This window comes from Cinclus cinclus, chromosome 5 (assembly GCF_963662255.1).
Source record: "Cinclus cinclus chromosome 5, bCinCin1.1, whole genome shotgun sequence".
Classification (NCBI taxonomy): domain Eukaryota; kingdom Metazoa; phylum Chordata; class Aves; order Passeriformes; family Cinclidae; genus Cinclus; species Cinclus cinclus.
This window is the reverse complement of record NC_085050.1, coordinates 38,875,888-38,936,835: the sequence shown is the minus strand read 5'-3', so window position 1 is coordinate 38,936,835 and position 60,948 is coordinate 38,875,888. Positions and strand designations below refer to the sequence as shown.

Here is a 60,948-nt window from a genome sequence, read left to right as displayed (position 1 = left end):
TAATCACCTTCTCAAGGTGTTGGAAAAACCTCAACTTCCTATATTTCAACCCTGTTTTGCAAGTTTATCCAAGAAATAGAGCCACTGAGTTGTGCAAGATATTTTCAAGGTTGGTAATAGATCAAGCTTATGTCTTGAAGACACAGCTTCAAGTGACCACAGCTGTCAGGTGTAGTTTATGGGAATATAATCAGCACTCTGATAAGTTTTGTACAATCTTCTTACAGTTACAGTTATCTCTATCTCCTTGCCTGGTTTGTCAGCACTGAGGTCAACAGTTCTCTCTTTTAAGTTGATTGCAGTTATTTTATTTGAGTATTATAACTTCTTCCCAAATATAAACCAGAGAAGTTTAGAGTTTCCATGGTGTACATATTAGCAGTAGTTTGTTATTAATAACATAAATATCTGTCTCTCCATCACAGTGGGGTTTTAGGACTTCTGATGTTCCATATATACTTCAGTTGTTTGTAATGGCCAAAGATTTAGGGTTATCTTTTTGAATAATAAAAGGAAACAGTTGCCTTAGCCTTTTTGTCTTACCCCACAAATTAAAAAAAAAAAATGTGCAAAGACTTGTAAGTCTTGCAGGCAAAATTCTGTGCGTGTGAGGTTTTTTTGGAAAATACATGCTTCCTGATGAATAATGATTTGCTGAAAAAGACAGATTCAGGCAAGTCAAAAGTATTGGAAAATTTGAATCAGCAAATTCTCTTTGGCCAAAGGAATGAAGTAATCTGTAAATATATATGAGTGTTATATGTATGTTTTGTGTACATGTAGATTTGTCTAGAAATAAGTACTTTTGGAAATGTTAATGGATTTCTTTTGTAAATACCAAGTTGTTTAGGCTGTGTCTGTTGGCAATATATGACTTACTATTTCTGCACCATATTCAGATATAAGAGACAGGTAAAGCAGATTTAAAATCTGCTGATCAGGTTTCCTGGAGCACTTCTGCTCTAGTCACTGCTCTCCTTAGTATTAATCAGCTTACAAGGCCATGCCCAGGTGCCTGGTTTTGTTTATAAGCTGGGAATGCCCTTGGGGTTGGAGCATTCCTCTGAGACTAAGGCAAGTGCCAAAATGTTTTCCATATTGCAAGGAAATTTGGCCTTTGAAGATAATCATCATTTATGGAAATCATTTATGGAAAATAGGAGGAAGGATTAGTTACAAAGGAAGACATCAATTTATTCCTCCTACTCAGTTCTGCCTATGCTCCTATGCTGTCTGAGAATTTAAACATTGTTTTTTAATCCCTTATTAAAAATAAATCAGTGTATGTGAGCTCAAATATTTGATAGTATATAAGCCACCCTGCTTTACACAAGATATGCATGTGTTTTTATAAGTACACATGGTCTTAAGTTTTTTAAGAGTGAGGGTGGATAAGTATGAAAACAGAAGTAAATCCATTCAGATCTAGGTGTGAGATTACTTTTGTGTAGTGGAATAATAATTCACTGCTTGAGGATATGAAAATAGATGATTTCCCAGCCTACTTGTATCTTTTAGTGATGTATTTTGGTCAATTAAATTAGAAGAGAAGCCAATGACAGATGCTACAAAGAACAAAAGGAAGGCTTTTTGGAATCAGAAAGTTCTCCTGGAAAATGACAATGTAATCAGCATCATCAGATTTGTTTATTTTGTATATTGAGTGCAAGGAAAAGTGATGAAGAGAACAAGGAAAATTTATCCTGTGATGAGTGCAGCCAATACTGCTAAAAAATGTGAATCTTTTGAATGTCAGGTCAGCTGCCGTTACTTGCAGTTCCATTTGGAGCACTAAGAGAGCTGCACATGTTGCACATAGTTCCAAAGCAGTGTGATGTCTTAAACAAATTTCTTTAACGTAGTCTAATTTATGCTGTTAGGAAGGGGAGAAGTCAGAGAGAGAGAGAGCCTTTTTGTGACCCTAAATTCAAACAGTGATCTTGGTCAGAGAAAACACCATATCAAGGAGTCTCTCTAAGTCCAAGTCTTTGCGAAACAGTGCCAATGAGTGTTGTGATAACCTCAGAGCTAATGGGACATGCTATGCCAGGCATCTCCAAAAGTTTTCTAGCAGTAAGAATGAAGAGTTGAAGGCTCCAAAGGTGCCTTTGCATGTGGTTGCCTACTTGTAAGCCTGGAATTAAACTGGGCAGGGCAGCTTCTGAACCCAGTTGGCTTTGAAAGATGGTGAGATCTGGAAGGACTGAACTTTGGTTCTTGCTATGAAGAAACACATCAAATAATTCAGGACTGACATTCAGGGTCCTGGAAGGTAACAAGTATAAGTAACAAATATAGGTAAATAGAGACAGATATTCAAGTATTTATGTACAGTAGTTGTACATTCAGGTCTGTGTTTCAGATACTGGATCACTTCCTGAGCTGGAACATGACCAAAGGTAAGCGAAAACATTCTCCTAGAAGAGGTTGTGTCAATTAGCACCTTATTTGAAGTGGACACCCACAATTTTGGAAAATACCCATAATATCACCAAAGATTATGAAAATATCTTCCTGAAAATTGATTCAGTATTAATTGGTGATCGAGGGAGGTGTTATACAGGCTTACCCTTTCAATTCAGAAGGTCAGAATAAACATGCCTTAAATTATTGAGGACAAAATTCTGCTTGTAGAAGGATTAATTGAATGTGTACTATCCAAAATTTTGAATCTCTAAAATTTTCCAGCATTCGTGTCCTAAAAAAAAAAAAAAAGAAAAAAAAAAAGAAATATAATCGAGCAAGCAAAAAACCGCTAAAGGCCAAAACAACAACCTGAAATGGAAGTTGCTCTTTAGCATTTAGCCTTTTGCTTCTAGAGCTCGTCCTTTACAGGCTGTTTCAACATAATCTGAACAGTTATGCCTATGAAGACAAGTTGAAAAGAAGTCCTGTACTATCTGCAGTCTAGAAAAAACAGATGAATGTGATATAGTAAATAGTTCTTCACAAGAGCATTTTTTTTTACTGGACTGGGCCGTGCTCTCTTTAGTTCTGTCAGTATCAGAAACTAAGTCTTGCTTTATCCTTTCCTTTTCGTGATGCAGCAAAGATGCCTTATAAATGAGGAGCAAAGCGACCTTGCAGATGACGGTTTGTAATTCTCCATGTCAATCAAATGCATTTGTGTTGCCCTGCAATAGCACTGAATCATTCATGGACCATTCTGTTACTTCAGGTTTGTGGCAGTGGGTTAACCCTCTGGGACCGCATAAAATGATGAGGCGGTGCGGAAAACACGCACCAGGATTCTCTCAGCGGTTTTTTTGTTTTGTTTTTTGGTTTTTTTTTTTAATTTTCTTTCCGCATCTGGTTGATGACAACAGCTTGAGCGGCTTTCGCCCGCATCGTGCGGTCGCTCCGCCCGCCCTCCGCGGGAGCGCTGGGGACGCGGATCGGGGCGGAGCGCCGGGTCCCGCCCCGCCGCCCCCCGGCTCCCCCCGCTCCTCGCTTCCCTCCCTCGCTCCCTCCCTCGCTCGCTCCCTCGCTGGGTGCCGCCGGCGCTGGCGGAGCAGCAGGCGGGCGGGATGGCGGCGCGGGTGCTGCTGCTGGCGGTGTGCGCGGTGCTCGCTGCCTGCCGGGCCGCGGCAGAGCCGCAGGCGGGGGCCGCCAGCCGGCGGCGGCGGCTGAGCGCCGAGGAGGGCATCTCCTTCGAGTACCACCGCTACGCCGAGCTGCGGGAGGCGCTGGTGGCCGTGTGGCTGCAGTGCCCCGCCATCAGCAGGATCTACACGGTGGGGCGCAGCGCCGAGGGCCGGGAGCTCCTGGTCATCGAGATCTCGGACCGGCCCGGCGAGCACGAGCCCGGTAAGGGAGGGGAGGCGCCGCCCGCACCTGTGCGCAGGTAACGGCGGCGGCGCGGCCGCCGCGGGCGCTGTCCCCGGAACGCTCGCTGCGGCACCGCCACCGGCTGTCGGCGATCGTCCGCAGCCGGCGCCGAGCGGCTTTGTGCCGCTGCCGCTGGATTTAGCGCCCGTTGCAGCAAGAAGTGCCCGGATTCCCCGTAGAAATGTCCGGGGCGGGCGCCCGGCGCGGGTTCGCTGGCAGGGCGGGCGCTTGGCCGCCGTTCCCCGCACGAACCGCGGCGCCCGGGAGCGGCGTGAGGCAGCAGCGTGCCCGCGGGAGCGGCGTGCCCCGGGCCGGGCTGGCCCCGGGCATGTGTCACCCACGGGTGCCGCGGCTCGCTGCGGGCGCCGGCACGGGTGACTCGGGATACGTGGTTGCGCGTACTTGGAGTTTGGGACGTCTTTATCGAAGGGAACGGGATTGATGCCGTGCGCTTGTATTACGCCTACCATTGTGCCCGTGTCATTGGTTCCGCTTTTGGAATCGATAGTGTCGCTGATGTCTGGATGTGAAAGGGCTTGTCCGTGAAAGCTGCTCGGTACCTTCGGCCCGGCCATCAACCTCCTGCAGTCATGTCCCCACATTTCCCTCACGGGGTTACAGCACAATCACAGGTCTGGAAGTCCGTGGCTTTTAGGTGGAGGTGTGGCTTCTGTGGCTCTCCGGGGATTTGGCCAATACAATTAGTGCTTAATATGCTGCTTTATGACCTGAATATAACCTGGCTTTGTATCCTCAAGAGACTTAAATGTTGGGGCTACAGATAGAACTTGGAGGTTGTAGGATCTTGGACGTAAGGCGGATGTAAGAGGAAGGCAGGGTAGGAAAGCATTGTCCTGGAATGAAAAAAATGTAGGGAATGCACTGAAATTTGAAAAATTTCTTTGTGGTGTGTTGCCATCTTGATTAGAGGGGGTGAGGATCCTGAGGCTAAGAATGAATCTATTGCTGCTGTGTACTTTGCACACTAGAATGATAAGAGTTATTACTGGGATTTTGCTCAGGGAATAGTCGCTATAGCTCATTTGTGTGGCTGTTGTGTCAAGCCAGCTGGAAGGGACAAAAAGAAAAGCATGCTGTGCAGTCTGAGATGGGGCTGTGCCCCTTCCTGGAGACACGCTTCTCTTGGTGTCCATGATGTGGGAAAGGGTTTGTCATTGGGCCCAAGCTAAAGGGAATCCAGCAGTATATGAATAACAAACTGTAAAAAAGGAAAATTCCCGTGGACTGCATCCACATACAAGCTGTAGACAGTGTCAAACCTGGAACGTGCTGGGCCCCTTACTAAGGGAGCCCTATAGACAAAAATGCCACATGTTGCAATGTCCAAATCACGTGCCAGGGAATGTGATGAGTCCTGGCAATCTTTAGTGGTGGATGCTGAAAATGCTGGTTTTTGAAGGGGATTAACCAGGGTTTGAACCAGAGCAAATTCATTGTTTTATTTCAATCCTCACTTTCATTCTGTGAGGTTCTGAACAATTCTCAGAAAGCAGAGAACTACTCCTCTCTGCAGTGGCACATGGGAGAAACTCGGCATCATTTTTGGGAAGGGCAGCAAGGCAAGACCTCATGCAGTTACACTTGTGCTCCTTAGAAAGAATTGTAAAAACATTGATACCACCCCCGCTTCTCTATTAAGAGCCTAAGCGCCTATATATTGTGCCAGTGGTTGCATTAGAGGTGTTTTCTTCTCAAAAATGTGCCCTTTCTTCTACTGTGTATAAAAGGTAGCACTGTTTATTTTTCTATGGGAGCATTTTTAAGCTGTGCAGTAAAAGAAGTGGAGCCTTGTACCAGCCTTGGCAGGAAATGTGAGGCTGAGTCTGCATATACCTGAAGGGAGAACCCTGCTCGTTCTGAGCATCCATGCTTGATTCCCAGGGCAACATCCATAATAAGGATATTTTGTGTGGTAAAACTTGCAGGATCAGAATCTGATTCGTCATCATCTATTATTATTAAAAAATGATGGAATCAAAGACACACATATATACATACATATAGTCACTTTTCATTTTTCCCAGACAGCCAAAAAACGGTGAGATCTGAACATAATCTATTCCTGCAATATATCCTGAGTATCACAGGGTTTATTTTGTAAATATAGGGAAGCATGAACAGAATATATGCTGTGGTTCATCGATTTATAGTGTGTAGACAGCTCATGCTTCTAGAAGGCTGATGAGTACACAGGGATGGTACTGGAATCATCTAGTGAACAGCTGTGAGACAAAAAAATGTTTTTGTTCACTTAGTGAGCAAGTTGATGACAAAACAGAGCAGGAAAGTGTCAGCAGAGCATCAGTAGAGACTCTTTGTACTGAGTAAAGAGGCTTTGTACTGAGTAAATCAAATACTGCCTATACATGCAACCATTGCATAATCACGTGTATTGCATGGCTGTGTAGCATTGTGTGAATGCATCTGATTGTATGCAAGCATACCAATCCACTTCAATTTTAGAGTATCAGCTATTTCTGAAAATTAATTTGAAATTTATGTGCAATTTTTGAAAAAAATGCTTGAGAGAAAGAGAAAAACTTCAGAAATGTGCTTTAACCTCCAAGGCAACTGGAAAAAATCCTCAGTCAATGAAGAAACTGGAACTAATTATAAAGGCCTCATTTTTTCCTGGGGAAATATTCATTAGGAGGATTTTCTCAAAGTCCTCATACTGCACTGGGAGTCAGAATGACTTCGTATGAGCCAGTCTGGTTTCTTGCATAATCATACCAAGTGTCTTTGCAAATCTTGGAAACCCAAATGAGTCACTTGGGCGCTGTGAGCTGAGCCTTCAGTGAGCTCTTCCTGGGGACATGATAAATGCCAGAAGTGTCAGACTGCCTAAAGTTTCTAATGCTACATTAAACACTTAGAGAATGTGCTGCCTTTCTGCAAACTTGACCACAACACTACCTGTGCTTCAACTGTGCCTCATGCCAAATAGCATTTGGGCTAATATTTGTAATTTTGTGGTGGGGTTTATTTGTTAGGGTTTTTTCTTGTGTTTTTTTTTAAATGTTTGTTTGAACTTTTATCATGGCAACAATTCCTTTAGGCTGATACTGCACTTGTATGGGAGATCAGAGCCTGCAATCACTGATGAAACTGAAATCCGTGAATAAGGAAAAAACACAACCCGAGGATGAAGATATTTAAACTTTATCAAGTTTTATACCAAGGCAGAAAACCTCAATTTGAATCCCTGAGGACGGAGCAGTGAAGGCAGAGGAAGACTTGAATGAGACTGTGTCAGTGGTTCCGTGTAGAAGGTGTTGCATGAATGTAGACTGGAAGCTATCAAAATGTTTTGGAGTAGCTTTGATAACATGAGAAAATACAGCTTTGTCCCTGTGTTCACCAAATATTGGCGAAGTTGACAGAAGGCAAGGTCCGATAAAAGGAGGAGAAAGTCTGTGGGAAGTTAGTGGACCAAGGGAAAACAGGACATTTCATGGTAAAGCACAGATTCTTTTTTATTTTTCTGGGACAAACTAAGCAATGCTTTGCCTTAGTTCACCTGCAGGAGAATACCAACTACTCCTGAGAGAGGAAATTAGCTCTTGCTGTGGTTGTCTGATGTTCTGTTGAACAGAATGCTCATGTTTTTGTTCATCCTTTTCTCCACGAGCGTCTTTAAAAATTCTTCAAATAGAAGGAAATTGTTAATTTGCAGTTGAGCAAGACAACTGATTTTCTAGAAAATGACACAGTTTGAAGTTTCAAACAACAAAGCATCATGAAGTGGTGAGGCAGGAGCACACCGTGTGTGAACTGAGCAGTCAGCTGTGACTTGGAACATTTGCAGGGTCCTGTGGGTGTGACTTCAGTCAGTTTTCTGAGGTGCAGCTCAGCTACAGTAATCCTTGGACCCATCACTTTATCAAAGACTCCACTTGGCAGGGCCAGGAAATGAGTTGGGTTGGTCACTGCTGGCACTGAGCCTAAATAAGCTTCTAGGCTTCCCAAATTGCTGCTCCTGTACTAGCCCCTCCAGTGCCCCCAGATGTGAGGCTCTTAGTTTCTCACACCCCAGTCATGCACTGCCAGAACCATTTCCTCCTACAAAAAAATAATTAGAGGGTGACAAAGAGAGAAGTGAAAATCATGGCTCTCTGTTGATGAATGGAGAAATCCAAAATCCGTCTGCTAATACAAACGGGTTTTTATTCTCTCAGTGAAGTGCTCCCATATTCAGCTGTGCCACCAGCCGTGTGAGCTGGTACTTTCAGTGGTAAGTTGCAATAAGTAAAGCTGATGAATTTACAGGGAGAAAAATTGTTTCTCATAATGTCTTTGTCAATGTTGCACAAAACTAATTTCAAAATATTTATTGTTGTATTGTAATCTAAATGACTCTGCATCCATTTAAGAGAACCATGAGCAAGTGCTGCTCTTTTTCGAAAGAGAGAGCAAGAATAAGAACAAGCAAATGTGTAGGAGGCTGCTGAGGTTTCAACCCAGCATGGGCAGTAATCAGCTGTGCTGCTGCCTGAGTGGGGAGACCACTAGATACCACCTGTGGGTCTTATGGGCTGCCCTGCTTCAGATGAGTGGGTGCTGGAATTGGTGGCAGGGTGATGTCAGAAAGCGCACAGCTCGTCCCTTGGTTATGGTGATGTTTTCAGAAACAGCTGTTCTAACCTCATTATCAACAGTTCATCGCACTTGATTTTCTGAATCTTTCTTTTCCTTGCACTTCAAATCTGCACATAAAAATCTTATGGGCTCTTTGATTGGACCTGTTGATCTTTCTCGTATTTGGAAAGCATTAATACAAATTGCATATGGCAAGAGCTTGTTATTGAATCTAGATATTAGAGAGGCAAACCTAATTTGTGTGCTTGAGGTTTAAGCGAGCACCAGTTTTTATCAAGGGCCACTCATGTAGTGTTCCCTTTTTGAAGGGAGGTGTTGAAGGGTACAGGGCTGTTACAGGAGTGCACTTTGTTCATTCTTTGTTCATATCCAGCCGTACTGCATAAAGGTAGGGGCTTGTAAATGGGTCAGTGTCAGCAGAGCACTTTGTATCAGGAATACAGGAGATGCTGTGCTGACCGTGTTGTGCTTTCACCTGTTCTGTCAGCTGTGGTTTAGCTGCTGTCTTGGCTTAGGTTTGCAGTCCTCTTTAAAGGTGAGCTGCCGTCCGGGCACCTGCAGCACCACACGAGCAGGAGCAGGGCAGCTGCTGGTGTCTCTATAGGGATGGATAGAAAATGCAGAGTAAAACATGATTGAACTTACTCCTCATGTAGCCTTCTGCATTTGAAATTTTTCTTTCCTTTGTGCCTCAGGGAACAGATTTTCTTTCTGTTCTTTCAGAGCTTGTGAGGATGTTCTGGCTTTCTCATCAAATGCTGTCAGGGATGTGCTACTGACTCCCCTGCTAGGAGTGCAGATCTGGGGCGGGCTGTACCTCCTGCGTTCTACAGAAGGCTGAGAAGCTGTAATTACCGTTCCAGCAAAATCCCTTATGGGTTTTTGTGCCGGTTAGGGTATCCTCCTGAAGTCACCCAGCCAGCATTTGGCCTGGGGTAGTTTCTGGCAGGACGATTTTAGTGCTGCCTGCATTCAGAGTGGGATGTTCTGTGTCCTTCACAGACTGTGTAGGTTGTGCAGGTCTCAGGAGGGCTGTAGAGCAGCATGAAGATGGCTGCATGTACGTGCTGAGTGAATTTTTTAGACTTAGATTTTTCTTCTTTAATTTTATCTTTCTTAAATACTATTTCCTTAATAGTTCTGATTTCATCCTATCTCAGTTCTGGTGTTCAGCTAAAGATAGAGGTGTGGAATACAAAGTGAATGTCTCACAGAACTGGTGCAAATCAGAGAGAGGCAGACACGTTCACAGGTCACATTCACAGCTAGTTGTTAATGCTGTTCACGTTCCCACTGAAGTCAATGGAAATTCCCAGTAAGTGTGGCTAGGCAGCTGTGCTAGGCAGTCTGCAGTATTCTCCACAGATACAATGTCGAGATATTCCAAATCGCTTCGCTGACTGAGGTATTTGAAGACTTCCCTTTTTGTTAGAACATTTTAGAAAGAGTTAATGGAGTCTGTGTGCTACCTGCAGAAACACAGTGGATCCCAGCTACTGCATCTCAGCAGTTTATCTTTTTCTTACTGGAATAACACGCATGTTAAAATGAGTCTTGAGTACTGCAGAATATTCAGGATTTGCTGATCTGACCCCGACTGCTTTTGACAATCTCACTCCTTTTGAAAGAGTCGATTACTTTAATTTCTTTCAAAGGCAAGAGTTGTCATCACCTCCCACGCTTTCAGAATGCCTTAACAGTTCCCAGAGAAAACAGAAGGGGAGCTTGTTTTGTCGTTGTCTTGCCTTAAAGTGATGTTTTATTAGGGTGACAATAATGAGAACTCCAGAGAATTTGTAAGAAGTCTATAAAGCATGGGTATTTCCCAAGATTTTGTGACATGTATTGTTAAAGCCAGTAAGTTGTAGTTGTGTGATTTGTCAAAAGTAAGCTCGTTATTAAAATATTTTAATTTTTTTCAGGAGAAACTGTTTACTATTCTGTAATTTAGTAATCAATATCTTAAGCCTTTAAGTTACATGGAGGGTGAAAAACACAAGAGAGATCTTCTGATTTCAGAATAAACACAAATTTTTGGTTGTAACAGTGGAGTTACTGTTAGGCTCATCTGATAATTTAGTATTAAAACTTGTTAGGCATGAGTTCCGTGTTCATGAAATCTAATTTCTGTTTTCAAAGACGGCATGTGATTTTGAAGCCTACATACTGGGCATGCATATTCATGCTGTCATCTCCCTTTTCCTGGTCAGCAGGAACACCTCTTGGATAGGCTGCAGGCATCTGTTTTCTCTACTGACTGTAAGAGGAGCTAGCATTGGGTAGGATTCTGACTTAGGAACGTATGCAAGAACTTACGGTTAAGATCTGGTGAATCCCAGCCTGAATCATCTTCTAATGTACCTTGTTGTGCTTGATGTTCTATCTTTGCAAAACATACACTTTATGAACCCTGTCTTTGGGTTTTGTTTTTTTTTTTTTCAGCAGATTAATTTATTTAGTTGAGTCCTGATACCTATTTTAATTCATGGTCCTCCTAAAAAAAAAAACAAAAACAAAAAACAACAACAACAACAACAAATCCAAAATATCATGTCACATCATTTTTTGGTCTGCATTTTCTTTTTAAACAAAAGTCTCATGCATATATTAGCATAGAGACTTGCTGTTTTGTTTTCTTGCTTTCTTTTTTTCCCCTCCTGTTGAATTGGGAATTAAACTGTGAAGAAGTGTAGTAACTGAATTCTCTTAAAATTTAGTGGAATCAAAAGAAAGTCAAAACCAACCACAGTATGTACCTTAAGGCTTCTGGGTAAGGTAATTGAAATGATTGCTAGGGTTACAAGGAGCAGAATAAAGGGTGTAAGCTTCATTTTGGAGTAAGGTGCACATCAAAAGCCAGCGCTCAATGAATGCAGCGGGAGTGGGATGTTATACATGAAAGTTATTTTCTGGGATGCTGGGGCTAAATGAAGACTTCAAGGGTCTGCATAGTAAAGAGGTTGGGAAAAAAAAACCTCTTATCAGTAAAACGATGGCAGAATAGGCATGTTTGATCTGCTGTGGGACAGGAAATGGAGCTCTTTTGTTTGCCATACATCAGCTTGTATCATCTCAGGATAAGGGTGAAAGGTGGTGGTGTGCTGGGAATGGGCTAGGAGTTCTGCAGAGCAGCCGTGCTGAAACTGAGCTAGTCCCAGCTTCACATGCTGGGGTTTTGGATTTTGGAACAGAAGTTCTTCCATAGTGTGAAGAAATGACTGTACATGCTGAGGTGCAATAGCTGCCCCTGAATCAATGAAGATGTTGCTTCTCTTGCTGATTTCAGGGGCACTGCTGGGGAAAAGGACACTACACTAAAAGTGAGGTCTTGGTCCATGGTACCTTTCCCTTTAAACGGAGATTTCCTGCAGGGTGCCAGTGCAGTACTAGCTGAATTGGCATTGGTCACACCTTCCTGTCACAGCAGCAGGTATTGTCAAAAGGGCTGTGAGGTTTGGGCCAATATGAAGCCGTATGTTAGAGATGTGTCTGTGTAGCTACAATGAGAGAATCTTGAATCATAAACCCCTGGGCTGGCAGTTCAAAGGCAGTAAACATTTGTTTTTAATTAATTTCCAAAGCGAGACATTTATAAATGCATAAGCTAGTAGCTGCTTCCTGGTACTTGTTCAAACTGAATTATGAGCAGAACCTCACATCCTTGTTTGCTTGCAAATAAAGTCCCATGGAGACAGCTATTTTTTGCATGGAGCTGCACATGGCAGTGGAGTGTGAGCTGCCTGATTTATGATCAAGGATAATGGCTGCAGAGCCTGCCCAAAGCAAGAACAACCTGAAATCCATTTTGAGTACTTATGCTTAGGTATGGATTTGCCTTAAAGCCAAATTAAAAGAGTTGTTTAATCAGGGAAGACATCAGACTTGCCAAAGTTTATTGGACTGTTCTCTTGGCAAAGACATCTTTGCTAGTCTAATGATCTGGTAGATGTCTAGAAAGTATGGCCCAGACGTTTGCCATATTAATTCTCTAAACAAAAGAGAAATCATACAATACTTTGCTATGAGGAATACAGCTAAGAGTTCAAAGACACAAAGAAAGTGAAAGGACAGTGAGACATTTCAAAGGTTGAAACTTTCGGCGTAGTTGTATTTCCCATGCCATCACATTAGAGATACCTGGATAATACACGTGTGAATTACCACATGGTTGTCTCCTGACATTCCTGGCTGTGAAACATTCACTTGAATTTTATTTTTGTGTCACTCAAACTCAGCATCACTGTCCTTTTGTTACACATTGTTGTCCTTCAGTGTTATGAGTGGTGCATTCCTTGCACATTGATCATTCAAAATGAACCTTTTTTTCCTGTGCTAAACCAAATATTTTGCAGCTTTGGCTGCATTTTGGCTTATTGCACAGAAGCACAGTTCTTGAGCTATAAGCAAAATTGGGGTGAGTCTAAGACATAGATACTTTTTAGACACCTGAAAAATGGTACTTTGAAGGAAGCCTTGCGAATATGGTATGCTGACTCTCTGTGTCAGATCTGCACCTGGTAAGACTAGACCATGCTTAAATTTTTTCCTCCCACCCAGCTGCTGATCATCCACAAAGCAAATAAGTCGGTGGGAGTTATTCATCTGAAATTAAGCAGGAGGATTAGAAATCGTGGTAATAATGAATCCTAAATGTTAAAGCCAACTTGCATGTGTACCCTATGAAAAGAAAGCTAACTGTGACTCTGATTTCGTAATAGCCTGCACTTAAGGAATTAGTGTTCCAAGTTTATGCCGTTCTGGATGAAATGTCTTCCTTCTCTTTGGTGACATCATTACATAGAGGGATGGAGAGGAAAAAAAGCTGTGGGGTTAGGGCTGGGCTTTCACATGCTTAAATTCTGAACACTGTGATTGTAAGAAGTTGTTTCATAGAGAGGAAAAGCTGTTTTGTGGTAAAGGATGGATGGCTGCTTTCCTGGCTCTGCTGAGAATTTTTTGTGTTTTTGGGTAAGGACACCCTCTCCCTTTGACCCAGATTCTCCTCTCCATGCCTGGGTTCTCAGCTTCCTTGCTAAGTTTGCATGTGGCTGTGCCATGTACTTGGTGTACAGGTACTTGAGAGACAGCATGTGGTTCAGCATTTGATCTGCCTTTGAGAGGCAGTTCCTACCTGCTTCCTGTCAGATTCTTTCCTAGTAGCAAGTAGCCCAAATATTTTTGTTAACTTAGCTATGCTAATGGACATATGGTGAGGAGTCTTCAAGAATTTCTCTCCCTATTTGCCTGCTGCCGATAGAGTTTTTTCTATTTTGTTTAAAAATCTGCCTTCATAGAAGATAAATATAAAGAAACAACCAATTCCTTTTCTTCTGGTGCTAATAGGGAGAGTCACAACAGAGACATGAATATTTGCAAGGTTTCCACGTGTTGCAATTAAGAGAACAAATCCGTAGTCAAAATAAATATTGCTAACCTTCAGTGAAAATCTTTCAGTACAAATCTTTAGTGGGAAAGCCTATAAATAAACAGAAACAGGGGAGCATCTGTTCCTTTATACTCCATGAAGCAGCTGATAAAAATAAAATGTGTATTATAACAGTAGCCAATACAAAATGAAAAAGTACCTGACAATGGAACACCTCCTGAATAGAGAAGTTTAGGAGCCAAGAAGCTCATCTGACTTGAAAATTGAAGAATTGTCTGAAATAGATGTTGCCATGGAGACAGATAGGATTAGCAGCCTGAGACTGATTTCATTGGTCTGCTGCTAGCACAAGTTGCTTGTTTGAGTAGCATTAATATGTTGTCTCATGCTGCTTTATATGCTGAGACCATCTGGCATTAGTGGTATTTAAAGGTGCAGTTCTGTTAAGGGAGGAGTTGGCCAACATGGTTTGATTTATGTTTGTAAGACAAGCTACTAGAGTTACAGGGTCTTTGAGAAACTGTCTTGTGCACAAAAATATTCTGAAAAATCATAGCTCATACAGAGATGAAGTGGGGCTTTGGGAAGCAGCATGAGGAATTTCAGAAGTTTGCTTTATACTCAGTCAGCACATATTTGAAATGTTCTCTGTGCATTTATACACTTTTTGCATGTTTCTTCAGGTGTGAATGTGAAGGCAGCCACATTTTTTTCAAAAATAAGCCTTTTCACTGAAAAGCTGCTTTGGAACTGTAGCTCCACCACCTTGAACCAATACAAGATATATATTGTGTATTAAGGAAACGTAAGTTGTAGTGTTGCAGTGTTAAATGAAGAAATGAATGTCTAACCAGAGAGTCCCTTTAGCTTACTTCAGAGTCCATGATTTCAAGAAAAAAATACTTTCTTTTAGTTTGACTGCATACCTTCAGAAATGTATTTTTTTAGCAAAGGATTTAATAAGAAAACAGTTTGTAGAGAACTAAGATAAACCTTATCTCTGATCTATTTATATCAATGAATCTTCATCTGCTTGCCTTAATACCACTCTGGAGTGGGAGTTACCTTCCAAAGGAGCTTATATGATAGTGCTGACATGCTTGGATGCTTATAATTTTCCATTGGTTTGTTATTTGATAATTATTATCGTGATACTTATTTATTCTCAGGACTTTCTCCCCAGACAGATATGAATAGTTAAAGATACCAAATAAGAGCCAGAAAATGTTCCCGAGTTTGAGTTCCAGTGTGGAGGTTTTTCTGTAGGCTGGGCATGGCAAGAAAAGTGGCTAGAAGGAAAACTAGCTAGAGGCTTTGTTCCCCTGGTTAGACTTAAAACAGGATGGATTTTGAAGTCAAGTCTCGGTAATTATCCATAAGCTTGATAGGCATTTTTACATTCTCAGCTTACCAGTGTTCTGAAACTGCTGATGGAAAGTATTTCTAGCAGTGTTCTGCAGCAGCGTAACACTGGTCCTCAGGTATTGATGGGATTGATATTTCTTGGATATTGCTGTGAAGTGTGTAGTACAATAATAAAATGAAACAAGGACATGGGGTCTGTTCCACAAATCTTTAAGTTTTAAGCTTTTATTCTGGAGCTCTGACTTTGGTGCCAAAACGAATTCTTCATATAATTTTGCTTCAAGTGCAGGACCCAAGGAATACATTGATGTGGATGTCCTCACTCCTTCAAATAGCTTTAGAATGATTATATTTGATGCTTAATGTTTTTACAGCTTAGTTCTGTTCTAACAAAATGAATGTAGGGCACAGGAAGAAAGCCAAGTAACTTGTATTCCCGGCCCGCTCCCAACCCCCAATTCCTACTTGGCGAGTCAGTTCGCTCCCCGTTCTGTTTGCTTGTTTTAACACTGTCGTTCAGTTCTCTCTGAAACAAAGCTTGGCCGTGGTTTGGGGTGTCAGTTCACCGCAAGACCCTCCTCGTGGTGATGCAGATGTTGCTGCCCAGAGCTGTTTGCTGCTCTTAGCCCTGAGCCGTCTTCCAGCGCTACCTTGTCACGTCTTGTAGCCTCCCGCGCATCTCCCTGCTCCCACAGCGCGTCCAAGGTGTGCCGCACAATTCTGCTGAGTGCAAAAGTATTAAAATCAGCCTGAGAGGCTGTGAAGCTACCCCGGCATGACTGTGGGCGCTTTGGCCTAGATAAACCCACAGGTAATCGCTTTTTATGGGCTCTGTGGGGCCAGGAGTAGCCTTCTCCATCTGTGGGGCAGGATCCGGAGGGAGTGGCCCTGGGGATCCGGGGTGTAAGCCACCTGCACTGCTTGGTGCGGGCTGCTGGTTGGTTTTCAGTTTTATTACTTGTGCTTAAAAACTTAACTTCTGAAGCTGCTGATTTTGGCCAGATGCTGCTTCATTCTTTCACGTTATTTCATTTGTTTCAGTTCTCCAGATACTGCTATTTGACACACAGTATTTATAGTGTAGGAATGAACTTTTGTTTTTTCTCCATTCCATTAATTTCCAGGGATTGAATGCTGCTTCCATTCTTGCTGCATTTCTACAGCATTAAAATGAGCTGATTACAGCTGATTAAGCTATTCACTGAATATTTCAGTGTGAGAAAAGGTGGTAGAATTGAGAAACAATAGCATCTGAAATAGCACCAGTTGTGCTATATAACATTCTGCTGACTTGCAGAGTCTGGTGACTTGACTGTCTGAAACTGAAATGTAGCAATGAGGCTTTCTTATCTGGAGTGTCCAGCTAAATTCTTTAAATTTATTATTAATGTGAAGTGAAAACAACACAGATGAATGTATTGTAGATTTTGTGATATATTTTGCCACTAGCCCTGAAAACTAATTATATGGAAATGTGCTTTTGAAATGACCAGCCATAGATGGCTAATGGCATATTATTCTCAAAATACCACTGCAATAGCACTGTAGATACAACAGATTTATTTTAATAACAGATTTTCTATATTCCCTGGATTACTAAAATATGATCCCATATGATGAGGGCAATTTCAGAAACTTGTAGTTCTAAATAGCTGAATCATCAGAAGGTGGAATGTGTCCTGTATGAAGAATCAATAAAGGGCTCCAAAATGCTTTGTTTAAATATAAGCAGAGCAGCTTTTATGCTTTCTAAGGTTTGTCCCAGGAAAATTGCACCTTTGGCTGGCATTCCAGTGCTGCTCCTCTAATCCCAGTGAAATCACAATATGAAGTCAGTCTGGAGCGCTCAATTATTTGATCTGAAGACTAGAAGAAGATTTAGTGCCCATTTATACCTCTGACTTCCTCCTTGAAGTTGCAGAGAGTATTTGTTGTGCCCCTGCCACAGCTCCCCCTCTGGGGCCTGAGGCAGCAGGGCTTGCACAGCTTGTGACAACCTCTGGTATGGAGTCATTTGATATCTGAGTTGGAGATACTGTCTGGTGCAGTCCAGTCCGTTCTTCATTTTCTCTTCCCTAGCAGCTGACAGGATTAGGATTATCTAAACAAGAAAAAAAGGGTTCTTTAGTGTCCTCTCTAATGTCTTCTGCCCATACCCATTCTGTATGCACTTGCTAACACAGAATGTGGTGTCTCTATGAGTTCCTTATTCACTTGGTATCAAATTTACTTTAAGTAGCTTTAAATATAAGTTACAGATCTCATGTTGTTTTGTTTGTTTTCTCCAGCATGAAACAGATTGATGTGAGGCAGGACATTGAGCATGTTGCTACTAACTAGAGTCAGGAAGAGAGCTGCATGGTGCAAAGGAAAAGCGATCATCCACAGCTGAACAAATTAAAATTCACTTATTGACAGTGCCTGCCATCTGGGAGCACTTCCCAGATTATTTGTGTTAAATATATGAACACTGAGCTAGATAGATTGTACCCTATTGCTGGTATAAAAAACGTAGATCGAAACCTCGGCAAGCTTCCAGTTCTAACTTGGACACATTACACCCTGGAAAGTGGGGAATGGTATGTATATTTTTCTATACAAAGATTAGTTTAAAATATTTTCTTCCTTTCTTTTTGCTGTTATTTCTATCCTTTTTACCCTTTTTTAAAGTTACTGCAGTTGTCTTTTAAAAGCAGGCTCTCAAAATACAGCAGGGGTGCAATAGAGGAGAAGAAAGATAGAGAAGACTAAAAAAATGTGGTTTTGCTACAAATTGTGTAGACTGTTTTCTCCAGCCTTAAAGACTTCATTATAGGGTGTATCAAGATTGTACTGTCTGGAAGGAAGCTGTATCTGTAATGTACAACAAGAACATAGCACATTAGTCAGCAATCTGTTTATAACATTGTGGTTTAGAGCAGAAACCCTTTCTGTAGGAGATTCTCCAGCAGAATCTCAGGAAAATTGAAGCAGCTGTGGCTATAAAAGGAAATGTACATTAAAAAGGCCAGAGAGAAACCACAGATAGAGATCCTCCTCTGTTATTTATATCTCTATCATTAAATGTCCCTTTCAAAGCTTTGAACAGAGATAGAAATCACATTTACATTTAGATACGTAAAAGGAATACACAAATGATGACATCAGTGGTTCAGCAGATGGCGAGATGATTGCTGCAGTCCCTTATGACTTGGGGTCTGTCATTGGAGTTATTGTCCAAGAAACCTCTGAGCAAAAAAGCATGGGATTACAAGAGACAGTAAGTTTATATGGTCCAACCTAGTGTCTAGGAATGGAAGCAAGCAAAAAAAAAACCTGTAATAATTTCACCATTAATACTTGTACAAAAGTACAGGACTGGGGATCAAACTCTTCCCTGCGATTGCTTTCGGTTAGAGATAGGTCTAATTCAGTGCAGACATCCTAATTTTGTGTTACTTTCCCTTTGGTTGCCTTTGTTAGTCTTTGTAGTTTAAAAATACATTGAACTTAATGCAGAATAATTTCTCTCTGTGTTTACTTGGCAAATTGGGTGGCCCTTGTTTAATTTTTGAAGCAGTTTATCAGACATGCATAAGTGCATTTCAAGAAATGTATGTCAAGAGTTGCTTCTTCCAGCTTTCCCATTAGCTGGTTCACAATCCATCTTCCAGGACAAAAGTCAAAATCATAAGGCATGAAAATCTATATGGGACTCAGTTCTGCATACAATGAAGTCAACTGAAGTTTTGCCAGTGACATCAAGGGATCCAGAGTCTGATATATTGTTTAAACTATTACATACTATGAAGGCAAAACTCAAGGGTGGGCTATATATGTCTTCATAAGCCATTAATAATAATATGAAATATCTTACTGTAAATTGAAATCATCTGAGTTTGTGTACCTATTCATGTGTCTTTGCACATTTTGTATCACAAGCCTTCCAAAAAGTCCCCATAGAAAGCAGGACCAATCTCAACTATTGGCTGTAGAGAATCTCTTTCTTGGGGCTGTTTAGCAGAAGCTTATCAATGTGGATGTGAAGGTGCAATTTGGGGTAATTGCTGAACTGATCTTTAAAGCTCCTGGAATATTCAGTAAGAAAAGGTAAAATTAAAATACTGGAAAGACTTAATTATAGTTGGTATCTTAGATAAGAGTCTGCATTAAAACAGATACCCAATAAACTTTCCTGCCCTTCATGTTCATGCTGCAATTACCTTTTCATAAAAGTGGTATGAAAATCTGAAAAGAGGCACAGCAACAATGGCTGTGAGATTTTTGTCAATTCTTCTGTTTGATAAACAAATGAATCCCAGATCACCTGACCATAATATGCAGATACAAATTAGCACATCATTATACCTGATCTCGTGTTGGAAGTTGTTTTGTATTGTTAAGTGTGCACAGTGAAAGGTTTAATAGTGGATACAGGATGTGAAGCCCATGCTTTTCCCATTTCTAGTCATACATAGACAGTTGTGACTGTCGTGATATACACAATAAATTGGGACATTTTGCTTTTTCTGATGTTACTGGCAAAGCTTTCATGATCTTCAGCATGTGCAAAATTGATACTCTGATTTTCTTTCCTATTTGCTTGGCTATCCCTCGTAGCAATTAAGGTTTCAGACTACTTCAAAGACCAAGCTTTTTTGCTAAGCTCTTGGGGAGATCAAAAAACCCCCAACAACTGAAAACCAAACACTCAAACAAGAAACTCTTTCCAAGCTGCTTATGATTTTTAAAGCTTTGAAAAGCAAAAGTGTATTTTTAAAATGTCTTTGAATGTTGTTCTGGAAAAATTACCAAAGCAGGAAAGAGGAAAAATATCTATCTAAAAAACATGACAGTCTTGGTGATTAAAAAAAAAAAATCCTTTGTATTTGTGAGTTGTCAAAAATCAAAAGTCTGCCGCCTTGTGTTTGTATTCCTTGATTTCCTGGTTCAGTCAGGATGTTGTGGAGTGGTCTTTCCTGCAATGGTCATAAATCTTAGTGGCAGTGTTTCAGTTGAACAAAGACTTTTTTCCCCCTAATATAATTTGATTAAATAAGTTTTTATAAAAATGAATAAACTCATAAAATTACCCAGTTATGAATAATTTGATACATGAAGGTATACTTGAAATTCAAGTCTCAGTTTGCCATTCTTACACAATTGCAGAATTGAACTGGCACATTGAAATTCGCCAGTTGTTTACCAAGTCTTTTTTTCAGGTGATTTCCTGGCATATATTGACCCATTTTTCAAAGCTTGAAGCATTTATTACATGTTATAGTAAAAGATCTTTTGAACTTTTTATCAACTCTGTAAAAAAGTTCCAGTGCACTCAGGGAAGGTTTCTCAGGCCAACCTGTTTGCCTGACTTGCAGGAGTGAGGTCAGTATCTGTATCCCTGTGGACACAGTGATCCTGGCTCACAGGGAATCAAGGCAAATCAGAATACCATTGGTAGGTGGCCAAATGAAAGATACCCCAGTAAAGTGTTTCAAATGTTCACTTTAGGCTCAAAAGCTTCAAAGATCTGCTACACTCAAACTGTGTTCAAGTCAAGAGCTTGCTTTGTCTGCAATTCAGCAATTTCAAAGGGGGAAAACATAAATAACTTTAAAAAGGAAGTGGTCTTAGAGAATGGGAACAAAAATACCGAAGGTAACTTTCTAAAACTTTCTCATGTATTGAAGGAGTAAGAGCAGATAGGTTAGGGGGATATGGTGTATCTTGAATAACTGTTTCATTTAGTTCTCTGCAAATAGAGAAAAAACATGAAAGAATCTAGCTAATGTTTAAGTCTGTGAAAGTTCTTTAGATAAAAAGAAACAGAATTCTCCCTAGAGTGCTGATGTGTTGCTATGTGAACAATTATGGTGTGCTAGCAGAAAATGTTTACTGAGTGCCCACTGTTCTCGGAAGGATTTTCTGTAGGCTATATCAAAAGAGAAAGAAGTGTTTTGATGCTAGTTAAAAAAGATCTGTCTGTTTTGAGATCTTTTCAGTTGTATTTACTCTGAATCATGGCAAGCCTATTTACCAAGACTCAAACGGACTCTGAAATCACGCAGGTGTTAAGAAGATGTTTGAGGAAAGTTTAATTCTTTTAAATTATTGATGTATGGGTAATTATACATGTAGAAGACAAATTTATTCAGAAGAGAGTGGCACAAACCCATCCCTTCATAGGATATCCACCAAATAACTAAAACTGCAGTTGTACCAGAAAGTATACTTTGCTTAGTCAAGTGGCTGAATCCAGTGGTAGAGATGAAAATACATTGCCAGATGTTTTCCTCTCTGTTAAAAGAGCTTGAGGCTGTTGTAATTTTTTGGTGCTTATTTGTACTGCTAGTCTGTGCTTAAAGCTGCATCTTCATCACTGTTGTCGCCCACTTAAGTAGGTTAAATTTGTCCATGCTGTTTTCACACCTCCACTGACAAGATTTTCTTGTGTTAAAATTAAAAGCTAAAGAAAAAGAAAGAAAACATCAGAGAATTTTTAATGAGGACAGATATTAATTTATTATATTTCCTAATAATCTGAAGGTTGTCACCCTCAGAAAGAAATGATCTTCAACAGTGTGAGACATTAATTCCCAATGGGATTGGAGATACTGTAATATCAGGTATTCTGTGAAAAGAGGCAGGGAAAGAAATATTCTTTGTTGAAATGATGATGACATTATTGTTACTAGACTTTCCTTGATATTTTTGTGTGAAATAGTGTCTCTAGCTAATATCACAAACGTGAAGTTGATTGTTCTCCTTCTTTTGGATACCACTGTGTTAATAAACTTCTTAAAATGTTTTCTTTTTTCCCATTTCCCAAACATAATAAATATATTTTTAATTAGTCAAATTTAATGTAGCTATTATGTTTTCTTAATAAAAACATGTTTTGTTTCTTCAAGGAACACTTTGGAAATTAGTATAAAACTTAATTATAATTTTAAAGTTCTTTCTCTGTACTTCTTTACTTTTTTTTTTTTTTAATTTTTGTATGTTTTTTTAAATCACAACTCTGGAGGGAAATTCTTGACCTTTTCATTTTTTCCCATGGAAATGCTGAACTGCATTTGACATGTCAACTCATAAAGTTGTCATAAAGTCATAATTATGGTTTCAAACCTGTGTCTCTGTGAAATTTCCTCAGGAACCACAAATCATAAGCAATGTTTGCAGACAGACTCTGGAATTACATTTCACCGGTAAGTGGAGTGCAAACAATGAATTAAGAAGTGTTCTTAGTTAATTATCAAGTGTTACCATTTTTAGAATGATCAGAAGAGAAAGAACAGGGCAAAACTCTTCATAATTCTAGTAAAAGTAAAATCACAGTATTAATTTATTTGACTTCTGAGAGTAATCTGTAGGTGAGATGTATTTTGGTCTGTATCATGGACCAAAACATCATTGTTAAGGATAGTTTTTACTTAATTCAAGTTTATTTCACTTGCAAGAAAGATGAATGCTTTGTTCCTGGATAGTAAAGTCAACACAGCAGTGGAAGCAATGAACTGCCTTTTCTACAAAGTTACGCTGTGCTCTGCTTTTCACTGATCTAAAAAAGTAGAAATTGGTTACAAGATATTTTCTGGATGTAAGAATACTGTGATGATGGATACAATGGAAAAATGTAAGAGAGGAGGGTTAAAAACTGGCTCTGTGGGAGCACTAAGTTTCGAAGCACTGAGCCTGTAGAGGCAGCTGCTAAAATAATGTCACCTTTTGACATATAAACTGAGACAGTGCATGTCCCAGCACTGTTCCAATACATGTGATGTTCTGTGTGCTTGAATAAACATCCCCAGTGTTATGATCCTCTAGGAGGCCAAGCGCTGGTTTTACTTTAGTGCTTGTCAAGGCCATAAAGAATATAAATGCAAATGCATTAATTTGGCAGTAACCCAGGACACATAGCTGCTGCTGTATTGGGTGTCCAACAGGTCTCCAGTGAACTGGTGATATTACTGTGCCAAACTGACTATTTTTCAGGATGGGTGGACAGAAAGCAAATGGTAAGGATTAAGCAGTGGTAAGGTCACATGTGGAAACCACTGTTCGGTGTGGACTAATTCATCAGAGGGAAAGTAATTAACTGTTTAAACTTAGTTGCGAGGAGATGGTTTACAAGAAAAAAGTGAAGACATGAAGTAAGAAAACAGTTGTATTAAAAAATATCTCACTGGAAAAAATTTTAGTAAGATTGCAGCTAGAAACTTAATTAAGAAAAAAAAAAAGGTGGACAAATCCCCAGAACTCTTCATTCACTGCTTATTCTTAGTCCAGTGCTAGGTGGTGGTGTCTGTGGCATGAGAAGTCAATGAAGATGTCCCCCCTCCTCTCCTTTTTGTCCTTCTTATTGCCAGCGTGGTAAATCTTTGCAATTTTAGATGATGTGAAAACAGCAGGATGCTATGGGTGATTGGTGTGGGCTCTTGGTCTCGCAGCATGAATGATGATGAAAAGCTGGTTGTTGCCTCATAGCAAGGCCATGGAAGCATTAACTTGTTGGCCCAGAGTCTGAGCACAGAACTTGGGGGGAGCTGGTCTGTGTTCCACCTCCAGGAGCACGCAGCACTGAGGCACTGCTTGTCCGAGTGGTGCCACATCTGGCACCTCTGTTTCTCAGGCTTCAGGGAAGAGCACTGTTTGAGCTCAGGCTACCAGGTTTACACCTTTTGTCTGTTGTCCTCTCTATTTCTGGGCCACGTGTAATGTAAATTTCTTCTCCCACACCCTTTACTTTAGAGGACATCCAATTTCTTCAAAGTCTTTATCTGCTGTTCTCAAAAACATTACCTTGAATCATGGAGTAACCTTCTGGGCAAGTGACTGAATTTCAAAGTGCTGTTTTCCAGTCACTGTAATACTGTGAGACTGCTACCTTTGTTCACTTACAAGCCTTGCAGCAGAACTGAGCTTGTTCCTTTCAGAGGCTGACATAATATATTATTTCATATTTCATCTTATTGTCTGCTTAGAGTAGCTTACGCTGGTCTTGTCTTCTCCTCAATAATTGCCTTTATTGTTTGACTTCTTGTGGCAGCTTAGATCTTAACTCACCCTAAAATCCACAATAACTTTTGAAATATTTTGATTTGGTGGAAAAAACTCAAGGGTGATTATCTTCTGTATTGTATTTTAACCTCAGGAAATCCTGGCCTCCTGTTCCCCAGAATGAAGGACATGTAACTCCTGTGCTACAGGAGCACAGTGTCATTTGTATTTCCACAGTGATTTCCAGAGGAAATCTTAGCATGTACTAAACATTTTCTTGGTTTTTGTTTTTTTTTTTTTTTTTTTTAATAAATTTATCTTCTGACTGAGTAGTTTTAATAAGCCTCTCTGTCTTCCATTTCTAACATTCTATATATGGTAAGATAAATTAAAAATACACAAGTGTTTCTGAATGAAGTGCTTTGAAGTTTCTGGAAAAAAGAACTTACAAGTTCTTTGGAAGAACTTGGAAGTATTGTCTTAATGCTATACCTTACTCATAAGAGATAGGTGTATGAAAATAATTACAATGCCATAGCCTTAAAAATTTTACAGCACTAAAACTGTGTTTTTCTATCCCCTCTTCAGGCCTGTATGATGAGAAGTGAAGTTTTTGTGCACTGTGATGTAAAGTAGGATTTATAGCTCTGCTATGTAAACATTGATTTGATGCATTTTGCTTGCTTCATTGCTTTTTTGATAATTTTTGCAATGTACAGATCTAGTGGAGAGACTTGAACTCTAAAAGAAGTGGGATATAAGTTGGTCTGCTACCCAGGATTCTGGTTCCTGAATAATTCTTTGAAATTACCTACATCAAAGTTTCTGTAAGAAAAAAGTAACACTAGGAATTTGTGCCTAGTCTCAGATTCAGTATCCAGTGTCTCCAGGCAGAGTATATTGATGCCAAAGTAAAATCTCAATTTTCTCTATTTGACAGAAAAAATACATCTAACAGAAAATGTGCTCTGAGGGGGATCTGTTGTGTCTCTTTAGACCCCTGAAATTCACAGTGTCACTGAAAGCAGTGTATCATCAGAGTGCATTTTTCATGGAATGCGCGTTTTACGTGGTGCTCATTAGAACAGTTAGTGGGCTGCTTCTGTGGTTTGCTGCCACTCATACTTAGCTGTGCCCATCTCTTTTCATCTGTTATTCTATTATTATTATTTGTATTATTATTTTTATATTAACATTATTATTGATATATTAACATTATTATTTATATATAATTTATATATTTATATATATATTATTATTATTATTATTTATTCATCTGTTATTTATAACTAGTCACAGTCAAATCTAGGAGTGATAGATTAATTCCATACTGCAGAACTGAATGAGTAAACCCACCAAACTAAACAATAACAAAAAGTCGAGCACAGAATAATTTTGAAGAGCAGAACTTGCTTTCTGTATGAAATAATATAGCTAGGACCACGTGTAATGAAAAAAAAAAGAAAATGAAACAGTTAAACCCAGAAAATGTTACTCATCCAGATCTTGACACTTGTTTCTTTCACATGTCCTTATGCATTTGAAGTGTGGAGGTTTTGCACTTTCAAACATCTGGATTTTAATCTTTTATTAAAATGTGGGTAGTGAAGTTAGAATAAATAGACAAATAAATAAATCATGTTATGAATCAGGGTGGTGATCTTTATGCCAGCTCTTCAGACTTACTTCAGGCTACTTTTCTGCTCACTATCGGTAACATGTTTAAATGTAGTATTGTGCTTTGATCACTTCAGACAATAATCCTTCAATTGGTAGGCAATTTGGCACAGGATTTGGAGCAATGTGGTTTGACATTGTTTTGTCAAATCTCAGAAGTGCTAAAATATTTCCGTATTCTGTCGAACTTTGTTTTTTTATGAATTAATGTTTCCAGCCCTTGACAAAAGCCAGAAGTACTTTTTGAGTTTACATTCTCAGAGAGGAACCATAGCATTCTAATCTCAATATTAATAAAAGTATGAATCTGAACTGTCACAATACATTCGAATATCAGCATTTACTCTCCTACTGATGAATTTAACAGCCAGATTCATATTAAAAATAAAATTATTGTGTCATGGACCATTGCCTTTCACAGGTGCTTGGATGCTGGCTCTCTGGGATGGTTGCAGTTTCTTACATTGTTCGCTTGTGGGGAAAAAAAATTGTCTAGTTCTACTTCAGAGTAAAATCTAATGGCAGAAGGAGGAGACAAAATTTCTATGTAGACATTGTCAGCTTCCCTGTCTTCCTCACTTAACCAGTGAAAAAATAGCTGTCCTTCACTCTTGTATGTTGATTTAGAACATGGGATTCAAATGAGCCTACACAGGAAGGGCACAATAAAAATGCTTCTCTAGTTTTGTGTGATTTACCTGAAAAATGTTGTGTTCACCAGTTTGACATCATTTTCACAAAGCTTGTGTTCTCCTTTATAGGTGTATTTGTGTGACTGTAATCTCAATTCACCAAACTTAAAATAAAACCGTAAGATAGGACATTTCCTTCCCTCATGTAAATAGAAACATGTAGCTATAAAGCTAAATGATAAGCAAATAGCAGCTGAACATCGTGCATCATCCTGCTTTCCCTTTTGTACACTGGTGTGATATCAAAATTGCATCTATTAGGATATTTCTGAGCGAAAATCCATGACGAAAAAGCTCTGCAGTACAGCTGCCAAGACTTTCAAAAATATCATAAGGCTCTTATTTTTTTTTTAGTGTAACCGTATTAGCAATATGCTCAAGAAAAAATTCAGTGTAATGAGAAGTCAGTGCTGTGTATTTTTTTCTCTGCCATTATTCACTTGCTTTTATACTAACTGTTTACTGAAGTGATTTCATTTTGCTCAGTCTTGCTTTTCTTACACTATTCTGTTTCTTCATTTTGAACGGTTCCTTAAAAAAAAAAAGGAAATGCACTCATGTGCAGCTGTCTATTTGTGTTGAATATTGCTTATTCTGACTGTTTTGGAGGTTTCTTTGAGTCCAAAGGCTTGGAGTGTAATTTAGGATTGGTACTTGATTTTGTTGCTGTTGAAACATTAACAGACGATGAATTAGTGGATGTTAAAACCTCAGTGTAAGTTTAGTTAAAATACTAATTTGTACTTCTGATCTGTTAATGATCGCTTCTGTTGTCCACTGAACAAATTTTCAAACCACTGTTCTTACACTCACTCTTGTGGCATCTTAGGCAGAAAACAAATTCCCCTCAGCAGTGTCAGAGGCCATGCTTGATATCCTTCCTCAGATCTCTCCTAAATTCTTACTTTTGTCCCAGCAGTTCTTAAAGGTCAGGGAGGAAAAGGGCTTAATGAGGTCCGTGGTAAGACCATGGCCTGCCCTGTGCTTGCCATAGGGTTCTGTTCTCTCTTTCTTTCTTTCTCTGCTTACATAGCAGACGCTCCGAGAGCAGGTACAGCCTTGGTTCAGCGGTGGCACAGTGGTGTCTGTCCTTCCCTGGAGGCTGCTGCAGGCTTTGTGACAATGCTGTAATGCTTGTTTGGGAGGTCTTGCACTGCCGGAGTGGCAGCTTCGAGTAAACCATGGTTTAAATCCTAGATGGCTTTCTGCACTGTGAATATCTATCCCTTATAATCATGCTTGCGTGTTGGCAAGGAGGGACTGTCAGCTCTCACTGACGCTTTGGTTTTATTTGGTGTGTGTATTTGGGGTTTTGAGGGACTTTCTGTTTGTTTTTTAATGTCAATTGTTTAGTGATCAGTATAGTAAAGTGATTTTTTGTATTTCTTTATCGGACTCAAGACACTTTCCATTAACAAGCAATCTTAAATAGGAGCCTTTCTTTTTCTGGGGAAAAACATCATGGTGGGACTATTTTTGCCTATTTGAAAAAGCTGTAAGCCAAAGCATGCCTGGTAACCGGTATGTATAATGCATAGGTCAGAAAGCCTGACAAAGTCTGGCTCCCTAGGTTGTCTTCTAGCTTGGTAGTTTGTAAGTTATGCAGCCGTGAATGAATATTTTAATGGAAGTCTGGAAGCTGTTCCTAGTCAGGAAACTCACAGTTCCTGAAATTATCTCTTTGAGTTTTTGTTTTTTGGTTTTTTTTTTAACTTAGGTTTGCCCTCATATCCTGCTTCCTTTGACATGTTGAGTTGATTATTTAGCTCTAATGGGGCCTTCTGAATAGTGTAAGATGTGATAACAGCATTGTTCCCAGTGTAAAATCTTTTACGAGCAGACCTCGGTTTTGAGTTTGTCACTTTCATGGACTTGCAGTACTAGACTGCCTGATCCAGTAGGGGACAAAAAGCTTACCTGGGGATCCTGGAATGCATTTGGTCCCAGCATAGACTTATTGCTAAGAGCTGCTTTGTTTTCCCTCTGTTAAAAAAGGGCAATTCTCTAACAGGGGAGAGTTTGAAAAAGTTGTCTTAGCATAGCAATAGTGTAAAATATGATTTTGCCTTCTGTCTTCCTTTTTTAGGCAAAATCAGTTAGGTGTCAACACCCCACTATACCCATGTCCCCTTTTACACACTTTTTCTAGTAGCTTTTCAAATAGTGTCAGGATTCCAAATCTCATATTGCAAGATGGTGTTGTCAAGCTTTTAAAATCTTTTGGTTCTTACCTGGTTTGAAGAGAAGGTTTCAGTGAAAACAAACTGCCTGGAGAATTCTAACATGAAAAATTAATTTTTCTAGGTACACAAATGCAAAGAAAACATCCTTGAAAATGAAAGAGATGTTGAATAGGGCCTATATTTTTTTTACCCTCAGATAACTTGTAAATAGGTGAAAATCTTTTGCTTAAAAAAAATTGTTAAATGTGAATAGCAACCAAATGTGGAGAGAAAAATCGTATCCAGGAGGGACTTTTCAGAAACAAAAACCTGACTGAGAATTTACAGGAGTCAGTAGAAAATCTTTTCTCAAAAAGAAGATTTTTGCTTGAGTCTATAGTGCCTTGTTCTGTCAAACTCCCGAGTATGTGCTTGACTTGACATTCCAGATGAACTCCTCCAGTGCTAATATGCTGAAGGTACATATTTATTTAATGGTTCAAGTCCTACATAAAGGAAGACAAGATAGAACTGAGCTCTCAGTGCAATTTCAGTGGTAGTTTTTGCTACAGGTAAAAGAGAAAATGTCCTTGTTGTACACATATAGAAGAATGGTTCTGTGGTTAGAATCAGGTCAAATATCACTGTGTTGCTTGGGGAGAAAAGCATAGTTCCTTCGTGTAGGGTTAGTAGTGTGTCTTGGTGAGTTTTATGTGTTGGCTGCTCTTTGCCAAATTTATTGCCTTTTATTAGGTGCAGTTTTTAGTGATCGGCGTGGTAATCTTCAATCCCTTTGCCTTCCCATTTCTGTATTCCTAAAATCTGAACATATTTTTTTAGATTAGCTATATTTTGTAATTATTTCTTTTTTTCTTGATGGATTAGCAGACTGCTGGAAAATATCCTGAAGCATGCTTTTGGCAGTCGTCACACTGTGATCATAAAAGTTAAGACCAGGTTGAAAAAAAAACCGTGAAGTACATATAAGAAAAGAAGTAGAAAACGTGTCAAATACTGGAAAGCTAGTATTTTATGAAACAATTCAAACAACTTTGTCTTTAAAGCAGAAGTATAATAATTTCATTAAAAGGTTTTTCTTTTAGACTGTTTAATTAAATAAGAATGAACTACTGAATCATAAGGTGTAACAGGGTTAATAAAAACAGAGAATACTGGGTCACTTCCCAAAAGGTTTTTTCTCTGTCTTGTAATCATGTGGTTTTGATTTTGTTTGTGAACTGTGCCAAATCTGTCTTTTCATATGATTTTGAGTATCTGCAAATGCAATTTCTTTAGTTAAAATTAGAAGTGTGCTCTAGATCAAAGATGATGTTAGCGAAAAGAAACACAAAAATTATTTTCGTGACCATGGGATGACCTCCTTGTTGCTTGAGTCTCTCAGTGAGGGATGTTCCTGCCTTTTTATGAGATGTACGTATCCACATAACACACACAAAGGTAGAGAAGTGCTTCTATACAGTTAGAAAAGATTTTGCAGCCACACTACTCAGTACTGTTCTTCTGTTGTATTGCTGTTCCAGAATTAAGAGCTTGATTGATGCGTTTTGGATCAGGCACCACATCATCTTCCTATTTGATTTATATTATTGTTTCCTAGGTTCCCTTTTTTCTTCATTTAGAGAATTCTTCTTTCTCAAAGAGCCCCAAATGCCTCAAGTGAGAATATTGCTGTAGGACTTCTCAGGAGATGTTTTTTGGCTGTATTATGCTCTGTTCTGTGGGCTGGCTAGGTAGCTACTTCATGGGCAATCTAGACATGAATAAAGGCAGTATGTATGAGAAAAGCAATTTCACAAATCTCAGAATATTTTGAATAAAGGACAAAATGCATTAATCCAGCTTTTAAAACATGCCAGATTTTATTATACCTCTTTGTTATACTTTGCCAGCCTTCTACACCTGCATAAAATTGAGATAAAATATAATAAATCTGGAAGGTAGAGCATTTCTTTCCTTCTGGTTTCAGTGCTTTAATATTGGTCTGAATTTCAGAAGTGTGGCAAAATTTATGTTATTACACTTACTAAAAAAAATAAGTGACTACACAGGAACTGTGGTGAAAATACTCAGACTGATGTCAGATACCACTGATAGAAGCACTTGGACTTTTATTAGTGAACAAAATTGTCCTTGGATAAGATGTACCTTTTCACTAACATGATGTTTCCTCTCCGTTGTAAAAAGGTCTTGTCTGATGTACTACTCTAACATAAAAGAAAAAGGAAGTTTCAAGTGAGATGAAAGGGACCACAAAAGATGGATTTTCTGTAGCTGCTTTGTTTTGCTCAGAGGAAACAGTAATTAGACAGTGCTAGGAATTACTCCTTGGTTAGTGACCCTGCTGGTCATTGCCCTTTAATGTCCTTGGCATACTGGAGGCATAGTGAGCATAATGGCAGAACATGGCTATTATTTGCCCTTTTGTGAGGAACTGTGCCTTGTTACGTTGAAGTAGCCTTTCTGTGTGCACTTAGAATAAACCCTAGGTAGGTTCATTTTGTACCAAATTTCACAGAACTCTATTGCCATACATAGGGTTCATTATAAAATAGGTGTTGCTCATCTGCTGGTTGACTTTCTGCACTTACAGAAGTGCTGTTCAAGGTTAGGATTGCAATTTCTGTTTTTCTTGACTGAGTCCATGTGCACAAGTCCTTTCTGTATATGCAGGAATATCATAATACTCTTTGGAGGGAAAACCCAGTGGAAGCTCTGATGAAAATGGAGAAAATAAAAAGCATTACATTTGTTCCCTATATGAGGAAAAAGACCTGGTTTTAGGACACTGCAGTGTGTGCTCTGAGCAGACCCAAAAGCCGTAACAGATGTTTTTGTTAACCATTTCTATCTTATGAAGACTGTTCTATGTCTCAGCTATACAGCTGTACTGTGCTTTGCAGTGTCAGGGTCAATGTCCATATGCAATTTTTTTGTCTGGAGCTCCCTTATTTAAAGGCAAAACATCTCCTGAAGGCCTTCTGGATCCACTCACGTCTGCAGTGGAGACAAAGGATTTGTCTGGTTCAGTTATTTCCACCATTACTATTGAGTCATAAAGCTGTTGTATGATTCACTTCTTCCTCTTACGCATGAAGTTTGATTTTATTAGTCTCTGCACCAGTTTAGCTTAAACCATTACACTATCTCGCTAGGAGAAATAATCACTTCTTTTTATTGTGTAAGATGGTGTGGGGGGCATTTCCTAAAGGCGTATGTATTTCAAACATACGTGAGTGTGAACAGACAGACCTTCTCCAAGCATACTGGTCTGCATTTCTGCCTGACTATAAATTATTAAGGTACAATATCAATTTTTATTTAAAATTTTTACATAAGATTGAAAATTTCTGGAGCCAATATTGCAATGTTTGGATATATAGTATTGCTCTACCAGTGTTGATCACTCTCTACCCATTAAATCTTTATTTTCTTCTGCTTATAGTGACATGATTTAACTGCTGCCCTCTGAAGCACAAGTATAATTGAAATTTACTGCTAGTTATCACATAGGCTTCATACCTTAGATGCAGAAACTTGAGAGACCATTAGCTGCTAAAAGCAGGCACTTTCCCATCAGGGTTTCACAGAGTTTGTGAGGTTCTTAAGGCTACAATGCAGATATACTTTTTTTTTTTGGAAGCCCCCTTTCCCCCAGTATTTAAAATGATAGAATTTTGTTTGAAATTATTTATAACAAAAGCATGACAACAAAATATTTTTTAAGACTAAAAGAAGCTACCTGATATCTGTTGGTTTCTGAGAATACTGACATAAATCAGGTTGGGTGTGTTCTGGTGTAAATGGTGTCCCTGTTAGTCATCACAAGTAAATTTTTCATATTTTTTCTACGTAGGAGCAAATTAACAGCATAATTAACTTTTGCATTTTGCCTTTGTCCTTCTGTCATTTTTATAAAAGGTCACTTTATAACACTTTCTGTAACCTCCATGGCCAATAATCAAAGAAGGTAAGATCAGTAAATATTTGGGCTCATCGAAGCAAGGGAAGCTGAATAAATATGCCAGTGTGAAAGGAACTCTTTTTCTGTAATGTGCTGTCGACACATGGGACTTGTTGCAGGGGTACATTTTTTGAGGAAATTTTATCCCTTTCCCCCTGTTAGCAACGACCAGTGCACTTCAGCATCACCTGCCTGAATCACAGATCTGCAGTCCACAGGTTTTTTCACACAGTGTCAGATTGTGGCAAAATAACAGTAAAATAAATGAATGTTCCAGTTACCAATCAAGAAGGAACATCCAGTACCAGAGGCCTTGGTGGAGTAACAAGTGCCACTGTGATGCCTCACAAAGGCTCCTGGAAATCCAAGAAGCAAGTCTGGAGGCTTACCACTAGATATTTATTATTTTTCTTAAGCAGAGAAAATATATTTCCCAAGGACCCAGAACGTCCTTGTGACAGAAATTGCAGTACTTTTCAGTCAGAAATAGCTCTCCTCCATGAAGAGAGCAATGCAAGGAGTTTTGCTGGGTGAAGATGAACTCTGTGCTTCCCTCGCGTGCAGGGAAGGTGCAGTCTGGTTCCCCTGGTGCAGCCCAGGGCCCGAGGCACTGCAGCCCTGAGTGCTGCCCAAGCTTGCATTCCTCCTGGAAAATGGCCTTGCAGTGAGTTCTGAAGAACAATGCTACAGAGGAGGAGCCCTGGCCTGATGTTACTCCCTCAGCTCTTTTCGGATTTGCTTTATGCTCTGGGCACTACTCAGAAAAACACAGTATCTGTAATTTCCAACTTGGAAATTCCTGCCGCACAAGCTCATGGCTGCACATCTGTGCTTTTGGCCACCCTTATGGCAGGGGGAATCACACGATAATTTGGGTTTGAAGGAGCCTTAAAGATCATCTAGTTCCAGCTCCTCTGATGGGGGCATAGATCCTTACACTAGACCAGGTTGCTCAAAGCCCCATCCAACCTGGGCTTGAACACTGCCAGGGATTGGGCATCCACAGCTTCTCTGAGCAACCTGTTCCAGTGAATTTCTTCCAATCTAAACCTAAATAACAGTGTTTAATTTAGTGTCTCATCGGCCAGAGCTGCACTCACTTTGCCACTACGGTCCTGTGCCTAGAGTGAGTCCCACCCCAGGAACAGAAGGCCCTGAGCTGTGGCTGGAGCTATGGCTCCATGGCCTTTTGGCTGACAGATTGCGTTTGAAGGAGGCAAGGAGGGTGGGGAGGTCTTCTGCATGGGATAAAAAGGATTTATTACTTTGGGGAATCCAGGGGGCAAAAGACAAAAATGGTGAAGGTGCAACAGCTTAAATATGGGGGAGGTTCAAGGGGAAAGTACAATCTCTTAGCAAATTGGAGAAATTCTGAGGAGGGATAAAGGGTAGGGTTCACAAAGGCATTGTCCGATGAGAGAGGTAGGGGGAAAAACTGGGACACATGGACTAATGAGACCTCGAGTTTTAGGGGATTTCCAAAGAGAAATTCCAAGCAGAGGGTTGGCACAAAGCAGGATTGACAGGCAGTTTAGGATAGATTGACAAGGTGGGTGGGAGGGTATAATTTTGGACTAAACCATTAGCTTGGACAATAACAGAACATACCATTAACAAGAAACACACTGCAACAATTTGGCCTGTATGATTTACTGAAAAAGAATTATTTTTGTGTTTTCATTGACTTTTTCCTTGTTTGTTTCCAGTAATAAGGGAGACCTTACTTTCATTTTTTCAATTATTTGTCCGGCATTCCTGCCCAGTTCTTTGACTTTGGAGCCTGAAATTGAGATATAAATGTTGTGGGTTTTTTCTGATTTTTATTTCTTTTCTTCATGAAATGAGGATGAGAAAAGGCAGAGCCCAAATGTGTCTCCTGCTGGCAGCAGGCATTTGAACTAGTTTAGCTTTGAAATTCTCCATTATTGTTGCATGCAAAAGGAACGAGATAGTTGAGCTCAGTCTTTTTGAAGTGCTCTGGTAACTGGCAAGTACCTTCAGAGCTGAAGTGAAAAAGCTGATTCTAGAGTTTGCTGAAGAGAGAAAGCTTGTTATAAGTGAATTTGATGAGGAACCATCTTGAATACATGTCTAAATTATGTATCAAGTTTCTCATAACTGGGTTTATTTCGATGATAAATTTATAGATTAAAAAGAGAAAAATCTTGCTCTGTCTGCCAACAAAAACTTGAGGGACACAGTGAGTGCTTTTGAAATGAAAATTCACTTGTTATAAATGGAAAATCCTCCTCTTCTACTGAGCAAAATGGAAGAGATGAATCCATTGCATCCCAGAGCCAACATCACAGCTGACAGAGAGTTACTCATGACATCTTTGTAGTGCCAGTGTCATTTACAAAGAATGCCAGGGTACATTTTGGTCTGTGTTTTTTCCTAGCAGTGAGAGCAGAAACCGGTAGGCAAAAAGAAGAGTTTTGTGCTCTGCCACAGACCGGTAAGGATGGTTCATGGATTGGTAAGGGTGGAAGCCAATTTCATGCTTGGTATCTTAGGAAACTCGTCTTTGGAGCTGAGCTAATGACACTTGCTGCTGTAACACAAAGGGATTCTGTAAATGTAAAGTCCTATGTAGTTTTCTTAGGGCAGGAGAAATATATGTTATAAAACTAATTTGGTTAATCCAGATGTATATAGAGAAGGCTATTTGTTGCTTCTAAAATGCCAGTGATTTTTTTAAATCTGTTTTGAACTTGAGAGGCCTTTTTAACACATTTACACAAAATGAGAGGTTTGTGCATATCACATCTCACTGTTTCTTATTAAGTTAAAAAGGGTTTGATGAAATAAATAAACTTGTTTTGCTTTACAAGTGATTTGCTATGATTTAAATAATCATCACCACCTGTATTGGACAGAACCATAAGTTTGTGTGCAGTAACACTAATCTAGTAGCCAAAAATTGTTGTATTCTGGGGTAAAGCAGGTGGGCTTTTCCCAAAACACTGGATGCAGTGCTACATTGTGCAGCACTTCAGTGTAACTGCAGCATATTGCGGAGAGATCACAGGGATGTGGCAGCGAAGAGCTGTAGGTGGGGACTGGAGGAGCTGAGCAGATGCTTTGCCCACTTTTTGTGGGAGGCTGTGCCAAGTCCTGTAGCTGCTGGGGTGAGAGTGGGCTGTTGGAAACCTGGAGAAAGCACTGAGTCATCCAGAACTTTTGTGGTGGAAATAGCTGTTGGGCATGAGGTAATCTGTCTGGAGAATTTAATTTCCAATGCAAGGACACGTAAGATCCTAGTTTGAAGCCCAACTCACAGGCTTTGTGCTCAATAGAATGGAGATTGCATCTTGATTTGTACCTGTCAAGGCCAGCAGAAACAGCTGCTGCTTGTGAGCTTTCACTCCAATGTGTTGTAAAGAATTTATTGTTAGCTTCAATTTTAAGCAGTAGCGTTCAAGTAATTATGAAAATTTGCAGAAAGAGCTTGAAACTGATTTTAAATCATAGCTGTTAAGAGTATATGTGTTTTTTTTAAAGCAAGAGGTAGCCAAAAGATCTTTGATTTTCTTTTCATCTTGTTTTCTTTGTATTATCCAGCAGTTAATGGCAAGAAAGGAAAACACTAGTTTTTTCAAAAATCTTTGGTGTTGACTGTTGACCTGTTTCTGCTTTCATGCAAGCCACCTGTGGAACTTCCAGTAGTTTCTTGTTCAGCAAGGTTAGACCAATGCTATCATCTTAATAAATGCTGTCCTAAATTTACAGACAGCCTATCCAGTGATCTAGAAACTAATACTGCATTGTGGCTCTGTCTTCCAATGTCTTTATGATCAACATTTTCATTGAAATGCTGTTATGAGGCGTGGTTTACAGATATTAGAAATCTAAATTTTCTGATTTGTTCACTTTTCTGTCTTGCATCTTCATTTATTCTTCTACTCTCTTTTTCTTCATATTTGAAGGAGAAACCCATTTTGTAATCTTTGGTTTCCCATGTAGTTGATCTTCAGATAATTTTTTTCTCTTTGAAATATTAATAAAAATTTGGAGTGTAAAAAAGACTTCTATAACATTTAATAAATTACTTTCTTGTCAGTAAGGTTCTGAGATTTTTTTCTGCCATTTATCTACAAGAGAAGTTTGCTGGTTGCTATATTAACAATTACAAAATACTGTAAGTAATCAGAAACACTAAATTTGTTATTTCAGGAATGTCATTGGCTTTTGCATAAGAAACACAGGAAAGCAGAAGGACTCAATTTTTAAGGATATTTGAGGCTGGTTTGCAGAAGAGTTCCTTAAGCACTTGCCAGGACTTAATTGTTTTTCTCTCATATGGCTTTCAGTTCTGTGGGTGAGATCCTGTACATTTTAGGGTTAACTGCTTGACATTAGACCATGGCTAGTGGCATGATATTGCCTTGACTCATACAGGATATATAATTAGTAGGTGGTAAATTTTTGTCCCTACGTTTTAGAAAATTACTGTCTTTACTGTACAAATACAGCCTGACCTGAAAATGGCAGTGGTTAGTCACTGTTAATTGGATAACCTGTCTGGCATTAATGATGTGCAAGCTGTTCCTAAGAAACTATGGAAGACCTTTGAAGACAGTAACTGCAGAAGTGAATGGTGACATTCGCAATGTTTGCCAGGCACCAGAAAAGCATGACATTTTAAAATATTTTTTTCCTCAATCGTTTATCAGGTTGTAATGAATGTACTGCACATAGTCTACCTAAGAGGGATGTAAAAGCCTTCTAAAAGCCATAATGATGTGATGGCTTAGGTTTCACCAGAATTACTAAGATATTTATAAACTTGATTGCTGCATTTCATTCCTTACGTTAGAATTTGCTCATGTGTTCCTTATCACAAACTTCTGTATTTGAGCTGAAATTAGGTCTAAGCATTTACAAATGCCCTACATTGTTTGCAAGACATACTTCTGCTACTGTGAATGACAGGCTATTTTTTGTCAAGATATATAGTCAGAAAATTAATAAAATCCATTAAAGAAGAATTTTAAATATTCAGACAATGTAAATGTTCCTTTGCGTTTATTTTATCTTAGACCAGGGAATCCATGAAAACAATCTTACTTTTTTCTGTGGGGGTCAAAGAGATGAGAAAAGGCAGATACTGTTTCTTAAAGCTTCTTCTGTAAGGCCAGTTCTGCAGTGAAAGTTTCTCTACTAGTTTGAAGACACCTTTTAAAAGTTCTTCATCAAATTGACATTTACAGAGTCTTTTAATTAAAAAAAAAAATAGAGTTCTATGAGGCAATTGCAGTTACAGAACCTTACGAAGGGTGATTAAGGTCTGCATTAAATGGCTCATGAAGGATTAAAGGGAAGAGCAGCTCTTCCTCTAGCTAAGTAGCGTGCTGGCCACAGGTGACGCGGGGGCTGTTTTCTCCATGGGCTGGGCTGTTTTCCAGAGAAGGCTGAAACTTGGTAGAAACGGTGTGGCAGGACATACTCTATGACTAGACCAGGGAAACCATTAAGTGCTGAGGTTGAATGACCTGATTGCTGGCACCCTTGGCAGCAATGCAGTGGAGGCACAGCAGCAGCTGCTGGTTCTTTTGGGTGCAGTAGTGGGCACAGAATGCTGGCTGCATTGCACTGATGAAATTAAGGAGTTTTCCTAAGATTTTTGGATGCAGTATGAAATTCAGTACTTATATTGAGCAAAACCCCAGTATTTCTTTGGTTGCTATGCTTAGAATTCAGAAAGTAGGGCTAGGAGCTGATAGAAGTGTGGACAGGTGTGTCCAGGGATCCTTTTCCTTTGCGTCCAGAGGATGGATAGGAGATGGGGGTTTTTTTTGCTTCAGAGACAGGGATAAGAAAATGCCTTAGGGAGAGAAAATATAAGTACAGAATTTACATTTTGAAGCAGGGCTGTTGTTCAGATCTCTGTTATCTTGTTATTTGTTTTATATTTCTTTTAGATACTTTAACTAATCTTTAACTCTTGATTTGCTAGCAAAAGTTAGGAGTTGTGCTGACACCTCAGAGCTAAGACAATTCTTTGAATACTGGTTTCACATTTTGTTCTATGAGTTGTATAATTTATCTTTATCACTCCAGAAACTGTCATTGTTCCCTTTCACTGAAAATCACTCCCTTGTTTGTGGTGTTGGGAAGTACTGTTCTCCTGACAAGCTCTCCGTGACACGATGATTGGTATATTTGACCTAAGGAAAATGGGGCTGACCTCTTCAATCACTTTTTATAGGAAACAATTTCTATATTTCCAGTGACTCATTACCTCTCCCTGGCTTATTTGGGATGGGCCATTACTACTGAAGATACAAAGCTGTACTCTTGGTTCACTGTGGACCAGGTGTGACTGTTTCCATGATCCCTTCTAAACACTGTTAAGGATTGTTTGGGGGGAAGGCCAAGTAATACCCTGTGGGAAACATATGTTTCTCTTTACTCATTTGAACCAGGCCTGTAAAATTCAAGTGGATGAGAAAGGTGGGGGATTAATGCACAGGTGTGGGAATCAGAAGAAAATGTTTCTCCTTCAGGCTTCCTTAGGTGCACTCTAGGGAAAAGCACAGGTGCAAAATGCAGCTGTGTTCATGTTTACGGGAGTAACAATTTTTGCCTGTTAGCCTGTGAAGCATTTTCCCTGTGACATGCCAATGTACATGTGTGCGAGTATTCTGAGTACACGTGATGTGCAGTGCTGCGTATTTCATTGTATAGTATCCATCTGTTTTCATGGGATCCTGTTGATTGCATGGTCTGATTACTCTTGATGATTAAACCTCTTGCACTCCCTGGTACTAGCACATAGAAAGAAAGGGTAAATAGGATCTCAGTGCCAAAAGAGGAAATGTAGGGGTTTAGTCACAGTAATGGCATTCTGTCTGTCAGATAAAATGAAACTGTTTAGCTCAAATTTGGAAAGTTTTAAACCTGTCTAGCAAAGTATTTCAGGGATTAATCCATATTTATAAAACCCATTTAGCTGGAAGGAAAGGAAGCCATGGTATTAATAGCACTATGTGTGCTAACATCTTATCACTGGATTAAGGTTAACAAGCAGAGACTGAAGGGTCATAAATAGATACGGCTGCATGCTTGATTAGCAATTACTTAGGTCTTGTTTGTGTAACATTTTTCCTGGCTTGAATTTACCCCTTTAATAGTGCTAAAGGCTGTCACGAAGTGTGGTTGAAGACTATCCAGAGCCTATAATTAACTGAATGTTTGATTAAAGCAGTTACAACAGAACTGCATTTTGAAATGAAAAGCATAAGGGAAAAGGAGCTTCAGCCTAGAAAATAGCATATTCCTCATTTTAGTTCCAGGATATCACTCCTGATCTTGTTCAGTTATTTCCATGTACACTAAAACTTCTGTATAATGAGGGCCCAAAATGTAGTCTTTTAAAAGGTAAATCCTTCACTGCTCCGTAACACATATGCTGTGTGGTTTTAATGGCCATGGTCATGAGAATGAGACTAGCAGTTGGGAATATTGTATGGCTTTTTTATGCGGAGAATATATATGGAATATATATGTTACACATTTAATATGTGTATTGTATGGCTATGCAATATGTATAAAATCTACATTAAATATACACATAAACATTCAATAAAGATTTTATATATATATATATATATAGAATATTTAAGAATATATTAAGTTCTGTTTATTAGAATGTTAAATGGAAATTATTGATTTTATGAGTTAGGTTGTTGCAATTCATGAAGTCTGAGCTGAATATCCAAAACACCTGCTGAGTAAGATTTTTCAGATCACTGCAATCAACAGCTGTTCGCTTGCATTGCTTTCCTTAAAGAATTGCATTGTAATGCATGTGTAGTAGAATAAGTTTAACCTAATCTTGGAGAGAACAGCTAAGATGATAAGCTCTGTTAGTGTTGGTTTATATATTTTAAAACTTCATAATCAAGAGACACTTTTGTAGTATTGATGCATCAACTACATTAGATCACAACAGTAGTAATGCTAATGTCGGTGCCTAGCATTATTTTGGCACACTGTGTTCTCTTCTCTTCTTCTCACTCTGCCTTTGGCAAACAGCTGAATATTAATTAGCATTTGTTAAGCCAGAGTTTAGAAAAAGCCCTAAATCCCTTTTTCTAAAGGAGGTTTGAAACTTGGGAATACCATGCCCAGTTGTAGTAATAGTCATACCCAGATCTCAGGTGTGCTGTGTGATCCAGTCCATGGGTGATTTTATATGTTGTTCTAAGATGTGTTCTTCCTTTTTCTTGCAGGAGAGCCAGAATTTAAATATGTTGGGAATATGCATGGGAATGAAGCTGTTGGAAGGGAGTTGCTCATCTTCTTGGCGCAGTACTTGTGTAACGAATACCAGAAAGGAAATGATACTATTATCAACTTGATCCATAGCACACGTATCCATATCATGCCATCTTTGAACCCAGATGGCTTTGAGAAGGCAGCATCCCAGGTTTGTAAGGCTGTGTGTATAAGAAGAGCTATCAATGTCTGTCAGCTTTATCATAATGGCTCTTGGATTAAGAGTTTTACAGATTCATGGATTCCTGGTGGTGATTGTTGAATGGAACAACAAAACCAGAGTATTTCGTAATAGTACAGTAGGCTTGTTATGTTTGACAAGGAGAATTTTATGCTTGACTTTTCAACAAGTAGCCTTCTCTCCTGTGATTTTAAAATACAATTATGTTTATGTTACATGCATATCCTTTTGTCTAAGCTCACTGACTGAACTGCCTCTTAAACACACAAGTTCCTAAACTAGTAATAAGCGATGTTACAAAAGTGCTAGAAAAGGGAAAGTTTGTTTTCTTTAAGGATATTCCCATGCAAATACACTTAAAGAAATATTCACATTCATCAGAGCTTGGTCCCAAAAACAACAAACTCTGTTTTTTAAAATATGGATATTAATTTAATGAGCCATTTTTTAATATTCATAACTTTGATTCTTAATTTCATGTATGAGGTACTTTAATTAAGGTACTAATCAAGAAAACTTAGTATGCATTTTAGGGTGATGACTCAGTCAAGAAACATAATGCATTAATGCATAATTAGCAAATGGAAGTCAAATAGTAATCCTGTTATACAGATTCTGGTGTATATTTTGTAATAGAGGAAAAAAAATCCTTGCTTACAAGGTATATTTATTTTTTAAATTAATATTGAAATGTTGAAAGTCCTCATGTGGCTATTTATGATTAAATAAGTCAAACCTTATTAAGATCTGTATTAAACTGATTCTCATGAAGTATTTAAGAATACACAGAGACTCTTTATATTCTGTCGCACATCCCCCTCTCGTGGCAGTGAAGCAGAAGCTGTCCTCAGATTGGTATGGCATTTTGCTACTTTGAATTCTCTCTCTGCAAAGGTTCTGTAATATTATTTGAAACCTTTGCTCATTAGCCAAAGTACACCTGATTTTATATAGCTGCCTTAAAATTTATATACGATTTATAAGATTCAATTTAGTACTGCTGTTCTGATTTAGAATATTTGATCCTCTATACAGAGTGTGATAGCAGATTCAATATACCCCAATAACCAAACTTACCCTACATTAAAGAATACTGAAAGATTACAGAGAGAAGCTAGTGAAAACTATGCTTTGTGAAGGGCATTTCCTTAATGAAATCTAAAACTTATTTTAGAGAATCAGTTTAAAGAAATAGTTTTGCAGAAATTCTCATTGCTGCCATTTCAGTGTACAAGGCTGACAGACACAATGAAAGATTCAAATAAAGATTAAGGTCCTCCTTTACCCTGAAGTTATTTAGAGGAACTTGAAACAAGTGCAAACATTCCCTGTGTCTTCCAGATAAATCTACAGGTGCTGTTGCTACAGGTCACTGTTGCTGAAGTGAGATCTGTAATTCATAGTCAGGGTATGAGGCAGTGGGGAAAAGCCAAGTCTTGGAGAAAGACTCCACTGGCACCAAAAAATCTGATACTGCTGGTAATTTTACTCATTCTTATTCCAAGTGTGCCATTTGAGAACAAGCCTGTCCTGCAAGAACCTCAGTGAAATAGAGGTTGATCTTGTCCCTATGGAGCTCTAGGAATGAATAGGGGTGATTGACTCAGTTGTTGGTTTCTCAGGAGTTTTTTCTCCCAGATGATCCCTTATTCTCAAGCAGATGGTAAGGGAACATACCCATATAAAGCTTGATATGTAATCTGAATCTACTCATCTCCCTTCTTCTTGTGTTCCCTTTCCTCATTTAGCCTGGTGAACTTAAGGACTGGTTTGTTGGTCGAAGCAATGCCCAAGGAATAGATCTAAACCGAAATTTTCCTGATCTTGATAGGATAGTTTACATTAATGAGAAAGAAGGTGGCCCAAACAACCATCTTCTGAAGAACATGAAAAAAGCTGTGGACCAGAATCCCAAGGTAAGTAGGGGCTGAATGCTGGGTCACTGACATGCCCACCTCTTCCCTTTTATGTAAGCAAACAGTAGTGACCCCTAAGTGCTGTGTGTATGGTCTTTATTGTTCATGTTGTTCTGAATATTTTGTTCATTTTGCTAAATTTATCCATCTGAAGCTTCTTGATTTTTTTCCTCAAAATGGATGGCTGTAGTAAATCCATCTTAATCCTTACACAATTTCTCAGACGAAAGATATTTTCTGGGTTTTTTTTTGTATAGCCTTCTCTCTTGATTTTAAGATGGTTTTCCAAATATTCTGCATTTTTACCATTGCCAGAAATACACTTGTGTATTATGCTTAATTATATTGCTAGCTAGATAGCTATTCTCACATACAACAAATGCATTTTTGTGAAGTTTAAGCCTTTAATATGCAGCTGTATATCTGGAGGGATTTTTATCTTCTTGTGTTTATCCCCAGAGGAGTTTCTAGAAAATCGAGTGTTGTGACTGCAGTCCCATAGGATTGTGGCCTTAATGGCTGTGTTCTGTCCTCAAATTCAAAATAATAATAAGGTAATTTTACTTTCCATGCAGAGAAAAGACTGCACCGACATTTTTTTTTAATTATTTTATTTTCCTTTATTTAAAATTGTGTAGGTTTTTTTTATCCGTTATGGGAAGAAGTAAAAGATGGAGATTGCTTTTTGTGTCTTATTCTTAGATAGCTGATACCTAAGTTGTGGACTTAGATTAATCCACTTATGTATAATATAATTATAAATCTAATGTAAGCACTTACTTATTTTTCTCTGAAGCCAGAATAAAATTACTGTTCACTTAGCTGTCTTGCACAGTGTATGTGGAAATTATTAAGCCCAAACATTTGATTGAATGTTTTCACACTGGATTGTTGATTTGTAACTGCTGGTAACGATATTTTGTTGTAGCTTGCTCCTGAAACAAAAGGTGTCATTCACTGGATTATGGATATTCCTTTTGTGCTCTCTGCCAATCTTCATGGAGGAGACCTTGTTGCAAATTATCCTTATGATGAGACTCGGAGTGGTATGTAAATAGAAGTTCACATGAAATAGTAGGAGATAGAAATTTCCTTCTACACTTACTTCACTGCTACCTTAGATCCATTTTATAAACCTTGCAAACAAAACCATAGAACCCTGAAAAACCATATAAAAATTGAAAAAAATATAAACAATATTTATAGTCATTGCCTTGTAATGACTTATTTTATTATGCTAATCCCATGTTTAAAGCTAGTCCTTGTAGGACCACATTTTCTAGTTCTGAAGATAATATTTTGTTTCAGTAGATTTATATGACAAAAATGAGGTAATACCTGAGGGAATCACAGTGCCTCAGATATAATAATCAAGGCAACTTAGTTCTTAAATTAGCTGGGGCTGTTTGTACCCTGTTAAAAGAAGTGAGAAAGATGTGTCTAGGTTGAGGTTTCTTGCACCTGTAAAAAATGAATTTCTGAAAACAGTAGTGTGCTAACAGAAACAACTATCACCATTGCCATTTTCTGTATTGGTCCCTTATAAAAAGGATCACCTTGTGGCATAGATGTTATCATAAAGTATACAGCAGTATTAGGTTTTTTTCTCCTACTATGGGATGAACACATGTCTGAAGTTTAATGAAATTACATTGTTTGTGATTCTTTTCTCTCAGTCGACTTAATCACAGTTTAATTGAAAATCCTTCTAATATCCACCTATAATACTCTCTAGGGAGACATCTGTGTTTTTGAGCTATGCATTCTTCTAAAAATATCTAAAGCCTAGAATATCTTAGGTTTTTCGGTGCACTTTTAAAGTAGTATTTTTGTAAACATTGAGACTGTTGTGATTAGCCTCTTTAATTATAGGGCAACAATTGATGAAGTAATGGGGAAACGTTCATGTTAAAAAGATAATGCTGTAGTAATGCTTGTGATGCTGTAGGACACCTACCTGTGTACATAGTATTTTTAGGCACGGTTCTGTTGTGCAGTGCTGGTGATCTAAGTTGTGAGCCTAATCACTATGACTGCCCTTTTAATCCTTGTTCCTGGAATTTCTTTTCTTCCCTAGGCAGTGCTCATGAGTACAGCTCCTGCCCTGATGATGCTATTTTTCAAAGCCTGGCTCGCAGTTATTCTTCTTTTAACCCTGCTATGTCTGATCCAAACAGACCACCGTGTCGTAAAAATGATGATGACAGCAGCTTTGTGGATGGAACAACTAATGGTGGTGCATGGTACAGTGTCCCAGGAGGTGAGCCCATCCCACAGGAGTTCCTTCTGAGCTTGAGTTATTGTCATCCACAACTTTTGGTCTGCTTAAGGCTAAATCAAAGGCTGGTCACTCACCACAGTACATCTATAAAATTGGATAAAGCTCACTGTGATAACTATTAAAGTACTCCTTTTCATTGCTTTTTCTACAGTGTTTCTTCAGGCTCCAGGTCACTGCAAATTTAATAGTTCTACAGAGGCTGAGTGATACACTCTACTATCATGAAATATTAAGGGAGTTGGGGGGGGGGGGGGGGGGAAGGGGTTAAGGAAAGAGTGAAAAATCCCCTGACAAACCCTCATTAGAGCAGGCTGCTGATGGTTCATTTGAACCTCAATAGTGAAGGCATCCAAGCTGAAGGAAGTGGGGAAGCCTGGTTGCCTGATACAAGTCTTGGGATATCTAAGTCTTAGAGTGGTCTGTCTCTGTTAAACTTGGAATGAAAACTGAGCTGAAGATTTCTGAGCCAGCTTGTGTTGGAATGATTTCCCTGTGCTTTGGCTTTGTTGATTTATGCTGGATAACTTTGAACACACGTAACTGTTTTATTCTTTGTTCTTCTCTTGATATTCAGTTACAGTCACTGAGTGAATTTTAAATTTTTACCTGAAGTGAGTAGGAATCTCTCAAAGCATTAGACAGCCTAAGTGGTAGCCTAACTCTGCTTCTCTTCCAGTAAAGGTGGTACTAAAAGAAGATATTTAAACTCCTGTGAAGAAATTAGAAACAGAACAACTGTGGTTGTTGGTAGTACTCACACAGCCAGTGATCACCAGGGGCTGAGTGTGAAGTGAAATATTGAAATTTGTGAATGTAACTAAAACCCCAAAATATCTCTTTGTGTGAGGCTTTTCATACTTTGAAAAGTTGAATTGTAACCGTTTTACTTTGAATTTGAACCATATAAACATGCTTGAAAACTAAAGTTTGCATAACCTGAAGAAAAAAATTAATATAAAAAAATACTGAGAATTTTAATGGTAAAAAAATTGTTTCAATTCACTTAAATTTTATCTTAATGAAATATTAAATATTAGCTATAAAAGTGTGGACATATTTAACTTCAGCTTGTTTTTCCTTAAGAAAATGCTGTGAAAAGCAGTTTTTCCATTGTTTTGATGAAATGCTTTGATTCTGATTAAACTGCATATGGCAAAGACACATTTTTCCACTGGAAAAAGTTTTTGGAAAGTTTGATTTTCTCTTTTTGAATCTTATTTTAAGTTAGACTGCTGATTCCCCAAGTGAGGCCTTTATTTTTCTCATATTTGTACAGACATTAATAGGCAGGAATCCTAGTGCTAAACAGGATCTATCATCTTAATATCGTGCAGCTAATAAAAAATAGAGAGACAACAATATACTTGGACCATACAGATTGAATCTATTATTGGTTTGGGGGTTTTTTTTAAGTGTAGAAACCACCTGGCAAGCTATGACTTTTGAACAAAACCTCCATGGTAGTGTTTGCTGACTTAAAAAGAGCAAGTATAATTTAGTGAAAACAGTTCTGCTCATTATATGTCTAGTGCTAAGGCAAATAACTAAACTTCTCAGTTCAAGTGAAAATTTTCTGGGAAGTTATAATCTGAAAAGCTCCATCTGAAAACCAAAATGTAGCAGTTAAAGTTATTGATGGTATCAGAGTGCATATGGTAATGAACTCAAAGGTAGCAGCAGCATAAGCTACTGAAAAGCCATTTATGTTTCTTTAGGGAAAGTATTCCACTATGCATCCTTGCCAGAGTTAGGTATATATCAAAAGAAATTCAGAAGACCTTGTCTCTACTGTATCTGCTCCTGCTGGAGCTAAGGTGGCACTTCTCTACCTTTGCACGCTTGGGTTCCTTTGGGCTTTTGTCCCCCACTTTCGCCTTTTCCCTTCCTTTCTCACTCTTCTACTGAAGATTCCTTTCTGCACTGAACACAGCTCTAGTATCCACTCCTACCCATTATCTGCCTCTATTCCTGGTCATCTCTTAGGTTCTGCCTTTGACAGTACCTTATCAGACCAAGAGCTCTGACCTAGAAAAGAATGATTTTTCATTCTAATGAATTACTATAGGTGCTGTTGCCCTACAAAGCTTATTATGGTGCCCCCAGCTGTGCAACATCAATTCGTTGCCCATGTAATTGATCCTCAGGGACTTGTACCTTCTGTAAAAGACAGGTGAGCCAGCAGCCATCTTCACTGGTTCTTCAGTCTGCAGGGGTAGTATATGATGGCTCTCTTGTGACTCTGGGTTGCTTTTCGTGTCTTTCTGAATACCTGGTTTCTTTTAGTAGGAAGGCTGAACATTTGTGGCAGAGACATCTGCTAACAGTCCTTGGCTCGAACTGGAAGTAAGGAGGAACCCTCCATTGCATTCATGAGGTTTTACTCAGTATTGCTGTTTGGTAGTTACTTCCTTCTGTAGAATAGGGGTACAGAGAAAAGCTTCCCAAGAGCACCTTTGTGCTAAGTCTGTGGCCATCTGTAACATGATGCTGTTACACTTGTAGTAGTTGTCATCTGTAATTAGTTGATCCATGTGGGTTTTTCAGAGACGGCAAGCAAAGATGTAATTCTTCTGTGTTCAGGAATGGCTCTTTTAGCCATCAGACTCTGGGGAGAAACAAGTTTGTACATAAAAACCATGTTGTTTTTAATGGAGGCCTTCTCTCTATCAAGATGTAATTAATTATTTCACTCATGTACAAGAAAGCCAAACTAAATTTGCACAAACAACTTTAATTTTGGCATTTCCTTAGCTGTTGACTGTGTAACTTTTCAACATTCTTAATGATTTTTTAATGTATCTTTTGTGTGGAGCACCTATCTCGAACCATAAGTGAGAAGAACAAATAGTAATTACTACTGAGCCACATGCCTGTTCTGCTTTTTCTGTCATTACAGAGTCACCTGAGTCTAATCAGATTCATGTCATTACAAACATAGCTTTTCAAATCAGCTTGCATTGCTGTACTATTAGGCTATTGTTTAAGTGTCTTTTTTTAATTTTCAGGTACTCTCAAATCACCCTTGGCCTTCAGCTGATTCCTAACTTGGACTACTGGTTTTGGAAGCAGTGTTAGGTTTTTTTAAGGATTTCACTAAACAGTAATGTAGGAGGTGTTCATGTTCTCCCCATTGAAGTACATTCTATCCTGCTAAAGGTTGCTGTCTTTTCTATGTGTGGAAACTGAATTAACTTAGTGCTGTAGCTTGCAGTTCAAAGTCTTAAGTAGTTCTGATGCCTGAATGCCAGGGACACACCCTGCATTCCACTTTATTTATTAATTTTGTTATTTTTTAATTAAAACCTGAATAACTTAATTTTTTTTCCCAAATTCTAAGCTTGCTTTTGTAAGCACTGACACTGTAGACCCTCAGTCACTGGAGTAGTGGAACAGAGAAGTTTTTGTGTTCTCAGTTCCAAAGTCCTACTCATGGTCAGCAATAAAGGGCATTTATTTCTGAATCTCAGTTGCATCTGAGGTATCTAAGCCCTTCTAATCTTCAGAGAGCAGTTCCTGTGAAAATGTGGGAAAGTTAGTGCTACACTTGGTCACAGCGAGAGGCTTTGGGAGTTTGGTGATGTGCTTGCATGTGATACGTGCCGTGGAGAAGGCACTTTGAGGACTTGACCGGTGGCAGCAAAGTTGCTGCATTATTGAATAAATCTTCAGAAATGTTTTGGTTTCTTGCTTTTTGCACCTAAGCACCATAGTGAAGAGGGAGGTAAAGGGTGCGCAGCCCAGTGCACTCCAGATTACATATGTGGTAGACCATAGTTTAGATCTTGCCCAGCTTCATTCTGTCTCCCAGAGATTCAGATCATCTCCTGCAGTTCAGTGATTCAAATGACAATTATTTTCAGGAGCAACGCACAAACCTTGGACAAGGCCAGAAACAAACTATAGGATATGGACATTGCGCACAAAGCTGGAAAATATAATGCTTCTTTATTCTGTTCTTGGGAAACTAGGGCATCCCTGAGTAATATTTTGGGAGGAAAGAGAAATTTTCTGAGAATTGGAACAGTAATGGTTAAGAATTACTGTCACCACAGTAAAATTACATCGTGCCCTTTGGCTCCCTGTTCTCCTCTTCATGCATTCTTTCTTTCTTTTAGAAGAAGTACAGAAATCAACAAAAGCAGCATTATCTCGTGTCCAGAATAGATGCATGATAGTCAGCACTGCTGTCAGGATTTTACTTGTGACTCCACTGCTCACTTGCTATGTATTGCTGAATGGTCCATCTAAGAGTTCTGCCTGCTGGAACATCAAAGCCATCCCTCCCAGGAGCCTTTGCCTTCCATATAATTTTTCTTAAAAAAAAAAAAAAAATGTTTAGAAACAAAAAGGCTCTTTAGCAATCAGAAAAATCCCTGTGCAGTCAGTAGTTGGGAGTCTTGTTGTCTGGTTGGCAGAAAAGAACCTCTTCACCCTAATGTGTTGGCAAAATCCCACCTGACTCAGTCTGTTTGCTGTCCTCAGGGTTCTCTTTGGGATGTGACATCAGCCCTCTGGGCAGTTATGGACTTGTGAACAACACTGGTGCTTAGTAAAGACACTGCCTCAGGTCTCATATAGCTTGCAAAGCGGAGCACAGGGCTGAATGGATTAGCTGTCCTAGAAACACTTCTAAATCCCTCAGTGACCTCCATGGGAGTGCTCAACAGGCTTGATAGCCACTTTCTGTTCAGACCTCCATGTGGGAATCCACTGACTCTGCGAGCTAGACAGACTGGGAACGTGAGGGATCGTCCTACATCAGCTTCTGCAAAGCATATATTTATAACACTCCTGGGGATGGCCACTGTCTCTTTCCAGTTGGTTGATCCAGTTACAAAACTGGAAATCTCCTAGGATTTTGGTTGACCAATTCAAGCAAATAGCCAATATACCCATGTACTAAGAGGAGGGGCTCAGAAAAGTAAAAGAATGCATATTATTCATCAAGTTTTTATTCCTAGTGATGATGCCACTATGCCATTTATGTTTTAAAATTTCAATTATTAAAATTGCATTTACAGTGATGTTTCTCCTCTCTTTCAAAGGCTATCTACTATTGGTTTTTCAGAGGCATTGAGTTGAAGAAACCCTACCCATACAAAAATTTCCATGTAAATAAATTTTATAGGAAGTTTTATTTTGTATTTTTTCAGTGGAGAATAGTTGAAATCTATGCAGAACATCATGACAAGGAAATGTTTTCCATATAAAATGTTACTAATGCAAAATGTTATGTTTTAAAAAAAAAAACCGAGCACATTTTTGACCCATCTTTATAAATCTCTTTTTCAGTGTTACTTTATTATGTTTAATTTGCTTTATAATTAATTGTTATTCTTCTTGGCATACAAGGTGAGCATCTTTTGTTGGTTATTTTTTTCAAATGGAAGTATTTTAGCCATAATCTGAAATAATTTTCTTTCCCAAAGAGAAAAAATGTAATTTCTACTTCACTATGCAAGAATGTGTGAACTAAGAGTATACAGGTCGTGTGACGCATCAAGTAGAAATATACAGCTGATTTATCAAGGCTTTTCTAAACTTTCTCTGGGAAGAAAATGCATTTTAGAATTATTTGTCCTATTGGTTTCTCTGATTTAAAGCTTCTGAATTCAAAATTAAGCAGATGGAGTGGAGTTACATCAATTGTCTTTATAGCTGTTCTTTTCTTGGTAGTCACATCATTTCATGTGTCCCCCCTTACTTACTTCAGAGTACTGCAAAATGCATCACTACCTCTCTTTTCTGGCATTGCAGGAATGCAGGATTTCAATTACCTCAGCAGCAACTGCTTTGAAATCACAGTGGAGCTCAGCTGTGAAAAATTCCCACCTGAAGAAACTCTGAAGGGCTACTGGGAGGACAACAAGAACTCTCTTATAAATTACATTGAGCAGGTAGCACAGAAGAGGCCAGCAAAACTAGTTATTGTGCATAAAGCTTCTGAACTTTGTGCTTTGTGAACATCTAATTCAAAATATCATATTTATCCAGATGTTACTTTAATTCTTATTTGTCCTGTGGTGGTAAATTCTGTGTGATATTTCTAACTAATTGGATGAAGAATGGAAAAGAAGGACAAATTTCCAGTATAGAATGCTTCTCACACTGCTTAAGCTGTAGTAGACACTTAATTTAAATTACTTGTTTTGGGTTCCTCAATGAAAAAAAATACAAATCTTCATAGTCTATGATTGACTCCCCCAACACCGGTGCGTGTGCTCAGAAAGATGGATTGGTCTCTGCAGATATTCCAGTGTGTGTGCAGATGTGGGATGGATCATTCTATGGATGTACAGGAACCTGGGCAGCTGGATTAGACCATATAGAATTCCTGAAACCTGAACATTATAGTTAAAAATTACAAATATATATTATATCATTAGTGATTGCACACCTGAGACTGTGAAATGAGAAACACACTTTGTTAGCAGAGCAAATCAATCAATACATTCATTTCTTTAAGGACTTAATTATGCCGAAATGCTTTCGTTAGCGAGAAATCTGAAATATTTTGAATATTTGAAGTGTTACACTGTTTTGTTAAAACATTATCTTTAGGCTGAGGTAAAACTGTACTTGTCCTGCGGGTTTTTACCCATATGGAATCCATCTCAAGTTGTTCAGCTCCTCTACACAGGAGTTAATTTTCTCTGATTCATGCAAAGCTATGTTGTCACTGCATTTTCAAAATTGTTCATGTATAAGACACTATTTTGCCAACTTCCTTTGTTCCTGCAGAGCTACTGGCTTTATCCTTGAAGTTCAGATGGTCTGTTTGGCATTAGTTTTTATCTTCTTTCAGAATAAGATGATGAGGTCTATGCTCCAGCTCCCCTGGGAGTGCTGAGGAGAGTGCACATACATAATTTCTGCTTTTCCAAAGCTTCTCCCACAGTGTATATTAGAAGAATCTGAACAAAACCATAGCAGCTGAATGCACCATATAGGTTCATAAAGGGGAGGATCAATATCTCAAAATAAACTCAGGATCCACAAGTCTTTTCAAAGGACACAGAATCTGAGAGAACCTGAACTTCACAGTACTTTGCTGCTTTGTTTCCAGGCTCCCAGTGAGGTGCATCCCAACATCCCCTCATCCCCAGCACCAAGAGTTCCCTGTTTCTGGACATGAAAAGGAAGTCACTTGGATTCTCAGTCTCTTGCTTCTGAGGAGTTTGCTTTCAGACTGTGCTTAAGATGCACTGGCAGTAATGGTCTCTCTGCACATTGAGATCATATCAGTGCTTTAATTTCATATATAGTGGGAGCAGACAGATTAGGTACTGCTGGGGCTGGTACCCAGAGCATGAAGGAGCAAGGACATCCATCACCCACCACTGCTCTTCTCCCACAGTCCAGGAGGGAAGTGTTGTGACTCTGTGGTCCCAGCTCACAGAACTGGATGCTTTGGGTGTGCAATAGAAAGCTCAAGAATCTCACAGAGGGATTGTGCACTGAAGTCCAAGTGACTGCATTTACTTAGCTAATGCTTTACCTTTAAGAAGTTATGTCATTAGCTCTACATTCTTACAGTTGATGAAACTTTAAAAAAGAGGTTTCTGTAGGCTGTTCTTCCAAGCTTTTCCATGCATTCATGAATCCCCAGTATGACAAAGAGTTGAAGGTCAATGTTTGTGTGTATTATGATTTGCTGTGTATTTCTGAGAATTACTTGCATTGAACAGATATATTATTATAACTCCCTGCTGAATTATTTTTCCTCTTCACTCTGTGTTCCATTATGATATTTAGTATTTATCCTTGATAGCGGTTAGCCTATAGACTGTGGGGTTCATAGCATGCTTTGTTAGATATATCAGTAGATATTCCATTGCCAAAAAATGCCATATTTTCTTAAGAATTTTTTATTTACCATTTGTCGGTGACCTTATTTATTTTAGATTCATCGAGGAGTGAAGGGTTTTGTTAAAGATCTTCAGGGCAATCCAATAGCAAATGCTACAATTTCTGTGGAGGGAATAAGCCATGATGTTACATCAGGTGAGTGTGGTACCTCAGCAGTGCTTTTCCTTGGATTAGCAACCTGGAGCCATTTCACATCTTTTAAACTGCAGCTTTAAGGGAGCAAAAGTTTGAAGCCAGGATGGTACGTTGTGCCTCAAAAAGTTTGTTGCCCACAGGATTTCATGAATCTTTCACTTGTATTTTGCTCTCAGAGTAACTGAGACTGTTATTTTTTTTTTTGACTTCATGGATCTCTGTTGTAAATTGGTTTGGGTGCCTCTTGGTTATTAGTGCTCTAGTCTGACTTCTGATTTGTGAAGCAAATAGTGTTTCACAGCTCTGACAGGATTTAAAGCCCTGTCAACTGTGCTGTTTTTAGTTTGAAGGCTAAATTTTAAGTCCAAAAGTGTTACAATTTTCACAATGCAGTCATACCTTTTGGTATGCAAAATCTTGACAGATTTCCAATTTACATAATTTCCTTCAGGAAAGATAAAATCTCTCTGCTGTTACAATTACATGATGTTTCTTTCAGAAGGGTGATTCGAAAAGATTAAAGCATTGTGCTGGTTGGTGTTGACAGAAAAGATGTGTCACCTCTTCAGTGATGTTGTGCTTTGTTGTAGGAAGTAGTTCAGAAGGTAGCTCATACAGTGCTGCTTTCACCAACTTTTTAACCAACTTTCAGCCTTCCCTGTACACCTATGCTCTCCTATCCTGAATGACATTTTCTTTTATTTGCAAAAGATACTGATTAGAAAAACAATAAGTAGATGTCACTGCTTTATGCATGAGCTTATTTTATGGTCATTTTCTCGATATGTCTCACTATACTGTCACAGAAATGCAGAATATTATGAAGCAGGACTGGTAGAATACCCAGTCACCTCTGACTTGTGTTTGCACATTACCTGCAAAGAGATCGCCAGCACTTCTACCAAGCAGGAGACCAGTCTGTGAAAACATTGGTTACCTTCTGTCACTGTAAACAAAAAGGCAAAATGTATAGAGACTGGAAATAAATATTCAGGCAAAATAGAAAGGGAATAATCTGTGCAAAGAAGTGTTTTGAGGTACAAGAGGTGAGGTATGTGAGAGAGGAGCTCATGCTTCTATGATACAAAAATTGCATCTAATCCTGTATCTTTTCACATCATTATGTGTGTATAAGACTGAAAGTCATGTATTGTCAAAACAGGGATGAAAACAAGTACTTGAAAATTAGCACTGTCAAAATGAAGGAGACAAATGCTTCGGCTTCTCTTCTGCTTCTTTATTCATGAGTTGAAGCTGTGCTTTGTTCCAGGGACAGGAATTAGAATAGATCATTGCTGTAGTTCTTCTGCAGTATTTTTTTCCCATTGTTTCATGAAGAGAAAAAGCTGGGAACAACTGGACTGACTAGTGGCATTTTTTTGACCATGCAAATAGGAGATATTTAAGTAATATTTCCCTTTTTACAGTGTAGCTGCAGATGTGGCAGAGAAGCGTTTAAGGGACTAATACAAAGAGCATGGCCAAGTCTTCTAAATGGCACTGCTAGCTGAACTTTAGAATAGCCCTGCAATGTTTTCTGGAGGTAGAGAAATTCAAATTATTGGCCTGTGACAAATTAGATCATTGCCTACTGCTGGTGCAGGGAAGATCTGAGTCTTTGAGGAAATGCCATTTCTAGGGAAGGTGATGATGAATTCTGATGCTGTGACTTGAAAGATAATCTGTAGTAACAGTGCAGTAGTAGGAGCCTTTCTTTGACCTGAGTAGATCAAGCTTCCACTTCTTCATTTCTCTGAACCAAATGAAAAAACCCTTGACAATGCCTGGATGCTGAAACATGTAGATAATGATGCTTCAAGGGTGATACACATTCAGTACTCTAGGAAATTATGATTTATAGTCTTTTCTGAAAGATGAGAAAGGTAGTCCCACATATTTAAATTTGATGAGGATAAAATTTATTCACACTTGGATTATCAAAATACTGAAGAACATTAAAAATCTGTATCACATTGCACAGAATCTCAGACACTTGGCATGGATTTTACATTGGCTGGTGGGTGATTCTAAGGTGGAATAATGTCCTATATTGTCCTTTTCTTCAGTGTGATGGAGAGCCTTCAGTCTTAGCAGGCAAAATCTTTCATGGGGACTCCAGCACAACTTCAAAATTTAAATCTTTTTTTTTTTTATTACCTGAAAGGAAGCAAATATGGTATGTATATATATGTACAGCTTTTACTGAAGGAAAAAAGGAAGAAAGAAGGAAGAATCCTTTCAGGCAGTCAAAAAGAAAGCACTGACAGGAATATAAAAGATTAACATGAGCCTTTATTCTTAGCTGTGTAATTAGTCTTATACATATTTATTTGATTCTTTTCTTCTTCTCTACAGCCAAGGATGGTGATTACTGGAGATTGCTTGTACCTGGAAATTACAAAGTTACAGCCTCAGCACCAGGCTATCTAGCAATAACTAAAAAAGTGGCTGTGCCCTTCAGCCCTGCTGTTGTGGTAGGTGCTCACATGTGTTGGTTTATTGTCTATTATATCTTTAAAAGGTCCCTTTTCCCCTCATGGTATACATGTAAGCAGGAGGTGATTTTTCAGACTACTCTAGAACATGCTAATTTAGAAAGTCTGGAAATTACTCTTCCAACACTTGATGTGCCAGCCACTGAGAGTTATCTCACTGTAAATTCTTTTAATCTCTTGGTGTTCTTAGTTATAATAAAAATACACAGAGAAGGGTAATACTGAGATACTTAAATATGTTGTTGGTACATGTCTGAATAGCCAGTCAGAAGATTACAGAATATCTTTTAATAGCACAACATAAAAAATAGGAGATGTTGAGGTTCTGATTGGGACATATTTTTAATTTAATTTGTCAAATGACTACCTGCTTAGGTTAAAACCAGTGGTCAGCTTCATGCAGAAACATAGCAGAGGGCCACTGATTTGCACAGATACCCAGTATGTGAGGTTAATAAGACCTGGACTGCACCTAAGGTTTCAGAAGCATTTTTAATTCACTCTAAGTACAGATATGGAGGTATTTAAAATAAATGCTATTTCACTAGTGTGAATCGTATGTTAAGATATACTAAGCTAGCACATTGTATCTACATTAATGAGCTATGTGTTAGGAAAAGCTCCCTGGATCTTTTTGATGGCTTAAAATTGAATGCATGTTTTGATATGCTGGGGATCTGCAGTGCTAGCTGAGATTAGCTCATCTGGTTAGAGAATGGAGCTCATGAGGGTTGAACTTGATGACTCTCCCGAGTCCCTTCCAACTCAGAATATCCTGTGATCTGTGTTGGCAATATGCTGATGATATTTTTTATAATATGCCATACGATTTGCATGGCTGGCTGTTACTCAGTTTTAATTTCATTGGCCCATACTTTTTGAAATTTTTAGTCAAGTCAAATGCAAGTGGACAGATGTCTGGTTCTTTAGGAAATTTTGCTCACCTGTGTGTATTTTTAGGTAAGTTACTGTACTGATATACTATTGTTGCACATATTTAAATCAGCTTCAAAACACTTTGGAATAAACCCAGCCTAAACCAGAAGGTACCTTATGTTTGTGTTAAGCATCTTCTTTCAGTAAATTACTCTTAAAAGCCTAATTATTCTCTGTCTGAAAGTCTTACTGATGTTCTTGATTGTTTCTCTTAATCAGGTTGATTTTGAACTGGAGTCATTGTCTGAAAGAAAAGAAGAGGAAAAAGAAGAGTTGATGGAATGGTGGAAGATGATGTCAGAAACATTAAATTTTTAAATGAGGATTTTGGCTTTACAGCTTTTAATCTATTATATGTTAACTTAGTATAATGTACTGTGGAAACTCCCTATATTCTAGATTTTGTGCACTTCACAATAATTAACTTTGAATTTTTCAGTCATCTTTTGATTAATATGATTACAAATAACTACTAGCCTCCTAGGTAGATAAACAAGTTAATAATTTTCTTTCATATTGTTATAGAAAATTTACTCTTCTATAAAAATCAGAAAAAACGAATGAATATGCAGCCTATATGACAGTAAAATCTGTTGTGTATTATTTGCAAGTTCAGAATATGTAGGTTAACACTTGATTTTAGAAAAGAAATACGCTGTAGTCACTTAACCGATTCTACCAGAAATATTTGATAGTGCATAGTAGTAGACAGTGCTCTTCACTGAGTTCTATAATGGATGTTATTGAAAAGATTCATAATAACAGTGTGTGGTGTAATCATGTTTTACAAGGATTAAAATTCAGTATAAATCTTTGTATGTCTCTGGTGTTGGAGCTATTTAAATATGTAAGAAACATAAGCTGACTTCATTTTAAAAAGCAGAAAGAATCTGCATAAACTCTTATTAAAGATGGCATAGAATGAATTCAGGAAAAAACAGAGTTTTATTCCTTGAACAGTTGATAATGTTTGAAGGTGAGGTTTTAATTATTTCTCATCAGTTGTTAAGCAAATTAGGAATTCCAAGTGGAAGAAGAGCTAGTGCATCTCATTTATATGCTGCTTGTGTTTGTTTTACAGTAAGAAAAGAAATCATTTCAGGCAATGTTTTAATTAAATAATTGCCTTTCAACAATCTTTACTTGTATCAGTGGTGTCTAGATAATCAGTTAAAAGTTCATCTTTTCACTGAAGGCTATCAAAATATTACAGTTTAGACAATGAAATGGAAGTCTACTGAGATTGTATTTTTAATGTTGCAAGTCAAGAATGGATTTTTTTCAAGCTCTGTTTCTTCTACTAGTCTTATCTACAACTAGAAATAAGTGAATTTTTTTCAATGTGGTAAAATTTTCAGAAAATTGTTGAAGAGGATACAAAAACAACTTTGTTTTAAAACAATTCTTTTTGGTCCCTTTTTTGGTTGTTTATATTTTAATTAACATGTTATAGTATTTTGGCTGAATGAAATTTGCAGAGCCAGGGAAGGAATACACATGGACCATAGTAGGTGCAAGTTTGATAAAATTCTTCGGAAATGACTCCTGGTATGCTACTTGAGATAAGCTAAGCATCTCATCTGTTTGAAAGCTTACATGTATTGCTTGTCTATTTTAATTCAGGATCAGATATTTGATACAGATTTCCTTCCTCTGTTTCTTTAATACCACTCTCTGTGTTTTGATTAGCATATTATTTTAGCTGATGCTTGTTTGGAACCAATCAAGAGTGCACTACTACTCTCCTGCTGTAAGTGAAAAAGTCACATAGTCAGGTGTAGGATCCAAATTTACCTCCTTTGGGTATTTAAAAATTTACTGCGAATACTTTTATTCTGAGAATTTAAAATTATTCAATATAAGTAGCACTTGAGCCTTTTAAGGAACAGGCCAAGGTTTGAGACACAATGGTAAACCAAACAGCAATAAAAAAACATAAGCTTTCTCTGATCAAGAGTTTGTGATGTAACCTGCAGCTCATTTTGGTTGTAAATATTTAACTCCAAATTTCAGAGGAAATTTACTTACTATGAGTCATTATATAGTGTTGAGCTTTGAATCTTCATTGCAATGCAAAACCCCAGTGGCAAATAAAGAATCTTATCTGAATGTGTCTTAAAAACACCTTGTGGCTAGCTGTGCACAGGAGCGTGCATTAAGGATGCCTGGTTATGCCAGCTTGGGTGTCTGTGACAATTTGAAAGGCCTAGATGTAGCACAAAACACACTCTGTGTCTGTAAGTAATGATCTTGTTTTTAACTAAACCAGGTGAAGTTGAAGCAAATGGCATAAAAATGAATTGTAACAAGATGTTGCTGTCATGTGGGCAAATGGCTACAGGAGTGTAAACTAATGTAATAAGGCAAGTGTATATTTGTACAGAACACCCTGGTCTGCCTCTTCCAAACCTAAGAATTTCAATCCAAATAACAGTTCATAGTACGATGCCTGACATGCATTCAGTCTTCCTGTGGCATAATTAGAGCAGACATTACATCAAAGTGATCTCATAACAGGTTTCTAATCCATACCTGTGTGATGTGTGTGGGATCCTCTGGTCTACTGTTTCATACATTTGCGATTAAATGTGGTGTCCCTTAAGTGATCTGTTTGTTGTGCTCTAGGTGACTGCTTGCTATTACTGTGTTCAGAACAGGTTAAAGTGATGAAATGTTACAGCGCCAGAACCACTGCCACTGTTCTTGCTCTAGGTAAACATCCTAAAGAACAGCGTAGCCAGGACTCTCAATAAATTAATTCATTATATAGTTTTCCGAGCTGAGCTGTGTTGTAGGACTGTGTATGTTTAATGGAAGATTAAAGTGTTATGTGATGCTGAGCTTCTGGTTAAAAAGGCACATGCTGTACTATTGTGCAATAAATCTACAGTTTTATTTAAAATGTAAAATGTGTGAATAATTTGCAGGTTCAAAATGTGACCTCTTTGGCTATGCATGTCTACAAAATATGCCATAAACATCCACAGTGGGTGCATATGCCAATTAATTTGCTGTTTGAACAGAGAAAGGAGACCAGGATTAGTGCTGATATCCCATTGAGAGCCATCCACAGCCCCTTAACTTTGTGCCAGAACATCCTCGTTTTGGAGTATACGTCTTTATGAGCACTTCTCCCATGGAGGCTTTCAAGACAAGTAAAGGATAGTAATGATAGTAATGTTCTGCCTCCATGCAGGGTGGGTGGGGACAGGGCATACACTTTTGCATGTCTCTCTTACAGTATTTACAAATCTTTTCCCATATTGATCCTCAGGATTAGAAATCACAGTGTACAGTGTGTTTGCAATTCTGTGGTACTGCACATTCCTTATAACTGCAGGGGTCAGGATTATAGAAAAACTGAATTCAGTAAAATAAAATGACTGCATCTGAATTGTATTTCCCAGCTAGGTTGTGGTATTCACATCCATATAGGTGAATTCACATATAGCCTTGGCTAGTCCTGAACCACTAATAATATAATTAAGTTTAAATTAAAACTGATATGTTAGAAAGAATTGCTACCAAGTTTCTCTGAGTTTTTATTTTTTTTTAACAGCTGTAACAGGTGTCCTAGGAACACTTAATAACTAGGCCATGAAAGGAAGATGTTTCAGAGAAGATAGGTTTAGAGAAGCTTGAATTTAAAGTTAAAAGATGCACTTTCAATGAGCTGATTTTCTCCCGTATCTGTGTTTAGCTTGACTCATGTCTGCGGAGGCTGTAGAACAGCAGCAGTTTAATGATGGCCTCTGGGTTAGAGCAGCTCTCTAGAGCTTCTCAGTAAACCTGCTCCACTGAAGGAATGCCTTGTTTCCTGTTGTGGTTAGCTCTGGAAATACAGAACTGAGAAATGCCACTGCAGTACTTGCTTTCTGCCTTCCTGAATCTTACAAAATGCTTGTTCTGAACATCTCCTTGCAGTTATTTTATTCCTTGTGTATGTTTCTGTTTGTGTAGAGCTATGTCTGTTATGAATAATTTGCTGCTTCTTAAACTGGCTCATAGGTTTGGTCATTGACATAGCCTCTCTTCCATGATTTCCAACTTAGATAATTAAACCCAGAAAACAAAAATACCCGGGAGATTTTCTGAAATTCATGGCATTAAAAACCCCAAAACAGTGGGTTTGTTTGTCTCCTAGCATGGAGGGTTTTCACGTGA

General features: G+C 38.6%; 1 protein-coding gene across 1 annotated transcript; it reads left to right on the top strand.

The window, feature by feature from the left end:
• Positions 1-2,398: 2,398 nt before the first annotated feature.
• Positions 2,399-57,102, top strand: CPE (carboxypeptidase E). The gene is given in 10 exon segments (XM_062492859.1): positions 2,399-3,424; positions 3,427-3,807; positions 40,926-41,122; positions 42,901-43,068; positions 43,997-44,114; positions 45,146-45,328; positions 51,107-51,246; positions 53,254-53,353; positions 55,709-55,827; positions 57,004-57,102. Coding segments are annotated over 10 exon segments (1,866 nt in total). The 5' UTR covers positions 2,399-3,063.
• The last annotated feature ends 3,846 nt before the right edge of the window (positions 57,103-60,948 follow it).